We start from the raw sequence: 72,089 nt of genomic DNA, 5'->3' as shown, positions 1-72,089 counted from the left end.
CATAAATAAGTTACATTACATGTATCATAAATAAGTTACATTACATATATCATAAATAAGTTACATTACATATATCATAAATAAGTTACATTACATATATCATAAATAAGTTATACTAGATAATCATAACTAGTTATATTGCATATATCATATATAAGTTTCATGAGATATATCATAAATAAGTTAAGTAATATTCATTAAGAATAAGAACACCCTATATCATAAAAACTGAGATTTTCAAAATCATATATAATTGTGAAAGCAATAAAAAAAATTCATATTTAATGAAATATGTTTACATATATTCTTGCCCAAAAGAACAATTACATATTGTTCATATATACCACAGTTATGAAATCATTATCACTAGTAATAATTCAACATTTCCAGTGATGATCTTAGTTACAGTCACTGCATGTCAATTTTCTTTCTGGGAAGAACCTGAAGCAAAGTATGAATAAATAAGTTACATTACATATATCATAAATCAGTTACATTACATACATCATATATAAGTTACATTACATATATCATAAATAAGTTACATTACATATATCATAAATCAGTTACATTACATATATCATAAATAAGTTACATTACATATATCATAAATCAGTTACATTACATATATCATAAATCAGTTACATTACATATATCATAAATTAGTTACATTACATATATCATAAATAAGTTACATTACATACATCATATATAAGTTACATTACATAAGTCATAAATAAGTTACATTACATACATCATAAATAAGTTACATTACATATATCATAAATAAGTAACATTACATGTATCATAAATAAGTAACATTACATATATCATAAATAAGTAACATTACATATATCATAAATAAGTTACATTACATATATCATAAATAAGTTATATTACATATATCATAAATAAGTTACATTACACATATCATAAATAAGTTATACTAGATAATCAATAACTAGTTATATTGCATGTATCGTAACTAAGTTTCATGAGATATATCATAAATAAGTTAAGTAATATTCATTAAGAATAAGACCACCCTCATATCCTGTAAAAACTGAGATTTTCAAAAATCGTGCCTATCTTATTGTGAACGCAATAAAAAAATTCATGTTTAATGAAATATGTTTACTATATTCTTGCCCAAAAGAACAATTACGTGCTTGTTCAGCAGTTGTATATACCACAGATGTATGAAATCCTGTATTATCACTAGTAATAATTCAACATTTCCAGTGATGATCTTAGTTTCGTACTTTTTGACCAACTAGAGCGGTACTTTGTAGTCACTGCATTTCGTCAATTTTCTTTCTGGGAAGAACCTGAAGCAAAGTATGAATAAATAAGTTACATTACATATATCATAAATAAGTAACATTACATATATCATAAATAAGTTACATTACGTATATCATATATCATAAGTGAATTACATTATCTTCAAACAAACGTTTTGCATTATCGACAAAGATATTGTAAGAATTATCAATAAAATAAAAACAAAGAAAATACCAACATGTCAACATAATCATAATCCAAATTCAGTAAAACTAGTGCAAAATACGAACAAAAGGAAGATGTTCACGGAGATTCCAGACAAAGCATAAGGTGAATAAGACCAGGTGTTTCAGAAGAGTAAGCGTCTTCTGCTTCATTGACGATACCTACCACGTAAATCTCGATCAGTCCAAGTAAGGTCTCAAATGAGAACAAGGTATTCAACAACAGAATCAACAGTCAAACTAACGAGCACCAAACACGTCCAGCCTCATATCGCATATCTCTGGATAAGATCACTATGACAACCGTAAAACTTCTACATAAAGAAAGTTAAAAGACTTATTTGTCAACAGTCAAACTAACGAGCACCAAACACGTCCAGCCTCATATCGCATATCTCTGGATAAGATCACTATGACAACCGTAAAACTTCTACATAAAGAAAGTTAAAAGACTTATTTAATTTGTCTTTTTGCGTTAACACTCTTCCATAGTTTCCCAATGTGTATAAACATTATCATATATTATGCCTTTGTGTATTTACACTGTTGTAAAATTTATAGTAATGTTTATATATAGTGGGTGTTGACACTTTGATTTGTCAGTTACTATCCATACATCTAAGTAGTGATATAATACTTCCACACATATCGATACAGTCTTCCTTTGAAACACTCGAAAAAGGTACATGCCGGATCATTCCCCTTCACAATCCGATCATTTACAATTGTTGGTATCTCCGCAACCATCGATGTTTGACCTAAAAAGATCAACAACTTTCACAAAGTAAAGCTTAACCGACAGGTATTGAACAAAACACAATTTCCCTATAATCTTGGACGATATTTTTTACATGCGGAAAACACGAAAAAATAGTTTTATTTCTCCTGATTGTCGAAATCACGGAAAAAAACATTTACTGATATTGAAGGTGACGGTTTTCTATTAAATATCATAAAATAATGTAACAGTATTGCCTTTCTTGTTCTGATGAGGCAGTTATTTGATATTTTCATAGACGTAGACTGAGCTTATAGTGGTTATAATATAGGTTTAGCAGTCACAAATACTGTTTCCGTGTATAACAATATCAATTCTCCTTGTAATATAGTTTGGTTACCTTAGGAGTAGTATAGTTTCAACAAAAGACTAACAGCTTATTGACTTTTTTTTCTTTTCGGTATATATACTTCCTGACCTTTCCTACCAACTATCCGGTCATTAAAAGACAAAAGTCTACATAGACCGATTACGGATTGAGACATCTGTCTACACAGTGACTATAGATTGAGACACCTGTCTACACAGTGACTATAGATTGAGACAACAGTCTACACGGTGACTATAGATTAAGACTTCAGTCTGCATAGTGACTATAGATTGAGACACCTGTCTACACGGTGACTATAGATTGAGATATCAGTCTACACGGTGACTATAGATTGAGACATCTGTCTACGCGGTGACTATAGATTGAGATATCTGTCTACGAAGTGACTATCAATAGATATCAATTTACACAGTGACTATAGTTTGAGACATCAGTCTCCACAGTGACTATGGATTGAAACACCTGTCTACACAGTGAATAGAGAGTGAGACATTAGTCTACACAGTGACTATAGATTCAGACATCAGTCAACACAGTAAATATAGATACCCCTTGACTATAGATTGAGACATCAGTGTACACAGTGACTATAGAATAGAAATCAGTTTACAAAACGACAATAGATCGAGACATCTGTCTACACTGTGACTATAGATTGAGACATCAGTCTGCACAGTGGCTATAAATTCTGACATCTGTCTACACTGTGACTATATATTGAGACATCAGTCGACACAGTGACTACAGATTGAGGTATAAGTCTGCACAGTTACAATAGATCAGACATCTGTCTACACAGTAAATAGATAGTGAGACACCAGTCTACACAGTGACTATAAATTGAGACACCTGTCTACACGGTGACTATAGTTTGAGACATCAGTCTACAAAGTGACTATAGACTGAGACATCTGTCTACACAGTGACTATAGATTGAGACATCTGTCTACACTGTGACTATATATTGAGACATCAGTCGACACAGTGACTACAAATTGAGATATAAGTCTGCACAGTTACAATAGACTGAGACATCTGTCTACACAGTGAATAGAGAGTGAGACACCAGTCTACACTGTGACTATAAATTGAGACACCTGTCTACACGGTGACTATAGTTTGAGACATCAGTCTACAAAGTGACTATAGACTGAGACATCTGTCTACACAGTGACTATAGATTGAGACATCTGTCTACACAGTGTATGTAGACTGAAATATCAGTCGACACAGTGACTATAGACTGAGACATATGCCTACACAGTATATGTAGACTGAAACATCAGTTTACACAGTGACTTTCGATTGAGACATCACTCTTTAAAAAATGACTATAGATTCAGACATAAGTCTACACAATGACTATACATTGAGACATTAATTTACTCCTTGACTATAGATTGAGACATCAGTGTACACAGTGACTATAGATTGAGACATCTGTCTACACAGTGACTATAGACTGAGACATCAGTCTACAAAACGACAATAGATCGAGACATCTGTCTACACTGTGACTATAGATTGAGACATCAGTCTACACAGTGACAATAGATTGAGACATCTGTCTACACTGTGACTATAGAATAGAAATCAGTTTACAAAACGACAATAGATCGAGACATCTGTCTACACTGTGACTATAGATTGAGACATCAGTCTGCACAGTGGCTATAAATTCTGACATCTGTCTACACTGTGACTATATATTGAGACATCAGTCGACACAGTGACTACAGATTGAGGTATAAGTCTGCACAGTTACAATAGACTCAGACATCTGTCTACACAGTAAATAGATAGTGAGACACCAGTCTACACAGTGACTATAAATTGAGACACCTGTCTACACGGTGACTATAGTTTGAGACATCAGTCTACAAAGTGACTATAGACTGAGACATCTGTCTACACAGTGACTATAGATTGAGACATCTGTCTACACTGTGACTATATATTGAGACATCAGTCGACACAGTGACTACAAATTGAGATATAAGTCTGCACAGTTACAATAGACTGAGACATCTGTCTACACAGTGAATAGAGAGTGAGGCACCAGTCTACACTGTGACTATAAATTGAGACACCTGTCTACACGGTGACTATAGTTTGAGACATCAGTCTACACAGTGTATGTAGACTGAAATATCAGTCGACACAGTGACTATAGATTGAGACATCTTTCTACACAGTGTATGTAGACTGAAACATCAGTCGACACAGTGACTATAGACTGAGACATATGTCTACACAGTATATGTAGACTGAAACATCAGTTTACACAGTGACTTATATTGAGACATCACTCTTTAAAAAATGACTATAGATTGAGACATCAGTATACACAGTGACTATAGATTGAGACATCAATTTACTCCTTGACTATAAATTGAGACATCAGTGTACACAGTGACTATAGATTGAGACATCTGTCTACACAGTGACTATAGACTGAGACATCAGTCTACAAAACGACAATAGATCGAGACATCTGTCTACACTGTGACTATAGATTGAGACATCAGTCTACACAGTGACAATAGATTGAGACATCTGTCTACACTGTGACTATAGAATAGAAATCAGTTTACAAAACGACAATAGATCGAGACATCTGTCTACACTGTGACTATAGATTGAGACATCAGTCTGCACAGTGACTATAAATTGAGACAACAGTCGACACAGTGACTACAGATTGAGATATAAGTCTGCACAGTTACAATAGACTGAGACATCTGTCTACACAGTGACTATAAATTGAGACACCTGTTTACACGGTGACTATAGTTTGAGACATCACTCTACAAAGTGACTATAGATTGAGACATCTGTCTACACAGTGACTATAGATTGAGACATCTGTCTACACTGTGACTATATATTGAGACATCAGTCGACACAGTGACTACAAATTGAGATATAAGTCTGCACAGTTACAATAGACTGAGACATCTGTCTACACAGTGAATAGAGAGTGAGACACCAGTCTACACTGTGACTATAAATTGAGACACCTGTCTACACGGTGACTATAGTTTGAGACATCAGTCTACAAAGTGACTATAGACTGAGACATCTGTCTACACAGTGACATAGATTGAGACATCTGTCTACACAGTGACTATATAGACTGAAATATCAGTCTACACAGTGACTATAGACTGAGACATATGCCTACACAGTATATATATTGAGACATCAGTTTACACAGTGACTTTCATTGAGACATCACTCTTTAAAAAATGACTATAGATTCAGACATAAGTCTACACAATGACTATACATTGAGACATCAATTTACTCCTTGACTATAGATTGAGACATCTGTCTACACAGTGACTATAGATTGAGACATCAGTCTTCAAAGTGACAATAGATCGAGACATCAGTCGACACAGTGACTATAAATTGAGACATCAGTCTACACAGTGACTACAAATTGAGACATCTGTCTACACAGTGTATGTAGACTGAAACATCAGTCTACACAGTGACTATAGATTGAGACATCTTTCTACACAGTGTATGTAGACTGAAACATCAGTCGACACAGTGACTATAGACTGAGACATCAGTCGACACAGTGACTACAGATTGAGACATCTGTCTACACTGTGACTATAGATTGAGACATCAGTCTACAAAGTGACTATAGACTGAGACATCTGTCTACACAGTGACTATAGATTGAGACATCTGTCTACACTGTGACTATATATTGAGACATCACTCGACACAGTGACTACAGATTAAGACATATGTCTACACTGTGACTATAGATTGAGACATCAGTCTACACAGTGACTATAGACTGAGACATCAGTCTACAAAACGACAATAGATCGAGACATCTGTCTACACAGTGAGTAGAGATTGAGACATCAGTCTTCAAAGTGACAATAGATCGAGACATTTGTCTACACAGTGACTATAGATTGAGACATCAGTCTACATAGTGACTATAGATTGAGACATCGGTCTACACAGTGTATGTAGACTGAAACATAAATGGACACAGTGAATATAGATTGAGACATATGTCTACACAGTGTATGTAGACTGAAACTTCAATCTACACAGTGACTTTAGATTGAGACATCAGTCGACACAATGACTATAGATTGAGACATCGGTCTACACAGTGTATGTAGACTGAAACATAAATGGACACAGTGAATATAGACTGAGGCATATGTCTACACAGTATATGTAGACTGAAACATCAGTCTACACAGTGACTATAGATTGAGACATCTGCCTACACAGTGACTATAGATTGAGACATCTGTCTACCCAGTGACTATAGATTGAGACATCAGTCTACATTGTGACTATATATTGAGACATCAGTCTACATCGTGACTTTAGATTCAGACATCAGTCTACACAGTGACTATAGATTGAGACATCACTGTTTACAAAATGAGTATAGATTCAGACATCAGTCTACACAATGACTATACATTGAGCCATCAATTTACTCCTTGACTATAGATTAAGACATCAGTGTACACAGTGACTATAGATTGAGACATCACTGTTTACAAAATGACTATAGATTCAGACATCAGTCTACACAATGACTATACATTGAGCCATCAATTTACTCCTTGACTATGGATTAAGACATCAGTGTACACAGTGACTATAGATTGAGACATCTGTCTACAAAGTGACTATAGATTCAGACATCAGTCTACACTGTGACTATACATTGAGACATCTGCCTACACTGTGACTATAGACTGAGACATTAGTCTACACAGTGACTATATATTGAGACATTAGTCTCCACAGTGACTATAAATTGAGACATCAGTCTACACTGTGACTATATATTGAGACATCAGTCTACACAGTGACTATAGATTGAGACATCAGTATACACAGTGAATATAGATTGAGACATCAGTCTTTACAAAATGAATAGATTCAGACATTAGTCTACACAGTGACTATAGACTGAGACATCTGTCTACACAGTGACTGTAGATTGAGACACCTGTCTACACGTTGACTATAGTTTGAGACATCAGTCTACACTGTGACTATATATTGAGATATCAGTCGACACAGTGACTATAGATTGAGACATCAGTATACACAGTGAATATAGATTGAGACATCAGTCTACATTGTGACTTTAGATTCAGACATCAGTCTACAAAGTGACTATAGACTGAGACATCAGTATACACAGTGACTATATATTGAGACATCAGTCTAATAAGAACTGTAGAATAGGACATCAATCTACTCAGTTACTAAAGATTCAGACATCTGTCTACACAGTGACTATAGATTGAGACGAAAGGATGCAGAGTCAACACATTACTATATTAACATACTATAGGTACTGTATATTGAATTTTTGGGTTAGTGAACCTCCCCGTCTAGAGTTTGACTTTTATTTCAATCGCTTTGTATTTTCCTTAGTCGACTGCTGGACATCAAAGTTTAGGCCTCCTGCAGCAATGAAGTAGTAAAGATCGAAACAGCTGTATGATGCAGTTTAAATCATTGTTTGGCTCTACTGTATCTAACACTAAATAAGTGTTATAAGGTGCTATTTACCTGTGTATATTTTTTTCAGTTGTATGTTGTTTTAATTCTTAATGTAAACAACATGGACTTTTGAAATATAGAAATTGTATCCATTAGTTGCAAGGCGGTCCCTCGTAGATTGTCCATTAGAATACAGTCATTTTTGGAAAATTTGAATTAAAAAATCTCCACAAGAATGAATAACTATCAAGACAATATGAAACTAAGTAAAATCCTGTCTTTGCACATACTCTGTTGTAGATATGCATATTACTTTAAAGATAGGAATGTTGTCATTAATTTGTTTCTTACTTGGATTGACCAAACTTTGCATGGCGGGTGTCGCCGATGACGCAAAAAGATTACCTGGTCTTTCCCTCCTTGTACTTTTTATTTGTTTTCACGAGTCAGCGTGTAAATATTTCTTTTGTTCAAATGTTGCCTACGTTTTATTGAATTTGATTTTTTGATTTAACTACTCAGTTGACGTGCTATTTTCTTTCTGCCTTTAATGTGTCCTCGATTGGTGTTGCTATTTAAAATCCTACTCAAGTGGTTTTTTCCCTATTTTTCATTGGCTAATTTCCATTAAAATCTTAATGTTATGACGCAATGCTATGTCCTTTCTCATCTTAATATATTTTTGTGGATAAATAATTGTTTTTACTTTAACTAGTAATTGTCCTAAAAATAACTTAAGTGTGATGTTCAGAATGTTTTAACCCATAACCCAAATATTTTTCTTCATATTATTTCAAACATTATTTTGGTAAAATTATGTTAATGAATTATAATTTTTTTAATTGAAAGTCATATAAAATTGGACACGTGATATCTATTCTGTATTGTCTACAACTAATTCGAAAATTGAAGGTCAGTTGTGTTATTCTGAAGGGAGACTTTTATACTTTGAATACTCTTTTTGATCACAGAGTTTTTTTATGTCACTTTCTTTTAATTTTGATAAAACAAATTTCAATGATTTCGCAGTATGGCTATATACTACATTTGAATGAATCTACGAAATGAAATTGTGTAAACTCTGCGTCGCTATATATCAATATTTATTAAGGGTATTGGATTCGAGACAACTTATAATACATTACAAAATCCGTCTGTATTTACCGATTATTTCATGTAGACATGACAATAATTGTACAAACAAGAAAGTATGAATGATACAATAATTTTTACTGCATGTACATGTAGTTCACATACAAGGAAAAGAATTATGAAATGAAAGTACTTACTTAACCCACACAAATGAGCATGTTAATGGACAATAAAAAACATGTTTAAAATTTAAGATCACCAAAGAAAATAATTCGTTGTCATATCAACTGTTGTATTTAATCGAGTAATCTTTTGATTCAGATAATTTTAAGCCATGTTGCTGAAAACAACTTCGCACTTTTACACCAAAATCTTACAAGAAGACGGAAGTATATGGCATGTTTGTTCTGAACCGGATCTCTTTATAAATTACATTTTAATGTGCATTTTTAGTCTTTAATTTCATCCTGTAAAAGTAGCAATAAAACAAATAAACCCGGAGAAAATATCAGTCATATCAGAAAAGTTTAAATGGAATAAATGTGTAACGATGCAGTAATAAATGTTGTCGTCATAGATCATCATTTTCCATTTATGTATCATTTCTTACGTAATTTATAATGATAATTATATGCAGAAGTTGACATTGGCGAGTTTGTACTGTTAGATAGTCCTGTTCTATGTCGTTATGGAGTGCGGCTGTTCGTGGTAGCACAAGTAGCGTAACGAGGGGTCGATATTAACGACGTTAGAGGGCTGGTGTGCCGGCATCAGTTTTACAATGCTGCTTAAGCTTGACAGTAAATTATAATAAAACGCTGAATCTTTGATATTTCTTAATTATTACAACTAAAATAAAACAAATGGCCTGTACAAGGTTTTGTGTGACAAAAAGGCAAATAATAACACGCAAATTCAAGCATTTTCAGATAAAAATTGATAAAATTAAAATTAAGACAAGTAATGGCATTAAGCTAATAAAGCTTGATACAGAGGTATTGAGATGAAGAGTATCGCGGTTTTACAGGCCTGTAGCTTGGTAAAACATATTTCAGTGTGCAATTTAGTGGGATATTGAGATATAACGATGTTAAAAGCCTCATCGATCCAACAATGACCACTCTCACGTGGAATAAACGTCCGCCGTAGGGTCTGGCGCGTGCACACACAGGTCAGAGGGTGGACAGATACAATGACCACTTCCCACTAAATGAAGGTATCGATCCATGATAATGGTCACTTGGAAACAAAAAAAAAATGGATTGAGTGCCGGATTACGGCGTTCATTGTAGCATAGCGACTAGCCGTGGTGTGTGGAGCATACAACAAGAATGAATGGGGGAGGGGGATGGGGGATTCAGCACGGCCCTATTTCCATTGGACACTTCACGTATCGCGAATTTTCCTTGGACATAAAGATACAGATGTTTTCGCCTATATATAGCCTTATGATTGCATGGGACGTTGTCAGTATTTCAGTTCATTAACTCTGAATACCCAAGTACTTCATTAAAGAATCTGAACATTTGTAATGCACCCTATTTATTTTCATAATTTAAAAAAACTTGTGTAAAATATACAAAAATATAAACATATTTGTCTGGGTTTGTATATTGGTGGGTAGAGGGCTGGGTTTGGGGTTACTTCGATTTCCTCCACACTAAGGCCCTATTAACCTCATTAGTTGGAATAATCTAGACTGCTTTTTCCAGTACTACAAAATTTCATCTCCATACGCCCATATGTTTTTTTATTTTCAAAAGAAACATTTTACTAGGCAGACATCTGAGATGAAGACCATTATCAACTTTTCTGTGAGCTTTTAACTCGAACACGTGTTTTTACGAATATTGACACACGGGTATCTTCATATGTAAACGTTATTTATAAAAACCTAATAAAATAATTCGACCCGAAACAAGATTAATACATTTAAAGCTACATGTTCATTACACCGTGTAACGTTCTGATACTCGCTAATTGCCATTATAGAGAAGTACATGTGTACATTTGTATGTCACAGACTCCTTTCACTCTCACTAAGGATTATGGCTTGTACATGTATGAAGGAAATGCTTCCTGGTGTCGGGGACATAATCCATGTATAATGCTCATATTGATAATGACATTCATCAATCTTGGCTGGACATCTGTCATCGTCATCCCTATCTCCTACGTCATCAAATAACCAGTGGTCACGTGACGGTATTTAACTGCGGCTAATTTACCGGAAGTTGAGTGTTGACTTTGTGCCGTATCTAATTCAACCCTGATTGCCTACTTAACGTTCTACACCGAAGGAGGCTGTGAAAAGCGCTTTACATTGAGCCATTTTGGCTTCTAATTAACTTCAATGAAAGAAATTATTTCCCTTGATCGAGAGCTGTATGAGGACAATTTAAATTAGTGATATTTGACAGTGCATCAATGATTAAAGACAATAATTAGTGCTTCAAACTTTGACCTTAATTATTTTTATTCATTATATTTAATCTTTAACATTTCCAGATTGTGCCTTGACTATAAGGCATAAGAGTTGACCAGTTTATATACTTGAGGAATTGATTAGTTTCAGTCGTTCAAATGTCAATTCGATACTGAATACGGTTACTGCCCACTTCTTGTCATTTTGTTCTAAGTAATTACAAAAATCTGAAATGAATTGACTTCCTACCACGTCAACACAGAGCGAATTTAGAGTAACATTTTGTATCACTGTCGTCGCAGTGATCTTCGGAACAATGGAGAAAAAAACTTTCAAGGGTGTGCATCGGTCATAGGAAATAGAGCTATTTGCGGTATAAACAATGTTTTTTTATGGCTGGATTAAATTTTCGCGGTTGAGGGAATTTAATTTTGGTGGTTTGACCAATCACTTGAACCAACAAAGTCCTTGATTTCACAGTAATAAGGAAAAAGTTAGGGATTTCTGTATCGAATTAATTTTTAGGGTAACTTTATTTGCAGTTTTTTCAGTTACCACAGTGACCTTCTTTAACCTGGTCAGTTACCACTGTGACCTCCCTTAGTCCGGTAAAGTGACCACTGTGACCTCCCGTAGTCCGGTAAATTGACCATTGATACCTCCCTTAGTCTGGTCAGTTACCACTGTGACCTCCCTTAGTCTGGTCAGTTACCACTGTGACCTCCCTTGGCCTGATCCGTAACCATTCTAATACCGACACAGAGAAAAGACCTGTAGATTTACCACTGTGACCTCCCTTAGTATGGGTTCGCTACCACTTTGACCTCCCGGATAGTCCGGTCTGTTACCAGTGTATTACCGGTCTAGAGAATTGTATCAAAAGACCCGTAAATTGTCTCATGCATCCTCCCTTGGTCTGCTCCATTACAAGTACCGCTGTGACAACTCTTCGTTTGGTCCGGCACCACTATGGCCTTTCCAAGTCGGCTCCCTTCGGGAACCCTTACTCAGTCTGGTCCGTTACCACTGTGGCCTCCCTTATTCCGGAACGTTGCCACAGTGACCTCCGTACACCACGATGACCACTATTCATCTTCAACAACGACTCAACACTTTGAATAAAACGTTCGCCCCGATTTCCTATTTCCCTTCACCAAAAGACAAGCGGAATATGAACTGACCGCTGCATATTGGTCCAAGTTAGGCCTTGTGTATAGGTAATCCTTATACTTCCAAGCTGCTTCAGATACACCAGACCCAAAACAAGGACAGACAAGTCGGTCTTATTTCAGACGGCTAAAAGCTATTATTATCATTACTATAACGAAATCGTTAACAGGCCTAGAAGCTGTGATATCTCTATAAAGCATGGATAACATTTCTCTTTGAACATGTGGTGGTATCGACACAATCCAATTGAGTTTGCTGAATTTCGGAGAAAATTGAGTGCAAATTAAATTTAGAAAACGTATTAGGATTCCTGCGTCACCATTTACTCGTATGTGTAAATGGATTTATTCCATGACCAATGGATGGGCTTCTATAAAATAAGAAATAATGAAAATTAGTCCCGGTTTTGGCCAAACTTAAATATAAATAAATATATATTATATTTGTACATTTAAATCTAAATTTTGATATAAAAGAAATGATGTTTACGATACTTATTTAAAAAGACGCAACTTTAGGGCTTGAACGTACAAACATTTGATAATCTTACATGTTTAAGAAAGAGCAGTTTTTTTCATTTTCTTTTCTTTTTTTACTTAAATATGATTTTAATGTCAAGGAATCATCACGGGAGTAGGCATACTCCAAGGTTCTGTATTGATAAGTACATTTTTCTAGATCATATTACATCCTCTAATGCGAATGAATGTATATCAATCACAGAATGATATTTTTAACAATTATTTTAATGAGCTTTATGTTTTAAAAGCACTGATCATCTGCTATAAATAACATCTTACATGTAACCAGATACGTGTAGAGTAGACTTTCTATAAGCGAAGGACGGAGCTCGATGACCCATCTCAACATGGCAAACATATAGTTATTGTGATGCTCAGTTTGCAAGGTTGAATCAAGGAAATAACAAATCTGTTGTATTTTCCAATTTTCAAAAAATTGTGTTATAATATTGAAGTTCAACATATGAGCAAAAAATATGATAAAAAGAAAGATATACATGGAGTTCCTCGAAAACAAACTATCCGGGTCATTGTAAATATTTGTCACTACAAGTACCGGGAAGAATAAAGCCCAGTCTCGACTGAGAACCCGGCGGTTCAAAACTAAGATTTTACGCACTCTGCTAGACCATACTTTCAAGGAAATAACAAGACTCACTAGTTAAATAATACAGATTATTTTGCTTTTTATTTAGTGAATTAACATTGTGAGAAAAAAGACTCGTGGAGACCTTTCTGGTATTTATAGACGAAGGGAGGCAACTTCAGTACAAACTGACGTCAAGTGAATGGACTTTTGGCGTTAAAAAAGTCGTCAGACACACTAGTCTCCAGTTCGGTGAGAACACTGAAGCCAGACTTTACTTTAATTCGCTTTTACTTTCAATGTACCAAGAAAACATATCTAGCAAAAGTTAGAAACCTAACTTAAGAAAAAAAAAAGAAAAGTCCCAAACTCCCCAAATCAACTCTTTGTAAACAAAAACATAATCATTTGAGCTTGTATTGTAAAATAGTTCTTGAGAGCAAAAAGTTATTAATAAAAATACAGTTACTGGCCAATAAATTAACAATAAAATGACAGGACCTTGAAGTTTATGATAATAATTAAATGACTCCAATTATGTCTAATACTAGACCAAATGAAAAATCTTAGCTTTGTCACACTAAAAAATTATAATAATACAACCTGATTTTTTTACCTTTTGAAAAAGGTAAACATATTAAGCCTTTAACTATCCAAATATAAACAGAATTACTACTTAATAATAATGAAAAATACAAATTATAGGATTTTTAAAAATTCATTTGGTATTTTAAATAATGATATTTACTGTCTGAAATGTGCTTTAAAAACCAATTACATATATGACTAGATAAAGAAAAAAAAAACATTTAAGCAATATTTTTGTTTCATTTGTCAACTACAGTTAGGTGTATGGCAATGCCACCGCTATTGATAGAATCCAGGACCCTTTATAAATTAAAATAATTTCAGTAAAATACAGAAGTTGTGGAAAATGTCTTATTCATTTCCTTAAAATGACAACACATTAACAGCAGAATGATTTATCTATCACGGAAATGTGACGGAAATCGTTTGAAACCATTCCTCAAAGTCAAGCATAATAAAATAACAATTTATTACATATGTACACAAAATTTGACAGTTTAATTAAAGCTATTTATAAACATGAATAGGCAAAAAGTCACAATGGCTTGATTACGCAGGTAGTTAACTCTTGACTGCAGAATGTGGTACATCTTCGCAAACATAACTTTGACTGTGGTATTTGGCTTTAATGGGTTATATCAACTTAAAAGATGATTCTGGTTTGCTTTAAAAAGTTGTATTCATTTGAGAGGTGATTCTGGCTGGCTTTAAAAGATTGTATCCATGTGAAAGATACTTTTTGCTATCTCAAGTGTAAATCAAATTTTTTTTTTGACTTTTGAAAATTTTGCCTTCAATAGAAAGCCTTGATTAAAATTAATAACATTTTATAAATGTTTGAAGCATAGAATAATTATAAAAAACAACTTATTATAAATTCTGTCTATGGAAATCCTTTTTTATAAATTTTTCATTTTCTTTGTATTAATATTTATATAAGTGTATGCAGACAATATGTTATCATTTACAAATATAACATCTTCCTATCAATGTGTTCAAAACTGGCAGATAAACCTAGAAAAATAGCTGTACCCAAGGAAATTTGAGATATGATGAAAGTGTATTAGCAGTTAGGTAAAATTCTAAAATATTCAACTTTTCGTAAATGCTGGGAAAACAGGGAAAAAAACAACACGAACAAACAAAAGTAAATGCTAAAATTGTTGCAAAAGTCAGAATTAAAGAACTGAAGCAAATCGTCTGAAAAGAAGGATAAATAATAAACATGTCTCACCATGATTATTCACATCATAAATAATTGATAACTAAGATTTTTTATATTACTAAAACAATACTGAAATTTACCTTGACAAACACAGGGGTTTCATTCTATGACAAATGTATATTAAATTCAAGCACAAATGTTACTGTTTTTTTTTCAGGCATACTGAAACATGAAACATGCATGCATTTTCGTATCTGATTGAAGAGGTACAAAATCATTTTTTTCTGTCTAACTTTCTCTTCAAATTTACGTGTTAATGAAAACTTGAATTTGAATTAGTACCTTACTTCTGGGACACACATACCAATTATCTTTCCCAGTATAACATCATAACGTGTAAATTCTCATAAAAGTCGAGATTGTCCTGAATCTTTTTTGTTCAGTGCATGGTGAAGAGAAATAAACTACTCTCAATAAGGACTTCGTCTGCATACACATTAATCACTACAATAAAAAGACATTTCTTGATTGGCAAACTAACGATGATGTTTCCACGAAGAAGTGACACTAAAGAGAGAAGATCTAGGTGTTAGATTTCATATTTGACTTCAGATTTAACAAAAGGCAAATTAAAGATTTTCAGTTCAATCAAGTCCTTTTACAGCCGGTCCATTTTGTATGCTGGAGCCTCCACATGACCAAGGCCCGTAACTCTTAACATTCGTAACACCGATTCAGTGTTAAGTGTTACTACACAATATATACACTACACAAATTTATTGGTTTCAAACTTTATATATTGTTATGAATGTATTTTATAAAGTAGTGATGTTAATGCATAGTACAATGCTGTTATGGACAGAGACGGAAAACAATTAAGTATATATTTTGTTCTCCAAACTTTGGTCAGGGTGGACTTAATCCATTCTTCTGAAGAGTGATACTGCATATTGATTTTTATCTATACAGGATTATATAACACATATACAAACAAATAATCCAGTGTCTGCATAATACACTGAATCATTCCATAGTTATATACATGTACACTCTCAATATCCCCTTTCTGTCATCTATGATATGAATGAATGGCCCCAAAAACTTACTTTTCTACCCTAATTATGTCTTTACAAACATGCGTTCACTTCTAACTAAGAGTCATACAGATTCCTCCTTCCTGTTAGTGAAGTCTTGTTCTACAATCTTAGCCCTTAAACAACCTTAGTTTACATTCTGATGACACTAATTAACATAGGAGTAAACATCAGCTGGTGTTGGATTGTCCCTGTGATAACTCTTTCTTCTTCTTGACTAGATCAGCTAAGTACTTGTACCTTAATATACAGTCCTCCTGAAAAAGAATAGATTTTATTAGTAAATTTTACAATGAAATTTTATTGTATCTTATCTGAAATACACTATGTTCTATGTAACTTATGTGAGCTGATTAAATCTCATCATCAAATAATCTGACATTGGGGCCTATTCAAACATAATGTAATTTCCAAAAAGGGAAAGAGAACACTTAAACTGTCAAACAAAATTCCTGTAATTTTAATCACAGTTTCCTTCCATCAGATGAGGAAGTTTCTATGAAATGAATATAAAGGTTGAAATTTTGAATCTTTATCAAAGATTTCATAGAAAGACATCTCCACAGGTAACTTACTTTTGTTTTGCCAGGAATCTGCTGAGCTATTTTTTCCCATCTTTGATCTGTACCTTTAGGGTACTGTCGTAAATTCCACTCTAAAATAGTCTGTTGGTTTTTATTCCACTGATCAGCATCATCAGTACTCTTTGAAGTCACAGAATTTACACCAGTTGTAGCTGACTCAACTGGTTGCACTATATTTGGCTTTCCTTCCTCTGTTTTAGATTCTGCAGCAGCTAATAATGTCCTTTCTGCTGTCTTCTTTGGTTTGGGTTTGTGACGCCTGCGTACATCCCCACTTTTGACTTCTCCATTCATATCTTCGTTCACCTTTCCCTCATAATCAGATTTGTGTGAAATCATTTCCTCTGTTATCACTTGTGACTTCTTACCTCCCTTTAAACCTCCGCCTTTAAAATGAAATAGTTACACACCTTAACAGACTTAGTCAAAATAATTACAACAGAAAGTGAAAAATACTCTCCAAATCTATATATCTATATTGTTGCCTTATGTCATATTAACAGCCAGGGTGATTTAAGGATGTGCCAGGTTTAGGTGGTGTGGGAAAGCCAGAGTTCCTGCAGAAAAACGACCGACTTGCAGCCTGTACCTGGTGACTGCCCCACATAGGTCTTGAACCTGTGACCCAGAGGTGGAGGGCTAGTGACAAAGACAGTCAGATGCCTTAAGCACTTTGTTAATGTGGCCCCAAATAAATCTTAGTATACATAAAGGCCTTTAAATAATAAATTATTTTACGGAATTGACAAAATTATTCAGAAGTATAACAAAGCATGGTTTGACTGAAGATCTTACTTATGATCAGAACAAAATCAGCATTACATTGAATTGTAGAGTTGCATATGGCTCCAAAAACTTCCAATAGTAATATCTTATCAAATTGTCTTAATTCCATCATCAAAATTCAAATTACTAACGAACAAAGTGACTGTTTTGTTGACTTTTCATAATAGAGCAAATTTGATTGGATGAATTATTTTACCATTACGTATGAAAAAATAAAACAAATACTTTGTAAAGATGCATCCAGCTTGTTGACGTAGGATGTCTTGAGTGTTTTTGATTTGGCTATCACCTGAAACAAGAAAGTATAAAATATTGTTACAGCATCAAAAACTTAAGTATTTTCAGATAGTGTAATGTATATGGTAAACCTCCTCTCAGTTCAAATAATCCGGTAGTTCAAACACTTGATTTTTTCAATAAAAACAATAATGTTCTATCTAGTGATGGTTTGAACCATTTCTAGTCTGTTTCACTTACATTTCGAATAGTTTGAATATATCACGAATCTGCAAATATTTGCATGTATAACTACTGAAAGGCATAGGCATCACAATAATCACTCCATGTGGTCACTTTTCACATCATCATTAGCCTGTCGGTGGCAGGCTGTAAATGACCATCCTAAGCAATTGATAGCATTAAGTTATACCCATACATGTCCCTTAAATAGCTTTGATGTAGTGTGACTTCAATCACATCTTTCCATAACACTGTGCTCACGCTAGCTGGCACAACTTAAGGCCCCAACTCTGTATTACAAGCTAATTAAGCCACCGTTATATGGACTACTGGATGGCAGCATGTGTTTTTTGTTTAATAATGATATTGTTTTACTTCACATTTTGATAAGACAATCACGTCATGACTATCTCAATAATTGTAAGATTCATAAAGATTTTAACAAACATTAATCTGTAGTCATATTAAGTCTCAATCCACACTCCACACACTAATATGTCAGCACAAACTTCAGAAAATGTGCTTTTCACAGGCTTGTTTCTTCGTCACGGTATCCAACCAGATGAAGACCAAAATAAACCCTGTGATTTCTTAACAGTTAATTAACATGTATTCCAGTTCTGTAAGTGTTTAAAATGCTTGGACACTTTAAGACACTTCGTTCTAATTTTGGACTAAGTTAACACTGATAGTTTGAACTCTAATTTGTTTTAACAAGCATAATTTTGTATCATTTGATCAGATTAAATTATTTCTAATTAATTTTGTTCAAATTGAGTGAAGATTTACTGCATATTGTTGATTGGACTTGCCATCCATGTACATAATTATAGATAACTAGGTTGTGATTCCCATTTTGAAAGTCCACACCAAGGTCACCTGCTTGACCGGGTGGAATTTCTTTGAAACCTCCTGTCTCTTCCCTCTCTACATCTTGGCTAACAAATGGTGATTAATAAAATTTGATACTAGTATATGTGTATCACTTATTTCTTAACTGTTGTTAAAGAAATGAAGTTACGGTAATAATTTTCAACAAAGAAATTCTTTTAAAAAATGTAGTGAGATGAATAAACAAAAAGCAAGCTTTCTTCTCCTAATTAACAACTTTCAGCTGCAAATATACATGTATATGGCAATGAAGAGAGCCTTCTCAAAAAAATGAGAGTGAAACAATTACGCACTCACAAAATATGTGTACAAGGGGAAGTAACTTTCGTTAAACAGATCTATCTCAGAGGATGTCATCAAGAATATGAAGGACATAAATCTGTTTCACCTATACAAGCAGATTTTTTCAACAGAAGTCAGAGCAACTAGGGGGAAATGCAATGAATATCAAAAATCGTTTACCCCAGAAGTTCCTGTGGAGTCAGCTTAGACTAATAATGCAACAAAACCTAGGTTTGATAGATTTAGTAAGTCTGCTGGTAGTTTAAATGAACAGCTATATTAGAGAAAACTAACAATTCTTTATCACAAAGGTCATACCTCTGGTACCGTTCTGTTAACAACACTGGCAACCTTCTCCCATCTGTTGACCGACCCTCCAGGGTACTTTGTCATTGCCTTGGACAACTGCGCCAGTTCTTCATCTGTCCATTCACCAGCCTGAAATGGTCAATAATTACTACATGATATAGCTAGCACTGTTTGCTTCCGATATCAAAATCTTTGGGAACTAACATTCATATTAACAAGGAGCTTACAGAGACCTTTTTATTCTACTCCAGACACTGATCTGATATAACACTTATCACTTATGGTAATTGTCATAGAAGTTACATCCAGGAGAAGTAGAAATGTATTAAAGCATGGATCAAACAGGTGATATTTTCTGTATAAGTCTGTGTAAAATTGTGTTGGGTTTTTTTTACTGTAATTTCTAACTCTGGCAAGTCAAGAGCAACAATGACTTTGTTAGTAACATAAACAGTGTTAATTTCAATATTTTGTGACACTTAAATATTGTAGTGTTTTCCCTTCTGCATGTTTTATAAATTTTTCTCTAGATCTGACAGAATGACCATGTACATGTTACAAATGTAGCTAGCTTTTATATTGATAGTGTACATGATTGTTTCCTATAAAACACATTAACTTCAAAGCATTTCATAATATTAAAAATGTATGAAGACAGTTCCAAGACTTATACAGATTTTTAAATTATACATTTTTATCTTATTATTTAAAAAATAGAAAGTGCAATTCTGTAAAATGCTTGACGATATATAATTGCTATGAAGTTGATTAAATAGTAGCTCTTACCTTTATAACAATTAATTAAAATCTAAGGTTATATTGCTCCTCAATAAAAGAGCTGTTCAATGAATGAGTATATTGTAAGTGATTTTTTGCTGGTTTTATCACACCATGAAAAACCAGTGTCATCATGAGGTGGGGTTTACTTGTAATAAATGGTGGGTACTTCACTGAACAACATACGGGAGTCCATCTCTCGCCATCCATAGTAATGAGGGTAAGGTGTTTTACCCAAGGACACAATAGCACAAATCAGTCCATTTCCTAGCTTCCTGAGAACTTAAGCTGCATCGGATATGGAGTATGAAACAACACACCTCAGATATTCACCTGATGTCGTTAACCAACGCTTAAACCAAATGAGATATTGCAGTCCCTTATATAAATTTCAAGAGAAGTGTGTTGCAAGAAGGCATTTAATTGAAAACATTCAAATTTCATAGAACCTCTCTGTATATACTGCATATATAATGAAAATTGTTAAAAAAAACCCCACATATAACTGAATAAAAATATACATTCAATTTGAATTTCACAACAGTTCTTTGTCAATCATCAAAATTTCGGGCATCAATAAAAAAAGAAGGAATGGTTTTAACATCAGGTTCAATATGACTCTTCTAGATAACGATTTTATTATGCGTATAATGTACTTACCCGAACAGAGTCAGGACTTGTTTCCTCTGTTGTACTAGGCTTTAACATCTCAGTGTAAACCACTGGGGCAGCATCAGTACATAAAACTGGCACAATGTCCACAAAATCTGATCTTGCTTTTTTCTTTGTCTTTCTAGCTGCATCTGTCAATCAAATTGTGATTTATAAGTATTATCAGTGAAGATGTTTTGATAAAGATGAATCTTATCTTCATTTCTCCTTATGACATAGCGATTTCTGTCCCAAATTTTCTAAAGCCCACTTTTGTATCAAGTACACAAGCAGTTACTTAGCAAACAAAATCAAACCTGTGTATTATGATACCTTGCCTAAGCCAAGCAAAATAATTTGATCCTTTACATTGTCAGATAAGACAGGTTCTTACGGAGAATGATTTTCTCAGATTCTGTTGAACTAGATTTCTTTTCTCATAAATATGTTTGAAGTGAGAGAGTCTAAAAATCTTTTCATTCCATCAGACCTTCTTCTGCATCCTCATCTTCATTTTCTTCATCTTCCACAACTGCGTTTCTTTTCTGCATCAGCTCACGGAGAGTTACAGCTGTCTCTCTGACTGTGGTAGGAAGGTTGATAGTGAAATGGACAATCCACTTGACCAGTCGGATTGGCCAGAGGTCAGAGACTTTTGGTCTGGGTAAGGAATCCATTTCCTCCTGAAGTTCATCAAACTGGTCCTCCAGTTCCTGCTTGTTTTTCCGTAATTTCTTCTCAATTTTTTTCCTTCGAGTTTCGTGGTCTTCTTCCTTTTCAGGTGAAAAATATAAAAAAAAAATCAAAAATATGCATTAGACCAAAACAAATTTCAATATGTTGAAAAGGAGATTTTTTTTCAATATTCACACAATAATAACATAAAGAATTTAATATTAGGAAGATATTTGTTTACTGTTAAAATCCTGTGTAATGTGTGTACCTACAGCACACTGATTTATGGCAGTATGTTGGAATTAAGCACTTGTATAAATCATTATTTACAGAAACCAGACAAATATGAGATAAATATCTATAATGAAATAAAGCAATCATGTTTCCACTGATGACCCTTACCATGGAAAACTTTTTCTCAAGGAATATAGACCAGAGGACAAGGTATTGGCCTAGGGTTAAGATGCTACACAAAAAGGCCAGTAACTCCAGCATTCCAAGCTTGCGCACCCGTCGGTAGTAGAAGACTGGTTGTCTCCAGTCAGGCAGACCATTCTCCAGCACAAGTTCATATCTATAAAGAATTTTGTAAAACAAAAAATAACATTTTGAAAACAAATCTTGACATACATTATGTGTCTAGAAATACTAGATTACAAGATTTCCAAATGGAGAAATATTTACATGATATTATTAAATCATCATTAATTGTCCTTGAATCCAGTTATCAGTTATTCATTATGTAAATGAAATACAATCTATATCAATAATTCTAAACCCAGATTTTCTGTTTGTAAATAATGCTTCAGGAATCAATCAATCAATATTTACAAAATAACATTATCTTTTTCTAAAATACATTGTACATTGTAGCTACACAAAAAACACATTATAAATATAATTTGCACAAAACAATGTAAATATAAAGCAATGGATTATTTAAAATTATGGAGCTATAATATAGTAGTAATGCAAATGAAGATGTGGTCAAAGTTTAGTTTCACACTGATTCTGTTTCATCATAATCATGTGTATATTTGGTGTTTTTGCATACAAGCAATAAAAAACCTAATGCGCTTATATAAGTAAATATTTTACATCTAAACAATATCAAATAACATTTCTTTAAAAAATGTTCCTTTCGCTTTCAAACCTTTTACATATGCTTGTATCAAGCACACCAGAATACACATTTTACTTTTACATAAATTACTTACCGTTTCCTTTTGTCTTCATCTTTCAGTGTTTCATAAACTGCTACAAGCTACCAAGTAGAAAGCATGTCAGTCATCTTTCCAGAATCACAAAACATGTAATTGACACAATTAAGGGATATATTTAGAGAATATTGTCTATGATATTTATCTATTTTCTCTTTAATTTGCATTTTTCTTTAATATATATACAGAGTATAGATTAATTTACAGAAATCTTTTTTTCTAAGCACATTAAAAAAATGCATTTTATCAATTACATTTATGCATATATGACTTCTTGACTCCTCAGTTTCATCACCATTCTGAAGGCAGGATATTCTGGAGTTCTCTGTACATGCATAATTAAAGTATAACATCCAGCACAATAATACTGCCTGTATCCTTGATCATTATAAGTCAGCTTTATTATGAAAGAAAAATTATCCTTTTCTGCACCTGTCTGAATTTTGTTTCAGCATTTTCTTCCTTATTTTTGTCTGGATGGAGCTGCAATGATAGTCTACGGTAGGCTCTGCGGATGTCACTACTTGTACAGTCCTGTAATAAACAAAGACACACTTTACTGATGTATATAGGTAAATAGTACAACAAAAACAACTCACACTGTGCATATCATTTATGATGGAATCATGAAAATCACTTGTTTGCAAATTCTTTGTTCATGAAATCTTAATAACATTTCTGAACCATGTTCTAAAATCCTGGTCAGGCGGCTGGCAAATGATTATCACTGTGTAACTTCATGTGCATCAGTGCACTTGTAGTGGTCAGTTTTGCAATTATAATAATATGCATTGAATTAACAATGTATATGTAAACATGTTGACATGTTGTTGTGGCTCATATAAAGTGTTATATACAATCTCTGTCACACAGCTGACTGAGCATGCTTCTTTGGCTCAGTTGGTAGAGTTGGTCTAATATCACAAATGATTCAGCTTCGATTCCTGGTCTGGGCACTCAACAGCAATGTGTATTTTCTGTGTTCTTTCACATTGACACCCAATATGGGAAATCATTCTGAACCGTGGTGGAGGCAGGTTGTATTTGGTGCTATCGATCACTCAAAGGGTAGAAGATAAGGAAACACAAGATGATTCCTTGGAGACATTGAAACTGGGCTGTTGTCTTCAAGGTCAAAGATTTTGTGAAGGAAGGAGTAAAGTAACGTTTAAAGTACAGGTCATCTTACTAGCCTCAGGCAATGTGAATTTCCTTTTAGTCAATTGGTAGAATGTCTGGCTAAAGAACAAGGGGCTTCTACATGTAGCTTGAGCCCCAGTGCGGGCAAGATGTTTTCCATTACTCATTCCTATTACCATTTAGTAACATTATGAACAATTTAACAAACATATTGGCCTTTCAATTTTTTTTTTTTTTTTGTGATACCGGTATCAGTCACTCTGTAAAAAGGGAACATGGAGAAAGTTCCTTTTCCATATGTGTCTAGAATGAAATTTTACGCCTTTCCGGTGAACATATTTGAAGTTAATGTATTCAAACTGTCTTACTTAATGCATTTCCTGTCTGGCCAGTGTTCTTTACAAGTTGGGCATTGAATGACATAAATTACATTCTTGTTTCTGCAATACATGTCACTATTACTTTTCACCATACTTTTCCTGTGCTTTAATATTAGGCATTTCCCTTCATATATATCATGTCATGTTCTGCATCACCTGTCTCCACAGTTTGATCTGTGCAGGGCTCTCGATCTGCAAGATTTGGGGCCGATATTCGACCCCATTCCCAATGCAAAATATTATCTTTTTTTTCCATCTTTTTTTCCAAATTTAGAAATGGGGTGTGAGAGCCCTGCTGTGGAAGTGTGTTCTTCAGGATGATCAAACTTTAAATTTGCTTTTGTTTGAATCTTCTTCAGATCTGGTTGCTTTTGCTTGATCAGAATGATTTGTGGTGTTTGAACTGTCCCTTGCATCTTTAGACTTTGATGTAGAAGTGGGATTGTGTCCTTCGCTATCTTTACCACATTTTGGTGATGCAGATTAAGTGTAATGAAAACTGTTACTGTTTTCTGTGTGTATTTAAAGTATTTCTCATGAATTCATTGACGTTGTGTTATAGGTGTACATGTATATACATATATTTTCTCCATCAGTGAGCTTAATTAGTGCCTTTGGTCTGAGGACATTTCTTATCGTATTCGTATTTCTATTTATCTATTACCAGCTTCAAAATTTGCATATAGAATGCACATGTACATAAACAACAGTAGTCGATTACATAATAAAGGGACCTAAATATGATATAAAATGGGAGAGAGGGGTAGGGTAGAACCAGGCAGTCAGAAAGTACCAGAATACACATCTCTTTTAAATCACAACTCAGTAGCTAATATGGCCTAGATCATCTCGACAATGCGTCTATGTGGTATAGAAGTATACTAGTTATACATATGATCTAAATAGGCCGACAGTGCACGATCACCAGCTGATGTCGTAGATGAGTAGCCGGCTGGGTGATTACTGATTATTGTATCTATTTACCCTTTCCACACCCAAAACATCATAGAAATTTTGGTTCACTTCTTCAACTAGATCGAATAATTCCAAATCGTCGTTATCCCAACAAATGGAAACACCGATGTTCAATAAAAACACAATCCACGTCATTATCAAACCACCAGTCGGCGCCATTTTGGGAGCAGTTCATTTTACGTAATTAATGTTCGACATAATGCTTTCAAATAGAACATATGATATCAACTGTTTGACGTCAATTAACGTTTATATTTAATAAGATATTTTTCTTTTTATTTAAGTATGTTTCAAATGATATTTTAATACAATATAACGAACTTTATTTTAGTTTTCATACAGTAACAACAAGTGCTCGAATTGCGATTTCCTGTTTCACGACAAAGAAGAGTTCCAGTGCTACTACCGTAGTTAATATACTTACCGCGCGCATAATACCGTAGTTAGAACGGTCCTATTACTAATAATAAAGTATCTCTCAACGATCGCACGATCAAGATAAAAATAAACTCGAAAGGAGATATGTGCTCAGGACCATTTCGGAATAACCTAACCGATGGTATAATTATTACAAAATTATTATTTTCGTACAGAATGAATTTTATACGGCTATACGAATCATGGACTGATGAACAATTATGGCAAATTCACGGAGCGACGATGACTCTGTACTTAAACAAATTATGTTTGATGTCTAATTTATCAAATTAGAGACATATATAACACATGTATAAACGTCCCTGATTACACCAGGCTTTTCATTTACAAATTGTACTAAATATTCGATGCATAATTTATATCTTATTCAGGTAAGTATAATATAGTATTCTACGTCCCTGTCTTATTTGATACTTAACATTTATCATCAAATATTTTTTTAATGATATATCACATTTATCAAAACATATATCTTATTTTGTATATTTGATATCTAACTGTTAACTCTCGCTCATAAATATTATTATAATTTGCAATAGGAAGGCGGAATGAAAAACATTCCTCCACCTGTGGGATTTGAACTAGCGACCCTCGGGTCCTAGCTGGACACTCCACCGCTCGACTAAAGGGAACTTCCTACTAGCGGAGGCTAGTAAGGCGACCTGTACTCTCAGCTTTTACATATTTATTATTTGTCGACTGATGAAATCCGAGGAGTGAGTCAACCAGAACTGAAAAAAAATCAATTAAAATCTATATTAATGGATGTCTACAAAATGAACGCGTTGTTTTGTTTTATCTCATCAGTTATCTATGATGTATGTGTTCGTACTTATCTACCGAGTAATTCAGTGGCCGTCACGAACAGTATCCATAATATATTCGTCTAGTTTCTCTTTTGTTGTTTTTATTTTTCAAATTCCACGATCTGAATGAGTTTAAAAATCGGATAAAGTTTAATTTGAGGAATTGAACAACGTGACGCCTTCATTAGCCTTTCTGCGTCTTTGATGGGCACGATCCGTTTTGATGCAATCCGATTTCCCCCCAGGGATGGTAACGCTTAAGATGGTCATTTTTTTTTTGCTTTGTCGCATTAAATTTTTACAGAGGACTAAGACAATAATTTTGTCCATGAAAACAAATGTCATACTGACTTTGTTACCAGAATTACTGGTGTGATGGCTAAATTATATATAGTTTGTTGTTAAATTTAGCTCCAAGATTCTTCTCTGCTGATTTTTCAACAACTTGTTTTTTCGCTTTCAGAACATACATGTACATACTTAATATGTCTATGTCCGTGATATACATCTGTTTTAAGGATGGATGTTGTGTAAATTGGTTTTGACCTACTGTATGTTTCCGTTACTTGGTGTTCAGTGGTATTTTCAGGTTTTCTTCCAGTCTACCATATCGTCCGTATTCGCTTATAATTCGTTTGAACGTACTGCAGATTGACAGTTTTTAGACACCCCTGATTCATCTGTAAACTATTTGATGAATTTGTTTTTGACTACGTAAGGGAATTAATTGATATGGAAGAAATAATGCCAGTCCATTCCCACTTCGCTGTACTACCACATTAGCTTCTATACCATATTCCGAAGTGAAAATGTAAATACCAACATGCCAACATAATTCTAATTCCAACCCAAATTCCATAAAATTTGGGAAACATACGAATAAAAAAGATTTACACGGAGACTCCTGAAAAAGTACACAGAGGACAAGACCAGGTGTCCCTAAAGATCGAATGTCTTCTGCTTCATCGACGACATCCGCCAAGACCATCTTGGTAAGTAAACAAGGAAACCACCGGGCAATCTAACGAGCATCAAATATGACTTCGTGTTGAGAAAAAAATATAATCATTATGATGACCGACATACTTCCCTGTAGTTTTCATCAACCTGCGTTGTTTGAAACGCTGTGATTATTTGAACAAGCGACGATTGACGATCATGACAAACGCTTTACTTAAGATTATTCACCATTTTGTGACATCTCAGCCCAATACTCGAAGACATTAAGAAGTGTGCTGTATATTATTTAGCTTGGTCTTTGTTTTTAAAATATAGCCGATTTCCCTCTACAAACTTCATTTATACTTGTAATACTTGATGAGGTCTTAACATGCACAGAAAGAAAGAGTATGGAAGAGGGAGAGGGCGAGGAAAATTATGTGGAAAGAATGGGATTGGATTAGGAAAGAGAAAGAGGGGTTTTGGAGGAGTGAGAAGGATTCATAGCAGAGTAAGAGAGAGAGATGATGTGAGAAAGATGATGTGAGAAGGAGGATGTGAGAGGGAGGAGGGAGGAGTGGGAGGAGAAATGGTTAAAGGAAACTCAACATATAAAAATGCCCAGCTCTCATGTCAATTTGTAAAAGGTCAATATCTTTATCTCTCACTTTGCATAAATCTCTGTTACATCGATATCATTCCCACAACGAAACCAAAGTCGAAAGCTTTCGACCAAGTTGTATGATAAACACCTTGCATTCCACACCTATGTAGTTTTTAAGTATATGTCGTAGTTGGCTCAATACGCTGGGGTCTATTGTCAACATATCGACAACTGACAAACACACCACGGGGAGGTTTTACAGTCATAATAGATAGTATTCCGCACTCTATTTCTTTGTGAGATAAAAAACTGTATATATATGTACGTGTTGTGGTCGTTTACCTTGTTCTCATTTTAAAACGTAACATCACATACATGGGTCGGCTAAGGTTAACATGGCGTGTGTCCTTGATGAAGCAAAAGAGATGTACCCCAAATGAATCCCTAAGTCGCATAAGGGTATGTTGAAACGGCTTTGAAGTTGGTGTCGCTCCTTCGTAATCTTCAAAGCCTGTGGTTGGTCTTTTTGCTCCCGGAATCCGCTCGTGACCAATCAAATTACTTCTCTTCTGCCTTCAATTTTATCCTGACATGCTCCAGGGGTGCAGAGAGCGATAGTGAGTGTAGCCTCTAGGGTATCGAGGATGCTTTTAGGAGGACTGAAATCTAATGTTTTATATAAAAATTCCGGTTCTTGTTTGTTTACTTGTTTTTCACAATTTTGCGATTTCTCATTTCCAATTTCCCCTTTCCCCATACTCTATGGCAAAATTAATAAACCCCTTTCTTTTCTATCCTCTAATCACGCTCCTGTTGTTTTCATCCTACCCTATGCGGTGATAATATCCTTTAATAATTTATAAATGTTGGAGGAAACATGAAGATATATTTGACGTAAACAATGATTGATTATCAAAAACGGTAACCAGATTCCTCCCAGCTTTCAAAGATTAGAGCATTTAATCTAGCAATGAAAAAACAGACACAGCAAGAAACACTGTTGAGAGTAATACCTGATACCTAACGAAGCATTTGTTTGTCTCGTCTGGAATATTAGCTTATAACTTAATGCAATGGGGCTTCATACTGTTAAACATCGACCATCTGCATTTTTATGTAGATATGTAATGAGTCAAAATATATAACAAAAGATACACACGTGAATAGCTCCTTTTGATAATTAAGAGTTAGATACAGTAGAGCTGAACAACGAATTAAACTGTATTATACAGCTGTTCGTTCTTCCAGGTCTTGTCACTGATGCTAAGGGTCTTAATATTGAAACCTAGGTGTTGTCTGAGTAAAATCCAACGTGCAGCATCCCCACAATTAAATGTCGTAATTATCATACAATTAGAACAGAGTCATGTACATGTATGTATTCTGAACGGTTGCACTATTCGAATGAATTCAAAACTGGCAAAAATTAGAGACGGCGATAACAACTAAAAAAAAAACAATTTTTGCAAGACCATGTTTAGAATAAAGCAGGATGACTTAGGGCTTGAGAACTCGGATTGATATAGATTTACATGGCGGGTGTCGTGGCTGAAGTAGGGGACGCTTATCTATTTTTAACGCTTGGTCTTACTATTGTTGTCCCTTTTATACCTTATATTGGTTTCTTTGGGAAATTTTCGCGTTTTTTCATATTTTGCCCTCGTTGCTTAACTACAACAAGGATTTGTACATTTCACAGTGTATTAAGAAAATTTTGGATTTTGTTTAACCATTGCCATACCTTTCCTTGTGTTGTAAATATATATATATATGTATATATTTTACATACATGTACTTTCGAATTCTTTTACAATCAAAATTGTGAGGATTCCAGATACATGTTTGGATATCGTTATAGTTAATCAATCAAGTTTATCTAACACTATCGATTCTTTAATAATCAATAAAACTTATTTACATAATCTGCTGACATACTTCTTGTACCTAAATTTGGACTATGATTACGCTAGAACTTGTAGCTGTAATAACGGGTATGAATTAATGTAGAAGCATGCAAACACGTATAAACTGTTCATTCAGATATTGTCAAAAAATCGCTTAAAATTCGGCGTTTAAAATCAACAGATAACAAACATAGAATTATTACGAATTTGAGTTTGAAATCATACGCTTGACGTGTGTCGCCGACTAAATCAACAACTAAAAACAAACAACGAAAAACAACAGCTTTAACTAATTTAATAGCAGATAACAACTCACAGGACAACGTAGTGGTGCAATAAAGCGGAAGTGGACAAAAATAAACAAAACACTCGATGAAACAACAAAGTCTTGGCATTGCATGCCGGGGTTTGAACACGTGACAGCTTCTGGCGGACTTGGAGTCGGCATGCGAAGGCATAATTCATGAGCGGATATGACGTCATTCAACCGAAGAAGTCAAAGAAATCCGGAGTGTCATAATCCCTCGTCATCCAAACTGTAATGACAAGAGTCAGAAAATAATTTGTTTGTAATGGTAGTTAAGTACTTGTTGGTAGACATATTAAAGATGACATTTAATCGTTTGCATTACTTCAATTATTACATCACCGTTTCCTTGCGTCAACGTAAAAACAACAGTGTTTCTCGTTGTGATATTACAAAGTGAAGACCTCTTTAGAAAAATGGAAGCAATCACAAGATGGAAACTGCAGAAAAAACACAAGATACCGCTGTCGCAACAAAATAGGAAACTGTTTTGTAAATTATTTTAATACCCTACTATTTTAACGGATATAAAAGCTATCTTATTACAACAAACCTTATATCAAAGTAGTGACACAATGCGTAGTGACACAATGTGTAGTAACACAATGTAGAAACACAATATGACTATGAATAAGAAGTGTATAGGCATGCATGTTTTAAAAAAAGGTTAATTTTTCTTCCATTTCAATTAAATGCACTTACGAGATATTTCTTCTTTAGTGTCTTATTTCATTATGATTAATATAAAAAAAATCGATAAATAATTGTGTATATTTAAAAATTGTCACGTGATTGTAGAATTCCAGTTAAAATTTCTAATTCGATACTGTCTTGATTACACGTGCGTCAATGTTTAGTGAAATCCTCCAGTACGTTTTCTCACCCTTATGTCATTAGGCAGAGTACTTCATGTAATTTGTCATCATTTTTAAAACTTTATGATGGCAGTCTAATTCATTGCTTAAACAACTTAAAAAGTTCAAATAAAACATCCATCATTGCACCTCTGTAGAAATCTACAAGTTCATGTAAATGAGAGTTGTCAGGTAAGGACTAAATTAATCACAATCTGTAATGGATTTCGGATGTTTTCTTAAGACAATTAGCATAAAAAAAGTGATTGATTAATTCATTTGTGATCGAGTCGCTGTTTGTAATTAACGTGAATCAGTCAGACAAGGAGGCGATCTATCGCCTCTCGTTTTTATTAAAGACATCCTCTAGAAATTAAAACCATGGCTTCCCTTGATGATACAAAGTTTATGAATTTATAACGCATTAACGTAAATGCAGTTCTTCGTAAAAAAAAATATAAAACGACATGAAAAATACTTTCCGTCTTCAAAAAAATGTCACACAAATCACGCGAATAGAATGTTCTTATATTTTTACGACATGATGTCTGAGATTTCTTCAACTGACGATTCGTAACGTATATATTTTATCTATAAAACATGACCAGCGATTGTTATGAAAGTCACACGGAAAAATTTAAATACCACGAAAATGAAGAGTTACAAAATACACTTTATAGCCATCATAGTCGTGTACAGAAGGACAAATACACGATTCTATATTATCACTCGTGTGTTTCCTCGTTATCTTAACAACCTAATATATTAAATAGCACAAATGATGGATGATATATATCAAATGATATTAACATTATTTATGTATGAGATTTATACAAAATATCGGTAGACAATGAAGGGGAAAACAGAAAACGGACGGCAAAATACCATATACATTGTGGTAATGTCTCATTGTGTTTAAAATTTAATTTGAAAGCAGTTAATATAATTTAATATATTAACATCTTATCCTGTACACATGTCTTCAGCATTCAGCAACGGTTTATAGGAAGATTGCATAAAAGAAACTCCAGTGAATAAGCCATTTAACAAAAAGTAGAATTAGATACAGTCGAGCCCTAACAATAAAATGATCGGTATTATACAGCTGTTTTGTCCTGTTAGGACTCGTAAGTGATGATAAGGGCCTAGATGTTGGATCATAGTAAGCGACTTAGGAAAACCCAAAGTGATCGAAAGAGTACAGTTCACTATGTAACCATATAAAATTGTGAATAACTTAACATAGTAAATATTGCTTATATAGCTTCAAGTGATCTTACAGAAAGCAAATACAAACCGCAAAATTAAAGATTACACGAGACAGCAAAATTAAAGATTACACGAAACAGCAAAATAAAAGATTCCACGAAACAGCAAAATTAAAGATTACACGAAACGACAAAATTAAAGATTACACGAAACAGCAAAATAAAAGATTACACGAAACAGCAAAATTAAAGATTACACGAAACAGCAAAAATAAAGATTACACGAACAACAAAATTAAAGAGTACACGAAACAGCAAAATTAAAGATTACACGAAACAGCAAAATTAAAGATTACACGAAACAGCAAAATAAAAGATTACACGAAACAGCAAAATTAAAGATTACACGAAACAGCAAAATTAAAGATTACACGAAACGACAAAATTAAAGATTACACGAAACAGCAAAATAAAAGATTACACGAAACAGCAAAATTAAAGATTACACGAAACAGCAAAAATAAAGATTACACGAAACAGCAAAATTAAAGATTACACGAAACATCAAAATTAAAGATTACACGAAGAATATGATACACAACAAATCAGCGTTCATAAACCTAACTAAGTAAGCGTGTCACTGGTTCTATTTCTGCATTGCAAAAAGATACGCCAACTGAAGCATATTTTGACGTATTTTTTTTAGTTTGGTTGCATTTTGTCAATAACTTGACACAATCTCTTTGTATACCGAAAAAACAATAACGTTAATATGAAGGTCACGACATTCAAAGCGCCCAATAAAGCGAAAAAGTGCAAGTGTTAAAAAAGCAAGGTTAGAGCGATTTTACTCAAAATCTCAGCATAGAATGTCTTTTCTTCATTCGTTATAGAGACAAAAGCATCTTTTCATAAGCGTGCCAATAATATATCAGAAATAACAAAATTCACTTACTTATCGTGTTATGATTAGATTTCTCCAGCTAAAACACATAATTGTCGCTTTATAATTGAACTAATTAAAACAATTTCAAACTTATACATGTATGAACATTATACGATTGTTAACGATTGCTATGTATATAGATCTGCCATACTTATTTATCTCTTATCTAGATTATCAGTCACAAATAAAATATTTCACACGTGTCTAAAGTTTGACCTCTATTAAGATAAAATTCGTTTATACCATATCAAATTTAATCAAACAATTTCAATACTTTGATTTTTCTTTAAAATGGTATAAATGATTGCACATAACAACAGTAGATGTGACTATTAGATTCTTTACGCTGCCGAGACTATCAATGTGATGTCATTTGCTATGACGTCACAATAGACTTATTGCATTGATCATCATATTTCCTTTATGAGATATGTATATGACTGCTGTGAGAGTTTTAAATGCTTAAATATCCACCAGATGGACATAAGAATCTATTGCGACACGTTAAGTAAGAACAACAATAAGAAGAAAACCAAATGATAGTTGAAAGCGAAACTTACATCCAGTCAAATAGTTTGGCGACGACCATGAACTCTGTGATGGCGACGACTGACTGGATCGTCTTCCAAAAGACTGCCGTGGGGCTCCAAGCTGTGACATCCGACCGTATCCCATAGAAGAAAACATCGGGCTGTTCCAATCATCATCAAAATCGTCTTCATCGCTTCCCCAGCGATTAAACCTTTGTCGTCTTCCACCGAATCGTCCCCTTCCTCTACTAGAGCCCCAGGGAGAATAATCGTCGAAATCATCTATTTCGTTCGAATCATCTCCCCACCATGCCTGAGTAGAGTGTACCAGACAGACGATCAGAATTGTAAAAAATACCAGTAACTTCATGGTGCTTTTTAGTAATCTGCTTCTGTCGGTATGCTCGAATACTTCTAAGCACTGAAGAATAAGACATCTCCATCTTTTATATATATCGGCTGGTATTACTCACTAATACACAGCCAAGGGGCACCTTAGGGGAAATGTCAATAAATCAGTTGTAAGAAAACGATTTGATGTATTTAAGTTCTTACACACCTGTAATTTGGCTTCTTTCAGCAAAACAGAACAAGTAACACACATATTTATATGAGCAAAAAATAAATAAATTGTCTTAAAATTGTATGGAATTATCCCCAAAATATACAGAAAGTATTTATTTGCGGAGTAATTATTATAAACGAACATAAAAGCTTTATTCTTTTTGTCGGGAACTCGTCATATGACGCAGTGCAATGTACGAACACCTCCCCGACAGGTTTTATGGCTGTTCAATCAATCGTCATTACCCCCTGAGGCGCGTTGCAATAGACGTACATGCATTACTTGTCAGCAGAATCTATAATTACGGGAGTATTCATGTTACATGTAAATTACTCCGTCCAAGACATCAGATCTTTGTATTATTAACTAATTACGAATTGTTATGACAAAGCATCTGTTTGATAGACTCATTATCGGCAATGATTACAGGTGCAGACCTGTAAATAAAAATCCAATATGACTGTGCATGTCTGTTGCATGAAACAACGACACATGCACTATATATGTAATTAGTAGATCTTTTATCTGACATGCTGGTTTCGTGTTGGAGATGAATTGAAGGTTTTCCTTTTTTGTTTAGCCAGAGTTTTGTGTAAGTAAAATACTACATGTAAAGCGGCATATTTCATTGCTACATGCTATAAGGTATGTTAGAAAGCAATAAAAAAAAACTAGTCAAACTTCGGTATTTCGAACTTCAATATTTCGAATTTCTCGGTATTTCGAACTTTTTAAAAAGTCCCGAATTTTTTTTACTATATAACTATAATAATTTTACCATATTTATTTCGGTAAAGGCCATGGTTTTTATACATGTATATGTAATGCGTAATGCACATATACATCCGAGTAAAATGTTCATTCTATGAAATTTAAATCAATATTCACATATCGAAGTCCTGCTATATCGAACTTTTTGACTTGGTCCCTTGAAGTTCGAAATACCGAAGTTTGACTGTATAAGAAATAAAGAAACAAACAAAGAAACGAAAGACAAAGGAAAAAATAAAAACGGACGGAATGTTTTGCTGCCTCGTTTTCATCCAGGAAAAAAATAACGAACAAAAACGTTACACTTCCAATTGCTAATTTCTTTTTGAAATATTACATGTATACAATGTCTTATAACATGATTTGTTCCAGAAGAGAATTTCCTCGTATTGTTGGGGTATTACGACGATATGAAATGACGTTCTCATTCGTGTTATATTCTGACACTTTTGTAGATATACATGAAGATTCCTGTATGTACGATGTAAAATGTGTAAATGACAGTAAATTCGTTAGGAAAGCATTATTACTGTTTCCTTGTTTACCAAAAACGTCGTCATGTGGACGCCATGTGCGTGAACGCGTGCTGCTAACAATAGGCTTTCCAATACACAATAAATAATCAGTATTAGGACACAATGATTGACCATCGGCTGCCCAACAGATGACCAATAAGTGTTTAATGAGTGACCAGTAACTGACCACTGATTGACAGGTACATGTCTACGTAGTCTGAGTCACAGGCTTTGACCTAGTCCGGAGAAGTAATAATTCAAGTCAATCTATGTCATAGTTTATTTGTTTGTTTGTTTTTTTTGCTCTTTCGGTCAGTATAAAAAAATGATTTAAATAAAGCTCGTCCCTTTATCTTAAAATATAAACGCTTTAAAAACATGTCAACATGTGTGAAAATTAGATTTTTAGTGATGTCATTTTCGAGACGAATCCGTAAAGCAAACGCAGTTATGTTAAAAATTGGGTATTCTGTGAGCGAAATTGAATTAGCAGTATTATAGACATGTGGAGTTTTTTTTTACAAAAAAGAACTGTGTCCAACAAAACAATTTCCCTGATCTTGTTGTTTTTTTTTTTTTTTTTTTTGTTCTTTTGGGATGTGAATTGTGGAGTAACTTTTCCAATACTACGTTGAATGACATGGAAATTTTTCAACGGCGCGACGTATTCAAGGTTTTGATACACGGTCTCCGAATGCTGTAACAATCTCTTCCTTGGGATTACAAGAAATAAGCCGAGATATCCATAAAGCAAAACCGCTTCTTTGGAATAAGCTTTGTTTAGGAGACGATCTATTTCTGTGGAAAACACTTATTCATACAACAAAGACAAATATCTAGGTTTCATACCGGACATTTAAAAAATTATGAAAAACTACAATATGGAAACATTCTTTAGATTATATCACCCGGAAGACGAAATTCCGTTAAAATCTTCATGGAAAAAAATTGTGAAACGAATTATATAGACGAAAGAAGAGCTGAAATGAGGGGAAACTCTGGCAATAAAGGATAGCCTAAAATTTTTCTTAAATGTTCATGTAAAATTAGGTATACATCCGCTGTGGAGATTGTCCAAGCTTAATGTGAAGGACACATGGATATTATCTGAACTAATATATCTATCGTTTGTCTCCGAAGCTGATCCTGTTGTTTGTAAACTGTGTGGTAAAACTGTCGCTGACATAGCTGTACATTTTATCATAGAATGTCACATCCTGTTCGCTGAAAGATATTTGATTATAGAAATAATTGTTTATTTCCTACAGGTAAAAGACTATGTAAAATTCTCGGAAATGAGTGAACGACAATAAACAGAACTTATTCTAGGAAAACGTTCATGTGACATTGATATATCGAACAATCATTGGACTGATATGATGAAATGCATCGCAAATGTACATGAAAATGAATGAAATGATATCGTAACACTTAAATCATGAACTGACGAAATATTCAACTGGGAAATAAAAACTTTACTTTCATCTTTAAATATTAAGGTCATTCTTTTGTCACATACTATAATTCTATGCACTGCACTATGTTAAATTGTTTGTAATCTCAAATGAATGAGGAAATAAAGAATATCAATTTATCTATCTATGGCACATTTCAGTCGATTATATAATTTGTGGGGTGATGATAAGCAGTTTCAACCTCTGTCGACATTTGCCATCCTCACTCCTTAAATCATCATGTGGACCGAAACAAAATGGAACCCATGAGTGAAAAATTCCCTTCACATTGCCAATATTGATATAATGGAATTTCGGCAAATGACAAAATGCCGTAATATTGTAGAGTGTGTAACATCCGGATGTAAGCACTGTAGTTGAATGGTCTCATAATACGTTAATGGTGTAAATGAAGTGCGGACATATATTTGTATGTACAGTTCTTGTGCGTGTGTTTTGTTTTTATTTGTGCTGAAGTAGAGAGAAATATATTACCAGAATATTGTTATTTGTGCGCTCTTCGTCTAGATTATGTCCCGTTTTGACTTTTGTGCATTTTTGATTAATTATATTTCGACCTACAACACTGTATTCAGAAAGGTACTATTGACCTGTATATGTACATGTACGTACACTAACCGGATTTTGACTGGTCATTTAATGGTCAAATTATTGTAATTACAGGATAAACAATATATAACAGAATGGCGATGTATTAATATTATCATTACCCTCAAAGAATACACACATGCTATCCTAGAACCTCTAGTGTTGATCATCGCAATGCGTCAAATATCTGTGTGTTATAGCGGCTATGTGCGTTTGTATAGTGACGTTATATCAATGTGTCATTTTCCGTGATAAAACTGCGATATCAAGGCTATTTATATAAAAACACAGGCGTGTTTACTCAGCTATTTCTATATACAGATATAACTGCTATGTGTCATACAAAACATCCTTCCAAGATCTCTGAACATTTTTATATGCAGATATAATTGTTAAGTGACATTCGTCTAAATACTAGATGTACTTTCTTCCAGGTTCTCGGTGCATTATGTGCATCGTATGAAATGTGCATATACATCATGTTCCGTTTTTATCAACACATGGTTTTATATGATGAGCATTTTTCCCTACGTGCTATGTATCCTAATTTCAAAAGTTATTTCCTGTTTTATAAATTTTCCTATGATATGCATGCACTTAGTGAACTTTTACAAATGAAAATCAAATAATTTAGATAAAAAAAATACAAAATTTGTCAATGGATTAATTTCGTCCTGATATATATCTTAGCATGTCTTTTGATTAATTCATTACTATTACTATCATTTTTAACAGTTTATTTTTTCCGACTGTTGTCCGGCTCTAAATTTAGACAATTGATATGATGTTTATACAAAAACCAAAAGGAGCTCCGAATGTGTAAACCCTACTTTCGCTTTACGGACCACATGTTTATTTTTTAACTGTGAACGAGATGTCTGTTGTTATCCAAAACCTTCAGAGGTCAGTCAGATTAGACCTGAGACGTATGGAGAGAGACGTCCGTTATTTGCGACGCTTGATGGAGTTGACCAGCTTCCATCTGGGTATCCAATGCGTTGAAAACGATTACATAGCAGAGGCGAATCTGACTTACAGAGGAGTCGAAGGAACAACCGATGTTTTAGCTTTCCCACTTATCGAGGTAAGTACGTGGTTATAACTGGGTTGTACATAAACGTTACAATATATATATATATATAGGATTACATTGAATATTTGTATTGGTTTACATGCGAATCTCTAACTGGAGTACATGAAAATCCGCGTGTTCCAAATGACACACTACCGTAGCAATGCCAAGGAACGTAGAGTGTGTACACAAATACTGTAAGTGGCAGTCAGTGTGACAGTATTTATAGCAGAAAGGATTATATTGAATACGTCCAGATTTGATTATACAATACTAGTTAATAAATGCTTTTTAAAAAAACATCATCGATGAATCTATTTCAATCATAAATTCTTATCATCGATTTTATCTTGTACTTGTTTAGAAAGAACTTCAGAATTGCGAAATGACAATATCAAAATATTAAAAAAAAAAATGAATTTAGAAATATAATTTACGAAACCTTAAAGATCGTTTTATTAACTTAACTGTATTTTCAATATTCCCGAAGGCTAAACTCTTACAAGTTATTAGTTCTCACATAGATATGTACATATATATGTATTGGGGAACGCACGGGTATAAATCAGAAGATCTTTGGACATATGGCGATGTACATGAGTGCATTTGATGTGTATTTTACATATTGCAGCGTTAGATATTCTATATTCGCAGGATATGGAGCCGGGAAAACCTTTGCCCGAGATCACTGACCCGGATAGTAGAATATTGGGTGACCTGATGTTGGGAATCCCTTATATACACGAACACGCCGTGTTTCACGGGGAACAATTGGAGGAGACACTAAATGTAAGATGTATGTTAGTTAGTAGGCGTAAAATATGGAAGTATCATATTTTGTGTTTTGACCGACCAACCTGGTTAAGATTAGATAACACTATAACAGGATATCAGATAATATATATAGTAAAATGGATGTAGCCATTATGGATGAGAAAAATATACACTTATTTACATGGCGCTCAAAAAATGATGCTCATGCAAACAAGAGTTTTGAACACTTTAGTGAACGCTTGGAATTATATCCTAAACATAAGTTTTTACACGTGATGGGTTGTTAATTATGTACCTTTATTCTAAGACAAATGACGTATGAAATTGAGAAAAGATATTATCGAAACATTAATATTTTAGATACTAAATCTGAATTTAATGGAGTGTTGTGTTTTACACGTAGGTGATGATTCTTCATGGAATGTGTCATTTGATTGGCTACGACCATGAGACGAAGGACCAATGGGAACAGATGTACAATAAAGAGTTAAAGATCCTTGAGCGGTTCAACAAAAGAACAGGATATAGCTGCAAACCTCTTTTAGGGGTAGGGCATGGATGAAACATTGAGACATTCACTGTCATTTGTAACCACCATTTTCTGTTCACGGGAGACTGGAAACAATATTGTTCCTGAACATTTGAAATATGTTCAATTTTAGTGGTGCACAAAAACGGAATGAATGATTAAACCAATGAAGTTTGATGTAATTTCAACCAATAGAGTGTCGTCAACAACCAAGCCAAGACATGAAAGATAGGATGCAAATATTATACATAGCCTATTGCATTCAAGGTTGACTGCTCAGGCCAATAGTTTGAAATTGTCAAATGGCGCAAAGCTTCGGAACACTTCTGCCTTTATCTTATCTAAATGTTGACGGTGTCGGTAATTGTTAAATTATTAATGAAGTGATTCCATGGAGTGATATTTCTGATATTTTCCATGTTATAGTATTTCTGGAAACGAACAATATTTCAATAGGCTGTTGACAAATAACCCCATAAAATCCAGCAAAGCTAATTCAAACGTACTGTCAAAGGAATACAGACCATGAACATGTACTAGCAAATCATATGCTAGACCTTGTTGCATGCCTTCATCATGATCATTATAAATTTATATCATTTTTATTTTCTTGATTTCTTGACAAATATATCATTAAAATACTTTGATGCAGTTTTGAGAAACTGTTTCGTTCACATTTATTGTCACTTATTGGCACTGTTAACAAAAACCCTGTCGCGTCTCAATGTCATTTTCTTGTTGTATTTGATGTTGTAAGGCACGGTTTATGTTTTGATAACAATACTCTTTCCAAGAATAAGAAATGTGTTTTTTATGAGGAGAGAGACGATTGTTTTGTACATGAAATGAACATTTAAAATACGCATTTGTTTTTACTGATGCAAGTCCAAACGTGTCATAAAAAGTCAAGATAAAATTGATACCTCTACCTTCATCGTTTATGTTATCCTTTGTTGTTGCAAACCAAATAAGCAAATAAATAAACACATATCTAAAAACGAAAAGAAGAAATGCTTCAGTTTAAGCGAATCTACAAAACTCTGTTGATAAAATGCTATCCCAAAATATCCCTACAAAGATAAGTTACAACAGATAATAAAAACTACAAGAAATATGTATTTATAATCTATGAATTCTCGATTTAATGCCATGAAGCAGGTACTGTAAATCTTTATATTTGGCGAATACGCAAATGATGGACTATTAGATATATATCAGTAACCGGGTTGTCAGATATATATGTACATAATTTCAAGGGATTTGAATTCGCGATTGACTCTCCTCGAGTATTAACCCGAAAATAAATCCAAAGCCAAATTAAGTGATTTACAGCAGCAAACATTTCGCATTAAGTCCGTAAGCAAATCAAGAAAACTACCGACATTTTAACAAAACCATAACCCAAACTCAAATTAGATAAAACATGGACAGAGTATGAATCTAGGTGTGCCGGAAGAGTAAGTGTCTTCTACTTCACCGGCGACAAACATAAATTATATCAAACTTAGCATGTCACAAAGAAATAGAACATTTCACAATGAGATCATTAGCATACACAGGTATAACTTTAAAAGTATAGATATAACATGTAATTTAACAAGGAAACAGATTTATATCACCATAGAAACGAAAACCCGGTGAGTATAGACTTAATCCTTCATACATGTATATCAGCTTAATCCCTACGTATAAAACCCCATATCTCATTGCCTCATTATTCGCTGTCATTGTGCCCGCTGTTGCCTTGTATTTCAGATTTATAACATATGATACCATTTAATCTGTCTGACCCCGGTAATTCAAAGGCAGGTTAGAAATATCCATTGTAAGCGAAAATGTTCTAAGACAAATGAAACGAAATTGGGGGACATTCTTTATGATTTGACATATCAGATTGTTTCAGTGGCAACAGTTTTTCACAAACTGCTTGATCAACTGTTATTAACCTGATGTATTCGATGTCAATCCTAGTATGATATGCTTAATAATAATCAAGATATTATTGTCACGGAAGTAATTCATTTTCTATGTTTTCAGGCTCAAAATCTGATTCATTATGTGACATAACTTGTTGCTCATTCGCATATTCATGTCATTGGTTTATTTTTGGATTTATTGATGGCATGTCGGAAATGTTTACGGTTTAAGAAATTTTAACAATAAAAATAGAGATTTGTTAATAAAATCTTAATTTAGATAAAAAAAAAACAAAACAAAAAACAAAAAAAAAAAAAAAAAAACCCCAAAAAAACAAAAAACGATGAAACAAAGTAGAAACAAAAGAAACATTTATACGGGATTTATTGAAAAAGTCGAGGAATATAAGACCAGGTGTTCATGAAGGCTAAGTGTCTTCTGCTTTATCGGGACGAACAGCGATGCATTTTTGGCCTATCCACGTAATTAATGTCAAGTTCTCAAATTTGGACAAGGTTGATCAGAATGGAATAATTAATCTGGCAAACTAATGAGCTTAGAAAATATTGTACAAAAGACAGACAAGTGAATAGCAACTGTTTGATTTAAACGTATTTTATTGCACACGCGTAGCAATAGGATTGGATACAGCTTATATAAAGCCCTTTCCAAACATATTAATACACACACATTACATATAATGTATAAGATATAAGAACAATGAATCAATTACAAGTTACAAGAGAGAGAGAGAGAGAGAGAGAGAGAGAGAGAGAGAGAGAGAGAGAGAGAGAGAGAGAGAGAGAGAGAGAATGTGGGGGTTGTATAACACGAGCTTTATACTTTGTATATATGTAGATCATGCATCTGCTCCTTTTCTATCCAAGAAGAGAAATAGGCGATACACTGTCCACATGCCTAAACTCACAACTTGTCAAAACCTGTTCCAAGCCAAACAGTGATCTAGAGGTAATTACGATTCTGAATCATGTAAGTAATCTGACTTTTCTGAGTTCATACACTGCAAAAGTTTATCAGAGTGGTTTTCCTGAACTGTCTCTCATGGTAGGCACTAATAAAATAAACTGTAAAATAAATAAAGATATAACTTAAATAGATAAAAAAATAAAGTAATGAGTTTGCAAGGTAGAGTCAAGAACTGTGATAGTTACACAACGCTAACGCTGAAACACGTTGGAAAAAGTCGTGATCGGGCTGATGATAAACACCATCGTATAGAGAAATACGAGCGCACTAATGTGAACATGTGGAATCATGTGGTGCCTTGACATATCGAATTGGACCGCTTGTGTAACCTTTAAGTGATACTGTAACACGGTACACAACGCTAAGCAGAGGCGTGAAATGGCGGATTAAGACCGAAAAGCGCTGTATCCCGTGGCTGCCCGCGTGATGATGCTGCTGTCCTCCGGGTACATATATTGTAATGGTTCCTGTTGCTGCACAGTTGATTCTCAAACGACAATGGAACACACAAAGAGAGTACTTACTGCGGTTGTCTTGGTTGTCCTCAGTGTAACACTCGTCTTTGGTAAGTCATGTTTTTTATCATTCCATATTTATAAACAAACAAATGAGAACAGACATACATCCAGCACAGTACAAACCATTAGAAGGGAAATGCTAAGTGGTTTTCCGTGTAAAACGACAGTACCGAAAGAATCCAGTCGGTCATTAGATGAACAGTCAGTTACCATTGTTTGTAAAAGAACACATTGCAAACGTTTTCTAAATTCAAAATGTGTTTGCAAGTAATACATCAATCAGAATTTGAATTATAAAATGCATGCTATATGTTACGTTTGAAATTGCAAACATGGTATATGGCGACAACAAACTATTCCGTGAAAATCATAAATGTGATCTAAGTTATGCACAGAAGGCACGAAAGGAAGTTTGGTAATTAAAACGATATTTGTCGAGGAACTCAATGCGTACTGAGGTAGAAATTTAGATATGGTGTTACTAAGAGAAGTAAGGGTGTACTGACTCCTTAACGATCCGTCTGGCTTTAATTATGTTGTCCTTTTCTTGAAAGCATGATTTTATCCATTGATAGTAGTAATATAAATCAAATGTCGACGTATTGGTGGTGTTGTATATGTTATATATATAATTTGACGAGGCCGATAAAAAAATGATGTGGATAAAGCTATGTTTGATATCGGAAATGGAGACACGATTAATCGAATGAATAAATGAAGAAATAAATCACCATCATGGCAAGTTGTAATGAAATGGACAAAGGTACGTTTTCTATTGCAAATGGATATACGAAATAGATATATAGATAAATAAATAAATAGATATAGATCACCATCATAGGCAAGTTGTAATGAAATGGACAAAGGTTTCTATTTCAAATGGATATACGATTAATGGAATAAGATTCAATAAATAATTAAATACAAATCGTCGTCATATGAAATTTGAACATTTTCATTATATTTGAAATATTAAAATGTGTTATTTCGTTGGTAACCATTGCTTTCGAATTTTTAATCCCCGAGGTTTGCCGCAATTTGGATGTTGCATTTTAATACATACACATGGAGTCGGCTTTAGTTGGAAAACATTCAACAGTAAATTATATTGAATTTAGGGGCTTTTGAACTTTCCCATCGGGTTTTGACAAGTTTTTTCGACAAATTTGATTTTCCTGTCACCTCCTTTGTTTTACCCTTCAAGCCCTTAGCATCACTGGCGAGTCCCTAGAAGGACGAAACAGATGAGTCTACTGTAATTTATTCTTAATGTGTAATGCTTGTACTGTTCAGTTGTGTGTCTTGGATGTAATCAATAAGAGCCGACACCCTACACTTTACTTGGATATGAACACTTGCCTCTATTTAACCCACCCAAACCCTGAAAGAATCACCTTCGACCAGAAATCTAACACTTTCTTTACACTTTGTATTATACAAACCCACATATCTCTCTATAACTTATCGGTATTCTTTAGTGAGGAAAATAATCATCTATATTAATGTAATAGATGATATTTTCAAAATATATCTTATGTACATACATATGTTATGTACTCGAACAAAGGGAGTAGCTTGTGAGAGGATGTTATGTACTCGACAAAAAGGGAATAACTTGTGAGGGGATATTATGTACTCGACAGAAGGGAACACTTGTGAGAGTATGTTATGTACTCGACAGAAGGGAATAACTTGTGAGATGAGGTTATGCACTTGACAAAAGGGAGCAGCTCGTGAGAGTATGTTATTTACTCGACAGAAGGGAATAACCTGTGAGGGAATATTATGTACTCGACAGAAGGGAACACTTGTGAGAGTATGTTATGAACTCGACAGAAGAGAATAACTTGTGAGAGGGGGTTATGTACTCGACAGAAGGGAGTAGCTCGTGAGAGTATGTTATTTACTCGACAGAAGGGAATAACTTGTGAGAGGATGTTATGTACTCGACAGAAGGGAATATCTTGTGAGATGAGGTTATGTACTCGACAAAAGGGAGTAGCTCGTGAGAGTATGTTATTTACTCGACAGAAGGGAATACTTGTGAGAGGGGATTATATACTCGACAGAGGGGAATAGCTTGTGAGATGAGGTTATGCACTCGACAAGAGGGAGAAACACGTGAGAGGATGTTATGAACTCGATAGAAGGAAGTAAGTGGTGAGAGGATATTGGTATATACACCACATGTACCTAGGAAGATGATGTTTTTATGTACTCGACAGAAATCAGTAGCTTCTGAAAGAATATTGTTACTTATTCGAGAGAAAGATGTAGCTAGTGGGTGAATATTGTTTTGTACGCTACAGAAGGAAGTTCAATATTGCTATTTTGGGATAATCAAGAAAGTCATACTGTTTTGGTTTCATGTAATTTTATTCTTTCAGGTACGAGCCAAAACGATGCGACAGACAACAATGACATCACTACAGTAAGCCCTAGTCCAGCCTCGTTCTTAGATACCTTATTGAATTCACTGACGGGATACCGTATCTCTGGTATATCGTCAAAAACATGCAAACAGATTGGAGGGATGTATATAACAGCCAACTGCATTATCATAGCACGTATGTTTTCCAGATGAATGTTGTCGAGGTGTTGGAAGTAAATGATGTTCCCCGTTATACAAATCCATACACTAAAGAGAAAAGCATGGACTAACACAAATATTGCCACTCGACTCATCGATAAAACTCTATATCTAAACATGGAAACACAAATATCTAATGGTTCATCATAGCATATTTCATGTTCATGAAATGCTAGAACACTTGGTTTTCAAAAAATATATGCTGTACTTTACATTTTTAAATGAAAATTGCCTCATGAATATCGTAACATTTTTTTCATTATTTGTAGTCTGATTTCAAATTAATTTGATAGAACGGTACATATGTTCTTTGTCCTGTTAATCTGTTTCATCTCTTCCAGCAGCGTCTCCTGACATGAAGACAGGAACTTTTATCAATAAATACATTGGCGGTTAGTGTAAGTGAACCGTGAACAACTAACGACGGGCAGCGGTTGATGTAACAGAACTATGGGCCATGGACGGCGGTTGTTGTGCAATGGACGATATGGTTTTTTTCTTTTGCAATGCTTTGCACTTTCATATATTTGATTCACAAATAAAAAATGTGTATCAAACGCGTTATCTGATGTTTCTTACCATGACGTCATCAGGAACAAATCGCCAGTTGGTGTAGTATTTTGACCGATGATATTTTCTAGTATTCAATTTCTAATTTATTTGGGTAAAACAAGCACAAACTATCTAGAACATTTTCATCCTTATATTCGTTTGGCCAAACGTTAGGGCCATGTCTTAGATTGGGCTTTATTTTGTTCTAAGTATTAACGAAAAAGATTCTATGACAACCCAACAGGATTTATAGGAGTGTTTTTAGCATCTAACGAAAGTATGCACAGTCGATAGGAAAAGATATACATAGAACAAAAAGTGTTATATCATTTTAAAAGGACGTGCACAAACAAAAAGCATTCTAAAAATCTAGAATTATGTTTCACTGTCTCGTATAAATCGATACTTGTTCAAGAAGATGAACTAATTAAAGAGTTCTATTGGGTATCACAAGTAAACATTTGATAAAGCCACTATGCTTCGCTCAGATGTTTTTTGAAGAAACCTCTGACAATCATGAATCAATGTAGCCCATGATTTCCCAGGTGTTTGGCACTTTGGAACCCATGCATTTACCTTTTGTCAGAGATAGCCCCACATTTGATCGACTGGCTTCATACCTTGTCATTACGCCCGGTTTAGACCCTGCACTAAACGAGAAACGACAAATGGCTGACATTAAAACTTAAAAACAGATAAAAATTATTTACCTGTCTCATATTAGCCTGAACCATTCCAGAAGCTTGTCATCTTCCATCCTGTCTATTTTTGACAGTATGAAAACGTTGGGTGAATTGCTTGGTGGAACACGGCACTAAACACAAAAAAGAGACATAGCAACACAACAAAATAACATGAAAAATGTTGACACGTCACCAAACCAGAATATGTATAAGTACTTAGGATATGACCAAATACTTGTAGATACATACTCTGAAATAAAAAATACTCTAAAATTACGTATGTTTTAGATGCTGATTTCTTTTCTCAAACATCATTATTTCGCAGACACTTGATTTCGTGGTTACATATAGGTCAACACATCTACTTATACTTAGGAATAAAACGCGCAAAGGGGAAATTCTGTTTTGGATTGAAGTATTGTAAAGTGAACTGAAATAAAATGTTAACACTTGTTTTATTAGTATAACGGGAGTGTCACCTACACTTATATCCCACTAAAGTGAAATTTCAACTTTCAAAATGGCCATCATGTTCCCTGATATCTACAAAAAAATAATATTCGTTATTAACATATTTGTCAATATTCTAACAAGAAAGATAAATGATAGATTTAAGTTGGTTTATACATTCATCTACGTAATCTTTAATCCAGTTGTGAGTGCCGATAGTTTCAAATTTCGTAGTCACCATCGTCATTGAAATGCTGACTTAAGTAGTCAGCTGCCAATGATATTTGGTAGATGCCATATGATATTGTCCGAAGGTATTCCTTGTCTAACTTTGGAAAGTCACATTGATCCGCAGTAGCATCTAGTTTGACAAATAGTGACTTCGCCCTTCTGGTAGGATGTGGTCCATTTATCAGAAGTTGTTGGGAATAATAAGGAGCTCTTTCATTTTGGCAGCCAGCGCCCTATCCTTTGCGTCTCTCTCTTATGTTCTAACATACATGGGTCCTCGGATATCTATTGAGACGAGGTGTTACTATCCTAAGGAGTACTTCGATGACAGTAGTGTTTTGAAAAACGGCTTTTGAATTTTGAATCGTCAGTGATATGACTTTGGATTTGGTTATAGATCTATCAATGTTGCGTCTGCCCACATTTCCGATAAGACGGCATATTTGTTGTCAAACCAAGTGATTTTGCTCCAGAATATTTGCTCTAGTAAGATGTTCACATCCAAGGATCAAAGGAAAAATGGCTATTTCTAATACTTTTACCATGAGAATGAAATGCTTTTGATATACTAGAAATTGACATGTTGAATTCTGTTTCCATGACATCTCCGTCTTCTTTTTTACTCAAAACAACAGTAGTGCATCATCCAAGTTTGGAGTGTAAATACCATTGCCAATAGTGGATGAACAGTAAGAAAGAATTTTAAGAAACTGTGTTCTTGTCCAAACTGTCCAGGCTTTACAATCTGCATCATCCAGTGAGAACGCAGAGAAAATAAACGGACCATCTTTGATGGCATATGTGATATCTCCAAAGATCACTGATGATTTCCTTTGATTTGTAAGGTAGGTGGGAAGTCAATATTTCTTTTTAACCAGTGCTAATTTCAACGTTATTGTTAAGATGTTTCCCTATCGGATGATGTGAACAAATAGAAAGTACCAAGGAAAAGCGCTTGGGCAATATGATATGCATTTTTCTTGGGAACGTAATGTAAAAAAGAGAGAGAGAGAGAGAGAGAGAGAGAGAGAGAGAGAGAGAGAGAGAGAGAGAGAGAGAGAGAGAGAGAGAGAGAGAGAGAGAGAGGAAATCGTTAGTCATTGTAATCGCTTATGAACTTTTAATTCAAAGAGTAGATTTCCAACATAATACGCTATTTATCAATATAAACTTGTCACATATTGTAAAAGTATTATGCAACGGTGAACATATCTTTACATGTACATATAGCCGTGCAATCCTGAAATCGTCTTGCAAACTCATGAGTCTCCTTGCAGATGTATATATAAATATTGTTTGTTCATGTTTTGTCCTAGTTTTATGGAATTTGAGTTTGGATGAGGATTATGTTGCAACATTGGTATTTTCTTAATTTTTTTTTTAAACAAAAATTTACCTTAGTGTTTTTTGACATTGCTGATATGGGCCATTGCAGTGATGTCGTTTTTTTTCTTGTTGTGAAATAGTGGCAATAGTTCGAGATTTATACTGAACGTATGATGCAGTTAAAAGCAAATTGTACATTTAGTGTCAAAAGGGAAACAACTGCTATACAGCCCGATAAGAAATTTAGGTACCCGGATGTTTATGTTTCAGTGCCTTGTTAGCTAGACATGTTGGCACATGTATGTAAGTATAAAACTGACATTTTAAGTTAGAATTTTCTATCATTAACTTTATAATGTTATTTTATTTCTAAATACTTTATTCAGACTGTAAATAAATGTAATCGTTTTAATTTATATCATTGAACATTATCGGACATTCTAGACCTATACAAACCGAAAATAGCACATACACCATATACATGTCTTTTCCGTGTCAAATTTATCATATTGTTATAACGCAAAAGTTTCTGAACGACATAATACATATTTTGTTTTCTATATAGACAAGCGATTAATACATGTGTTTTACTTGATATAATTGAGCAATTGAAGTCGTATATAGTAGCTCTATGCAAAACGAAACTAGTGCACACATACGTATACGTGTACCTTATACAGGTATATAGTTATATATGTACCATGTGTACATGTATATATATTTATATATTTACCTTGTACAGTATATATTTATATATGTACCATTTATAAATGATAAACAACTAGAATGGTCACAGAAGTACAACCTTGTTACCAATGCCCACTTCGGGTTTAAGCCAGGTTTTGGTACAAATGATGCTACTTTTGCTTTACATGGTGTAATTAAGAAAATGCTTTCTAAAAATTGTACATTTTACTGCTGTTTTGTTGACTATCATAAAATGAAATATTGGCTGAAATTAATTAAATGTGATGATGATGTCCTTAAGTCAATTTACGAAGAAATAGATGAACGTAACCACAAAAACAGTAATTGGCTTTATAAGGTTAAGAAACTGTTGTTGGTAACGTCTGGATAACTCATTATGTTGATAATAAACAGGTATTTTTACGTTGTTTTAAGCAGCATTTGGTGAATAGTTTTACTTAAGTAAGGAATGGTTTTGTTGAGTGATTGTCAAAATGCTATTTGTCTAAACTCCTGAAAGGCAGTTTTTTCCATTACAATTACTTTTACAAAGTCTATCCAAGATATCTGATGTGTTTCGGGAATGTAGCTATGAAAGACCAAACCATTGAAAACATATTTAAAAGAATAAGATACTCGTGTTGTTAATATATGTATTGTACTAGCAACAGTGCTTCCCTTTAAAGGTATATAGTGCGTTCTGACGTAAAATACCAATCCTGCGATGATGGCTCGACGTGGTGGTGATCATTTGGTGGTGGCCGCCATAGACTTTGGAACTACCTACTCTGGATACGCTTACTCCTTTAGAGACGATATCCGTAAAACTCCATTAAAAATCTACACAAACCAACAGTGGACTGATCCGGAAACCAACCTGACGACATTTAAAAGTACACTAAAATACATAATTTCTATATACATATGTGAAACATTCTGCTCGCTATGTTTCATACGTCATAGATTTTTGACCAATTACTTTTGTGTATAAAACTTTCTAGTGCTTGAGTCTTATTCTTTTGTTGAACCTTTAATTCGAATTCTCTTTGAAATGTATGAAATGTATTAATTCTTTGGCCTGTAACGAAAACGAGTATTTTAAAAGATGAAATGAAACCAGAGTTTCCTGAAAATTCAGGTTTACATAAATAAGAATGCACTTCTCTTTACACCATTCATCCTCGTTACTCAAAGGGTTTCGATCGCTTTCACTCTCTGCACTCCTGAAACATGTTATAGCAAAATTGAAGGCACAAGCGAAATAATTTGATTGGTTCCAGGAATAAAAAGCTGACCAAACACAGGCTAATATGCTCCGTTTTAAGATTACAACGGAGCGACACCCAACTTCAAAGCAATTACAATATACAGTTATGCGACCTTGATGTACATCAAAGGATCAAGCAAATCTTTTCGTTTTATCCTCAAAAAAAGGTGTACACCTTCCGACCAACAAGAATATCATTCTCACTCGTCCTTTTATTTTCCGTCCGTTTTGTATATATGTATGTATATATATCATAATCCTTATTCGAACTTTTGAAACAGACATCGCGTAATTTGTACAGATGATCAAAACATATTCTGAGACTGAACAGATTTATAACTGTAGAAGTGTTTACCGTATGTTTCCCAATGTAAACTTTCGAAATAATTTCTATTCAAAGCTCCAACATCGATCTTGTTTGACAACAACAGAAAATTCAAGTCATTTGGATTCGCCGCGGAATCAGATTACAAAGACTTAATTGAAGATGAAGAACAAGAAGGTTGGCGTTTCTTTAGAAGATTCAAAATGAGTCTTTATCGTGAGATGAAAACAGACCAGGCCGGCGGTGAGGTAAATACGTGTACTACGTTGCTCTCTAGATCTTAAATTTGTAGTTGGTATTGAAGACTTAAACTCCATTTAGAAATGATTCTAAAGGAAATACTTTGCACTTCTAAAGAACGATACAATTTTTAATACACCATTGTTTTATTTCTATTTCAGTACGGACGTCCCCAGAGACGATTAGGCCGAAACCTGAAACTCAAAGACGCACAAGATAAAAGAATGTCAGCTATGGATATCTTCAGTGCTGCTATAGGTTTCCTTAAAGGCCATTTTCTCTCGGCGTTAGAAAATTCTATTAAGGGTGCTAAAGAAGAGGATGTTCATTGGGTATTGACTGTGCCAGCAATCTGGTCTGATGCAGCAAAGCAATTCATGCGGGAAGCTGCAAAACAGGTGATCAAATATTGATAATATTTAAGTAAACATCCGTGCCAATAAAATCTGAAAGGCACTGATCAGCGACAAATGTATACACACAGGAAATTAAAGAACATTTGATATGAAATTATGAAAGAAAGTTGCTTAGAATGGAACCCATGTAACGACAATTAGTTGTTTATATACATGTGCAGTTCATACATATATAATTTAACCAGCTGTCCAGGGACGGCATTTTTATGTATTTGTTATTTTTGACCAACATACACACACATACACACACCACCACCATCCACTATCCACCTACCACCTATTTATACTATTTCCATTAGGATTTTTCAAGGAAATATGGTAGAAAATATACATTTTATATCAAACATGAAATTATGCCTGATCTCTTTTTCTCCATTGGCACGTCACAATGCTATAATTGAATGTGTGAAGCCAATTCATTGTCTAAAGTGAGGTCGCAATAAGCTATATTACACATGTGTGATACTACAAATATTACATGGGAATACTCAGTGAGTAACAAGGTAATCATGTGATACATGTAAATATGAAATAAGTGGTAACAATAGACACGTGCTATGAATGGTAGATGGTATATGTTACTCATTCTATTCCTTTTGAAATAGATTTGATGGTGTGATATCAATTATGAATATTTAAATACTATCTTGTATTTTAAAATTGTTTCTCCTAGTCATCATATCAATCAATCTCAATTATGAGTATACATATCTACATTGTTGTATTTTGCCAGGCCCATATCCTTGATCATCAACTGACCTTGGCATTAGAACCAGAAGCTGCCGCCATCTATTGTAAGGAAATTTTCATAAAGACAACAGCAGAGACTGGAAGCTCCAAAGGCTTATCGGTATTTACACCGGGGGAACAGTTCCTTCTATTGGATATTGGAGGTGAACTATGTTATTTATTTTATTTCATAGTCCTTGTCGCTTTCTTTTAAAACCACTTTACACATAACAATCGTTCAGAACAGTACAGAAGAATAAGGTTAGAAGCTGAAAACCTAGACAAGTTCGTTTCATCCCCAAAATCGTAGTAGTATTTAGTATAATCTCTCTTCGTTAATTCTGTTCATGGTTTTTGTTTCTATTTTGTGTTATAATTAGTTTGAGGACAAAGTAATATACAATAGATAGTTTTGGTGTAGTGTAACACGAATGTACGACATAGTGCAATACAATGTTTTATAGGCGGTACAGTCGACATCACATGTCATGAAGTTATGATCGACGGTACTCTGAAGGAAATACATCCACCAACCGGAGGGCCATGGGGTGGAACCGTTGTAGACAAAGCCTACTTCGACTTCTTGCAGGATTTAGTTGGGGAGGATGTATGGATGTATTTCATGAAAGAATACCAATCTGATGAACTTGAACTTGAGAGAATGTTTGAAATGAAAAAAAGGCATCTTAAAGAGGATGCACATACAATCATTAGAGTAGGACTTAACCTCATGCAAAGCTACACTAACGTACGGAACTGTAGTCTTGAAGAGATGCTGTCTGCGGAAACATCGAAATATTTCGGGAAAGTACAAGTTAAGAAAGAGAAGCTGAAAATTCAGAACAGTTTAATCAAAGAATTCTTCCTAGATCCAATTAACGCGATTGTTGAACATCTTGAGCGTCTTTTCAGAAAGAGATCTATGGATCATGTTTCTACTATCTTAATGGTTGGTGGCTTTGCCGAGTCAGAACTCATGAAACAAAAAATTGAGTCATCTTTCCCAGGTAAGGATGTCATCCGTCCGGTTGACGCAAACCTGGCTGTGCTGAAGGGAGCGGTGCTGTTTGGACATTCCCCAGGGGCTATTTGTGAGCGGGCAAGTCCGAGGACATATGGAATCGGTATAAGTGTACCATTCAATGATGGGGTGCACTTACCGAAGACTTTCCATATCACTGAAGGACGGAAAATGTCCACCGATATTTTTCAAGTATTGGTGAAAATCGGCCAACCAGTCATAATGGGAAAGACCAAAGTAGAGCATGTATGCAGTCCGTCCAATTCCAATGATACCATGGCTACAGTGGAAGTGTATGAATCCACGGTAGAAAGTCCAAGATATACATTTGATCCTACTTGTCGCAAGTTAGGAGAGTTACATGTGAAAATACCGGACACGTCCAGAGGAAAAGCCCGAAAGATTGTTGTGGTGATGCATTTTGGTTTTACGGAACTTAAAGTTACAGCGACGGAGGAAGGTACAAACAACAAAGCCGAGATTAAGTTTGATTGCCTGAGTACAAGTTGAGGCCGTAATAACTTGTGTATCGCATAATCCGACCGTAATTTTGTGCTTTCGCCCATTTGATGTTTTGCTTAGTCGTTAGTAGTGTCATATATACATCTTAGTAGCGCTTTTATTTGACTGCATCACCGTAAGTTTCAGAGTAGCAAAATCCCATCATTTTCACGGCATAAATATACGTGTACGCAACTGTTAAATGTAAAGCATACGTCCACAGCCTTCCATTGCTGCGGGATATTTTCAACATTTCTTCTAAATGATGAACATCGGGTAGGTTTTCCCCTGTTGAAACGAAACATGGAAGATAGCGATCTTGACCTTTAGCAATTCAAACCCACAACCGAGAGTTATCGGGCTTTGTAGAACATGAAGAGTTTAGGAAGAAAACGTTTAAAGCTTCACAAATACAAACATTATAACTAGAAACTAAGACGATATACAAAATTCAATTTTATGGAAGAATGACGATATTACCTTTAACTTGTAAATAACATGAAAATTGAAGATTGGAAATTGTTATTTGATCAAAATAGTTCGATTTTGTTATTATTTCATAAAAGTAGATTATTTTTAGTTTAGGCGATTATCTGATAGACACATTTTACTTATCGCTAGAAAATGAATTTGAAAACATTGCCAAATATCCATAAATTGACACATATATAAGTTACTAATGGTGATGTATTTGAATTCATTTATTTTGATTCAACTTATGGAATTAGATAGGATGCTTGAATATTTTGGAAGAGATAGTGATCCCAATCAAAATGCCTGTGTGGAAACAGAACCTACTGCCTCTAGTGATGAGAAAATAAAACTGAAGCACAGCTAACTGAAACTGCTGGTGATAATTCCCCAAATCATGAAATGTTTGATAATTCAAATGAAATTACAGTGAATGATAATGATAGTGACCCTGACGACTTATTCTTCATGTGTTTGGAAACAAAGGGTGTCCATAAAACGGGAAAAAACTAAAAACAACCCCCCCCCCCAAAAAAAAAAAAAAAAAAAAAAAAAAAAAAAAAACAACATCTAGGACAATTTGACTGGAAATTTACTTTTCAGCCTCTGCCGCTTTCACTCCTTGTGTCAATAACTCATCCAACTGAGTACGGAGCACACCTTTCTTATAAGAAGGTAACCTGTATGGTTTCTGCTGTTTACTTACAAAGTTTTACTGAAGTTGGATTTCATGCTCAACTAATGTGGTTTACTTGAAATGATTTGTTGTTGGGTGTGGTAAATTAACGTTTGAATATAATCGTTGATTTACTTTATTTTTCTTAACATCCGACAAATAAGTTCCAATATTAAAAGTTGAAAAAAGGGTTCCCCGATTCATCCAGTACTTTGAAAACTTTGACATGACTCCGCAATTTCAGTGATTTCAGATTATGATATTGTCAATGCTTTCGATGTTTTACATAAGGTAATATCATTGCACGTAGTTCCATTTGGCAATGTTGATAAAGGTATCGTGGTATGAGAGGCATCAAACATTGCAAAATCAGTCAACAATGTGCCTTTTTAGACATTGACAGGTGCATTAGTAGGATGAAATAATATCAGGAAAGCAACTGGAGTGTGAGGCACAGTTAAGACTGATTTATCAACCGGTAGATCTTCATTTAGTAATCCCTGCAATACCTTGCACACCACCATATACATGCTTTGACTTATTTACCTTGACCAGTGACCTCGGCATTTGGAGGTACAGTCAAAGATAGCATACATTTAACCTTGACCTTTACCGCCATACCACTGACAGAATGTTACATTAAACATCTTGACATCATCATATAATCAGTGCCTACATCAAAAGGGTGAGATGCATATTTGATAAAAGTACATGAAAAAAATGCCTACCACTTGGGATGTAACCTTTGACCTTGGTAGTACCACTGACCTTGGCATATTGGCTATTAACTACTGAAAAGATCTTTGATACATTTATTGTTACATTTCTTAGTAGTAGTATGTAAAAACATTCTACACTCGTATACTGCGATACGGGAGCCAGAATCGTACAAGGCTGCTACTTTGATGGAGCGAAAATCGATGGGGTAATACATAAGTCACACTTTCTTCAGTTAATAGGAAAATCAATAATGCCCTTTCTGTTTTGAAAATATACATCTCTCTCAAACTTTTAGATAAGACTACAATAGCTATAATGTTTTGGCAGCCGCTTTGTGTTTACCGCATATCAAGCAACCTGCATAATGTAATATGATTGAACTAATAAACCTATAAATATAATATGTTATTACGCCAGCTTAGAAAAAATTCTAGTAACTTAAACTCTGATTTATTTAATGACCATTTGCTTGACACTTCAACATGTATATGTAGTCATGAAACTGAAAATGCTTAGCACTACCTACTTGAATGCAAATTATACACTGACTATAGAAACCGGTTAATTCAAAATATAGCTGAAATAGACATACACCTAGATCATGACCACTTAAACATTGAAACCCTTTTGAATGGTTATAAGGTATGTAATGCTGACATCAATTTAGCCTTACTTCATATAGTATTTGAGTATTTCCATCTTACTAATAGAGTAAATGTATAATTTCTCCATTTAATTTAATCTTTCTCCATTTAGTCTTTATCTACGGATCACTGAAATAATACCTGATGTATGTAAATCAGCAATATCAAGCGCTTTAATAGCATTTCTGACGAAAATTGATGAGCATTTTGAAAGTATTTTTTGAATGTATTCTTTAAATTCATGATTACTACTTATACTTCTGTAGCAGTAACTAATTTGTTAACTTATTATATACTATGTTAAGAGGATCAACTCCAATGTAGATGAAAAAAACTGAAATACCATTTTATAAACCTCCCAAACTTAACCATGATCTTACCTATCAACATAGTAAATGCAGAATTGTTGATAAGTTATTATGCATATACACATGGACTTTATGACCTGAATTCCTGGATTCTTGCATGGTAAATTATCAGTAAACCTGTATTTTTTCAACTTATTTATAATCCTATGAAAAATAATTTGACATAATGAACTACATCACGTTCCACAATAAATTGGAGTTACCTCCCTTTACCTGGTATATTTTAATCTAATATTTACAATATTTTACTCACTGGATTTTCTTGCAGATAAATATAATGTATTTAAGTATTAATTCTGGAAAGGACTGATATAGGCTCAGCCTGTTGTCCAATCCGTTTAACATATGGAATGTTAATAAAATTTTGTTGAAATTGAAATAAATCTGTGCCTATCTGTGTCCATAAATGACAACAAGAAGATACGATAGGAAATAATTGCATACTAGGATCTGCGGACAAAATTTGTTCTGAGGGTGACATTTTTTGAGCAACTTAAGCGTAATTAGTGAAGTGAAGATGTTCAAGGACAATTATAATAGTAAAAAATAATCTCAGTTATTGTTATATTTTGCAATCTTTCAGAACTTTTCACATATCTGAATAAAATCTCAACCCCTGTCGACCTTCCACCAATTCTATCCTTACCTAGATTGTATGGAAATTTCCAGAAGACTGTTCTGACAACAGTATTATTTTTATGAACACGAATAGTATATACCTTGTTAATTAAGTTACGCAAGAAAATATCATAACTAGATATGCTGGGGTTTCAGACTGATTGTGATAGGAACATCATATGCATTTAATTCTAAACATCCACTGTAGGCTAAATTGAACCCCTTCCTACCATCCCAAATTGAAACTGATACTTTCAATGGCTGCTTTCTTTAAGCCAGCATACAAAAGATCTGCAATAGGTACATCTGAAGTTTGAATATTCCAAAATGTGAGCATCCCTTACCATAGCAGTCACTCGGGGCCGTTCTACTTTGCAGCACTTAGAAAATACAGCTATTTTGGTGTTTGTGCTTATAGTATTTTTACATAGTTTAACTATTTATTGGATGAGGATCAAACAATAGTTTGGTAAATATGATGCATGTATCTATATCATAGTATGGAAGAACAGATTTATTTTAATTTCATTTATTAATGAAACGATGAATTTAGCTGTGTCCAGATATCAGGAAAATTCAATAAGCCAGCAAAAAGGATTTGTATTTCTAAGTTTTAACAGCGACAAAGCGTATCATGCATATCATTAATGTACTAATCATCATATTCTTCTAATATCCATGAAACACTGTACTTTTGTACTATTTTTGATATCCATGTTTTAGGTCCAGATGCTCCATCATGTATTGGGCTATACACATTTGGAGAACAAATAATTGGTTTCCTTCAGATACATCAAGTTTTCATAACTTTGCAAGAGTTAAATTTCTACAATAGAATAAATTGCCTTTTATACAAATCATGTTGTTGGTTCTTTCTCAACTCCCATCGCATGTGTTCCTCTGCACATAATAATATTAATAATAATAATAATAAAAAAGATAGTGCAAATACCTGGTCGTACAATATGATGTAAATATTTTTGCAATTGTCAAAGTTATGATATACCTATCATCGGTAGCATTTTTGTTTCATTTTAATGTGAACCATTGAAACGCTCACTGATTCTCATACATCGACACAAGACCGTCCTTCTTTCACTCTACAATCCGATTATGGAACCAATTAGGAAATCCGACAACGTGTATCATAATCAGCCTTTCGAACATCCCTTTGTAAACTTAGAGATATATAAATTCCTTCCTACTATGTAATTGGTGACAGAAAAATAACATCTTGTACGGTGAGAAACAGTTTAAGCACTCTAAATCACGACTTGTTTCATGCTAATTTGATTCATCATAGAATTCGTCAGTGTGGACATCCTGCTGAAGATGCTTTTCAGTACGTTTATGTCTGTAATGGTTATGTTGATCAACGTTTAAACTTGTATCGTAAGCTTAATAATTTCATTCCATTGGACCTGCACCTTCTGTTATTTGGTAATCAATAGTTATCAAAAGAATATGAAATTATTTACCAATCCACTCAACAGTTTATTACAGATACTGATAGATATTGATTCTACCTCAGTATCATCTATCTTCTCTCCTCAGTTCTATAATTTTTTTCTCTTGTCATAAGACTAGCCATTAGAACAAACTCTATGTAAATGAATTAAGTACATTTCAAAAACAAAAAAACACAACACAAAACAAAAAATTAATTCCGTGGAAAAATTACAGAACTTATTTTTTACTGAGAAATAAACGGTATCCTTAGACAATCTATATGTAACAAGTCATAGTCAGTATAGATTTAAAGTTATTTCAAATTTACATATCACAAACAAATAAATTTGAAACAAATGGAATTTCTTATAATGGTTCATGTTCATGGTACAATTTTGTATGTCATATTGACTTTTATTAGACATGATTTGCTGTAACTGAAAAACTGAACTTGTAAATTCGATCTCAGCCTGCATGGCTGGTAAAAAAGTCACTTTCAAAACCAGGAATAAGGTTTAATTAAAGGATAAAGAAATATACACTATTAAGATTCATCTTTTTTATTCCATTCAGTATCACACACACACACACACACACACACACACACACACACACACACACACACACACACACACACACACACATATATATATACATATATATATGAAGGAATCCACTAGATTGAAAATTAATAAAAAAAAAAAAAAAGCTAAATACAGAGAATATACTTAAGTGAATAAAGAGTATGAAAGAACCTATTGAACCACAAACTGAAATACTACAATGTATAGAAGAAATAGTTACAACGCTTATATCTAAATTAGATGGAAATAAGTCCCAAGGTCCTGATTCTATGCATTTAAACGCTCTAAAGATAGTATACACGGCGATATGTAAACCACTAAATATTATATCTAATAAGTCTTTAAATGATGACATCTTTCCGTCGGCGTGGAAACAGGCCAACATCACGGCGATTTTTAAAAAGGGGTCGAAGACTGTACCAGGTAACTACCGACCTGTGAGCATTACAAGCGCTATTTGGAAAACAATGGAAAAAATATTCCTTGACGTTATTGTAAATCACATGATAAAAAATAAGCTTTTCAGCAATAAGCAGTTCGGATTTATCTCAAAAGTATAAACAACGCTTCAGTTGTTAATACTGATGGAAGAGTGGACAAAGGAACTAGATAAAGAAAGAGATGTCATCAATATGCCCCATTGCAGGCTTGTTGGGAAACTAGCAAGTTATGGTTTAAATAACCAGATTGTTAACTGGGTAAACATCTGTTCGAGTGACCGAAAGCAAAGGGTAATAACCAATGGCCAAACATAAGAAAATAATCCGGTTGTAAGTGGAATCCCTCAAGGAAGTATCCTTGGGCCAGTATTATTTGTAATATACATAAATGACCTTCCGGAACAAACTATTTCTAAAACACTGCTTTTTGCAGACGATACGAAAATTTTTAGACAGATTAAAAACGATGACGATAGAAAAGTAGTCAAAAATGATCTCAATAAACTTGAAATATGGTCCACTACTTGGCACTTAAAATTCCACCCTTATAAATGTAAGGTTTTACCCATCAAAGTCAAACAAACTAGACATTACTATATGTTAAGAGAAAGCAATCCGATTCTACTGGAAAACAACAGAAAAAGATATTGGCATAAATATTGACAAGGACCTAATATTTTCCTTCCATATCCAACAACTTGTTAAAAAGGTAAATAGCAGAATGGGTCTTATATAAAGATCTTTTATCTACCTCAATAACAACTACTGAAAGCGTTAGTCCGCACACATTAAGAATATGCTTAAAGTGTGAGGAAAATGAAATGAAAGATATCGAATCAATCGAAATGGTCCAGAGGCGAGCCACTAAACTGGTAAGTAGAGGTTATAGGTCAGGGAGTATATGGTAAAATGTTGATATAGGGTAGAGTGTAATGGAAAGATGTTAGAGAGTAGAGGGTAGATGGTTGGGGTATTGGAAAAATGTTAATGGTATAGGGTAGAGGGTTGTGTGAACGAAGAAACTGTCTTGGGTTGATCTCTGTGCAACTATAATGGTCGACTGGTAATTCACAGTTTAGTGCAAAGCTCCTTTTATAGGGCATATATGTGCATGCTGATAGAGATAAAGCTCATAACTCTGGCGTAGTAGTGGGTAAATGTTTGGGTACAATTTTATAAATTTAACAGTGTTTACTAAATTACTACACTCTCTTTGTCTTTGCGTTATCTTTCGCACCAGTAACTTCTTGTTAAATTGAACAAAAACCTGTAAGCGAAAGTCGAACCCAGGACAAAAACGTAAGTAACATTTGGACTTACGTGTCATCACCATGGCTCAAGTGTTTCTCAAACATAATTGTTGCAAATGCAAAGATTCCATAGAATATTTTTAGATCATTTCGATATAAACTACCTGTATTTGATCGCAGATGATTTTGCACACCAGATGACTTTGCGCACATCCAAATTTCAATCGTCCATTAATTCATCACAATGAAAGTCTATCCTAGACGAATGTATTTGGGTCTGTTTGTAATACTACAGCTTTAAAAGTGATACTGGCAGTTCTGAATTTTAATAAATACGTTGGTACATGTATATTCATGATCACTGTTAATATTGTTAGGCAGTAGATTTTGGAATTTGAGTCCTGGACTCACGATATTTTTCACAACAATTTTACCTTACAGTCTAGTTATCGCATATTTAGCATAGTCTACCATTCCCGCCGAACTCGCCAGAATTTACATTTTGATAGGTTTACTAGAAGAAGTCTAGAGGGATTCTGCATAGTGGTTGCTATTGTAAATATGCTGGAAAGAGAAGACGCAAGGTAACAATCTTAACCAAATTATTTCCGGAATATTCACTTAATAATGATGTACAAATGTCAGAGTTCAGTAAGACATGAAAGATGTCTGATGGCTCCAACTTAACATGGCTGTTGATAATGATACACAGAATGATTCAAGAGACCTGGTTCAATATGGTTTAACATACAAAATTTACTGTCCGAGTGAAAATAAAATGTGTGATCAATTTCATTCAGCCTTGAAATATTTCCAAATCCACTTATTCACAAAAGCAGCATTGCTGATTTCCAAAAGGGGACAGCTTCAGACTTTTTCTTTCTTTTCTTTCTTTCTCTGTTTTATTCTAACTTGATAAAAAGTAAGTAGGCTACTATAAACCGTTCAAAGATGATAAAAGTTTAATGTATATCTAGGTGTAAACATGCTCATACATATCGGTTATTCACATTAGATTACACTATAGTATAGTAAATACCGTCTCGTGATACTATTCCAGTCATCGTGACGTGTATGTACCCACAGGAATGTATCTTGTCACACTGATAATGCCTCACATGACATTACAAAAGTCCATTGACGGATATAAATTTGTAAAAGAGAATTACCGATAAATTCATATTACAACATGTTTAAATTGACATATCAGTCTGTATGGTATTTAACTCTGTTTTCCTTGCTGCTGTGGGACACTGGACTCGTTTCATCTTTTAATTGTGTTAAAACAGGGCCCTGTTCCTGCCAGTTAGATGATGGGACTTCAGTTGACTTATCTCCTCTCTCCAGTAGCGATGTAAATAACCCAACGTAAGTTTTTCAGGGCGTTTGAACCTAAAATTTTCCATATCCATTAATAATCCCTAGAGACAATTTCATATATCAATAACATTTGTAGTGGATGTTATATCACATTCGTGTACAATTAAGTCACGTGTATGACTGGATTTTATTTAATTCACAGATTTTTGGACGTTTCCGGTCCAACTACTAGTGACATCTATTCATGGAATCCATGTGCAGATTTCTCAGAAGGACCAGACAATTGTCAAAATGTAGCGGTATGAATGCATTTTCATGTTAATGAACACAACTAACAAATAAGATGTTTTGTACTTTTACGTGAATCATCAGCAATTTTTCCTCCTGGTGTTGTGCCGGAAAGCATGTTTCTCCAAAGATTTCATTGCAAAATCGTACTCATGGTAACTATATATTGGCAGACCAATGATCAGATTTGCTTAATAGAAAATACATCGCTAGTGATAGGTAGTTTTAGCTTATTTCATGACATGTTTCATAATATAATTTTCAGCCAACGACAAAACACAATGTGTGAACTAGCAACATTTATTCCATCGTTCATATACATTTTTTTAATATACGGGGAGCATTTTTAAAGCAAATTAAAACTTGCCAACAATGTTTCATTCTAATACTGAAGAAGCAAAATTGAATATGAAAATGACATTAAGTTTAATTTTCATCATCAATCACAGGTTTGCGATATTCATCAAAACATACCGAACGCTGAATACTTCAGTTTAGGAAATACTGACTCAGTTTCGTTTACCACAGATGACTTAGGCCAAGTGACAATATCCTATCAATATTCGAACAATGGAACACAGCGGTAAGTACTTCTGATATGTTAATGAATATCAGAGCTCAAGTCGAATGAAGCCGATGGTAACAGATTATGAAGATATTGACGCTTTTAAAGTATCATCACTCTGAATTATCATTCCCGACGCTTCGTCCGGTTATTAATATTGCTATCAGAATTCTTAAATCATTCACTTTCGTATGTCAGGGATTGGTAGCATTTTCCCGTTGTTCCTTAAGAATAGGGAAGCTCGATTCGATGTGCAAAAGTTGGAAATCAAAGACTTTTTTATGAAGAATTAAGTTACTTGGAGAAAACATAAAAAATAAAAACCTTGGATTTGATGCCTTCGTTACTTTGTTTAATGCCTTACTTCAGTGATAAAAGTAAGTTTTACCTTTACTCTTTACTCAGTCTATAGTTACCCTGTAATGACAAACGGGTGATTGAAAGTGATTGAAAAACAATTGGTAAATGTACATGTATCCTTTTGTAAATTACTATGAAATTTTAACTTAATAATAATCTATATCTTTTGATGATTACCTTGCAATCTTTCAGATTTGTTTGATCTCATAAAAATTTCCATTAGTCGCTCCCTATACTTTAAAACAGATTAGGCTCTTTGCATCACCGACTAGTCCTATCAGGACGAAACAGCTTTCCTTCACGAAGTAACATTGTACCAAGCGTAAGGACAGTAAGATAATGTGATTTGCTGTATGAAACACCTGTTAGATAGCACAGAGAAGCCTGTAATAAGGTCATATAACCTAGGTCAAGTATGGCGGCGTACATTAACCTAATACAGAATGACCTGTGTTCATCAATCAAAATGGAGATAACACACTTTACACAGGCAGTCGTTAACATCTGCAATACACGGTAATACCTTGGCCCACTTAGATACACCGTAGGACTACTATATCGGGGATCATGTCCTTTACTGATATCATCTCGTGTATTTAGAGAATGACAGGAATTTTAACTTAAATATCTATAAATAATAGAAATGCAGATTTATTTTAGAAAAATGCTGACGATCGTGCGCAGTCGAGAAATTTCGTAAAATTTGAATTTCATGCTTTGTAGGTATATCACACACAATTTGTTATAATCAAAGGCATACGGAAAATTGCACGTAAACAACAGTATTTTTATCAGTTTCACAGAAAAGTAAATTTGTACGTTTATACAAAGATAATGTCAATCTGTATGATCAAAAAAGTAATTTACCTAACGATGCATTTAATGCGCATCATAAAGGGCAATGAATTTGACACAAACTGTGGCATTATCAAGGTAGACAATTATTAACTTCAACAGAATAAAGACCACTTGTTTCAATGAGAGAGAATGAGAGAAGTATATAACACAAACAACTATGGGATTTAGTAAACCTGCATAATACAAAGCTTATTTTGATTTTAAGTAATTCCACGAGTTCGTGGACAAATTCATTCGTGAATTAAAATTACCTGCAAAATCATTGAAAATAATTATCTAACGGAAATTAATGATTTCGCAGTATGCGCAAAATATTCTCAAGTACCCCAGTTTCATTACAGTTACTCAGCCAAATAATTTTGTTATTGGGTATTAGACGTTTTACCATCTCCTTTGTTTAAATACATTTAGTGTCTTTCATACATAAGCCAAAGGAAGTCAGTTACACTTAAATAACTTATCGAATTGTATGTACATATACAGACACTTTTCTCTTACAGTAACTCTCATATCCTCCTGTCATGTGATCCATCACAAGAAGGAAATTTTGTTCCCCAGGGACCATTACCAGATCCAACAAGTCCGGACTATGTAAGTGTAAAAACTTTCAGCATCTGTGTGGCGACTGTTGTTGATGAACCAGAAGACGTTTATCATACCGGAACGCCTGGTCTAAATCTTAGTTTCTCCTTATTCTCGTTGTGTTATTTTTTGTCAATTCGATTTATGATCTGTTAACACATCGGTTTGTCTTTTTATTATCTAATGGTCTCGAAATTATATCATTCCAGTTAAATACCTACAATTCATTACAAGAAATCAGGACGGGGATAAAAAAAAAACAAAATAAACAGTGGTTTGGAATCATAACATATTTAAGTGTACCTTGTAGAGCTTCGAGTATCTATGAAATAAAAACACATTATAAAAATATCTTGTCTTAATTTATTAGTTTGAATCAAAATCATACAGACATAATATCATATATTTATCATAAATGTTACGTAACGTATGATATACCTATGAATAACATGTACATTAGCTGGTAATGGAACTATTTTCATAGTACATGTTTATGCTACCTTAAGAAACCAAACCAAACCAAAAACATCCATGTAAAGCCATGTGACTTTCCGTTTAGAGTTATATTTTGAAGTAAGCTGTTCTAAAATTGTGTTGAAAAAAAATCAAACATGTTGTAATTAACTTGTTAACTATTTCATCTGTCGTATAAGTTTAAAAGTCATTTTATAGGAAACGCTAGTGTATTAAAATTGCTTTTAACCTTTTTTTCATTTCAATGCTTTCATGAAAACTTCAGCTTCAATTATGGCGACAGTAAATGGAACGTTTCTTTGAAATAATTACTGATACTGTATTATATTTACTGATTTTGGATTTTTTGAAAATCTAATTTCATTGAAACATTTTACTTTTGTGTCTAATACTTCAGTCAATTTAAGAACTTAAGCTTTCACAATGGCGACAGTGAACAAGACTTATCCTTGAAAACATTTTACTGAATCAATTTTCCATTCTTTCAGTATTTTGGGCTGGAAAGTAAGTATATCTGCAAACCGAAAGCGGAAAAGAAAGGCGGAATATCTGTTGGAACCATCATCTGCATTGCGTAAGTTTTGTCCTTCTCAATGTTGTAGTTGTCCGTTTTTAATATGTGGTTTCATTTCAAGATTAATATCTGGAGAGGGAAAGGGAAAGGAGAGAGAGTTCAACTGATTGTTGAACAGCTATCCTAATAATATTGCATTATGACGCAACACTGTGTATGCTTTTAATGACGTTTTTTAAAACCCTGCTGCCCATATTTCCTTAAATGTTTCAAAGTATTACATGGCTCCCTAACCATAAGATCATATCTTAATGTTCTTGAACATGATTTAGTATAGCAATTACAATTGGTATGACCACGATTCGATGAAGCAGAATACGTTAACCCTTATGGAACACCTAGTCTTCATAAAAAGTTTAAATTAAGATACTTTTGACAAGTCGATATTTTCTTTATTGATTGTTATCCTTGGCAGTTTGGCCTAGCTGGTGCTGTATTGCTAGGGTTCAAAGGGTGATCAGCATTGCCTGTGGGTTGCTCACCATTTTGAGCTCTACGACGAACTCGTTTGCTCTTATTCAGTATCTCGGTGCTGAACTAAATTTCTTTTGAGTACCCTTGGTATTGATGCGGAACTGTCCTCTACTAGATCCGATATAGTGAAATCAAAGCAAATTTCTAAAACTGACTAATTATAAGTTAGGTGAACAGATATAACACTGTCGTATATTTGATACTACATAAGTGTGTAAAGAAATCAATACAATTAAATTAAATAGAACTATTTTGGGGATATCAATACTGATACTGATTTCAGAAGAATTAATTGGGACAGACACACTTCCATACACTAGATACTACACTGGTGTGAAAATATCAATAAAACTGATTTAAGGAGAAATGTATATAACAGATACCATGGTAACACTTCAGCTGCTACTACACTGGAATACTAATAACTATACTGATTAATAATTAGGACAATTATAGTGCTGTTGGCAATGCATCGGATAGTGTGCAAATGTAACCAAGATTTAATCTTACAATAATATCATGTATCCAATATATATATAAACTGATTCAAGAATATCATATATCAAATAATTATATCAACACATGTTATGAAAACCAAAATCAGTTTTATATGACCGATACATCACTGTTAAGTCTCAGATAAGCTACACCAATACGGAAAAAAAAATATTAATTGACAACAAGGCCAGATGTCAATGGACAAATACCAATGTCTTATAATTTGAAAATAGAAATACAGATACAGATAGATAAGAGACCAGGTACAGTCATAATTGTATAATTAAATTGGTGTGAAAAAGGTTACTTGATGTTAAGGACCTTATTCAGTGGAAACAGGTTTGAATGTGATTATCATGAGTAAATAAGCAAAAAAAAAAAAAAAAGACCATTAATGATATATTATTGATGACATAAAATAACACAATACACACAGCAAGCGATTTAGATTAACTCATCTCATCACTTCGAGTTAAATTGACGACATGCGTGTATGATAGCTTATCCAATATTACGGTTAAAGTCCATGTTGCCTGTCATATTAAATGAGAGTCCGCTCGTAGGAAAAAGTCGAAGGATCTGTTAAATATCCGGCGATAGGACCACACACAAACATATTCCTGTCCAGGAAAAAATACATGCAGGGTCTTGGTTGTAGCTGATATGTGTGCTTCGTAGTGACATGGGCTCTCAACGAGGATTAGGCCTCGGAGAGACGACTTGGACACATATGCGTCGCCACCGTAACTATCATTTAAATGTTTTGCGAAGTAATAGATCTTGTAAGTCAGGACGAATATCATTATAACATAAATAGTTAACGACTATCTGTATATGATGTGTGGCTGGAAATTGCTGATCTGTGGGGGTTTAAGGTAGCCATGCCGACAACTGAAACGACAAAATTGCTATAATTCAAAAATGACGATTTCCATGCCTATTTGATGTACATCAGATACAAACGAAATTACAGAAGAAACATAAATTATGTACAAGTACTGGATGCACAAATTAAGTGTTTAGCTGTCTTTTAAAGAACTGTTTTTTCGCTGTCTGGACGTAAAGTGCGGAAACTCATTATTACTAGAAGAAAGGGTAATGTTAGTATCATGTCTATTCCAGTGCCCTCGCCATTATTGTTTTGTACGTATCAGTCGGGGTTTCCGTCAACGTTTTCTACAGGAAATATACCGGTAAACAAATAATTCCAAATGTCTCATTTTGGGCAGGATTACCCGGTCTCATTAAGGTAAATAAAAAAAATACTATATACTTATACTTTGTATGTAATTAAAAAGATAATAATCGAAGACGTCCATTGGACTATAAAATTCAATGAAAAGAAATTCTGTTTTAAACAAAAACACTTCAGACACTGTTTGTGTTGGAAACGAGATCAATAGTGGCATTCGGCGGCATCAAACGCACTAGTTGGGAAGAACTGTATAATTCACGTAAGCAAATGACATAAGGTCAAGCTTGATTCTGGCAAAACAATGTGGTCCTTGAACTCTTCGTTCTTGAGAAGAAGTTGTTTTCACAGTGTAATACTTTTGGACCGTGGCTTTAATATTCAGGTAATGGTCATTCATTTGAATTTGAAGCTTTCCGCAAAATTGCATCAAAATCGGTTCCAGGGCTCTTTAGAATGTTAAAAGTTTACAAACTCACAACGCCGGAAAAAAAGGTTATTGCAATTGGTCACTACGAGACTTGAATACGTAAGGGTAACGTTTGAGCGGAGGAACAACTTTATTCTATCAATATTTCTAAACAGAATTTCTCTGTAAGCATATAGCAATGAATTTGAAAGAGGATAAATCTTAACATAACTTATTCACATCACTGTTTTAATATGATAGATTTAATATTTCTGTTCCGTATTGTGTGATTCAAATGTATTAATTCTTCCAAAGTTATATATTATTTATTGTTAATTTCAGGATGGCTTCAAATTTTTAATCAGCGGATGCAAGAAATCGACGGTTTATGACAGAATATAACATTTGCAAGAAAGCAGATATTAAGATGGTGTCAAGAATGTCCAGCTCACGGAAATGTTTTTTCTTGGATTATATTAGTAGAAGGAGACGATATGTATGAATCCCATCAAACGTCAAGCTGACGACGTGACGTGAATTTTTTAAAGCTCAAAACCAGTGCTTTCAAAGATTTCAAATTTATGACCATCTGATGTTTGCTTTTGGTTTTTATCTCTTTATTATTATTTACTTTGGTATGGATAAAGACCATGGACTACTTTAAAAAAGATTTAGGTTGAGGAAGGAATAAAATATCGGTGATGTTAAATGTGTAACATACGAAATTCATTCCGATGTTAGTATCTAGATGCGGTTTTATAGATAATGTACATGTATAAACTTATTATATAAATATCGAACACATGTACGTGGAAACATCTGTGCAGTGAATAATTAAGGCTATTTGGGTGTGACAGTTCGTGCATAATATCAATCAGTACTTCTTACTTCAAAGAGATTATTATCACGTTTGTGTTGAAATAAAGTAAAGGATGCAACAGCTGATTTTCTTTAAATAAAACAAAGAATTGTTGTTCGTCATACGACATCAAATAACATAGATAAGCGTACCTACCGCACTCTGATATGCTATATCAAGTCATATCAGTAACCCTTTTGACCTTTTACCGGTCATTTGTGCGTGAATGTTTGCCTTGCCCGAACACCCCAACAGGGAAAATCTACAATTTTAACATATTTGATTCTTTCAAGCATATCAAGGTCATTCCTAGTCACTAGGGCTCAAATAAACTCTCTGAAACTAAGAAATGATTCCCCACTCCCAGTGGTGTTTTCACCTAAATTTGGTTGAATTGCATTCTAGCATTAAGAAAGAGCAGCATTTTGTAGTAAAATCTTATCAAACTTCCATTTTTGGGGCCCTGCCCCCAAGTCTCTACAGGTCGAATTAACTCTCTAGATCAGAAATGATTCTCTAATCTCAATGATGTTTCAGACCAAATTTTATTGAAACAATTTAGCATTAAAAAGGAGTAGTGTTTTGAAGCAAAATATTGACAAATTTCTCTTTTGGGTGCCGCCCCTAAATCCCTAGGGATCGAATGAAACTTCTGCCATTAAGAAACTAGTCTTCACTTGAAATCATGTTTCAGGCCAAATTTGGTTGAAATCCATTCAGATATCAAAAGGGAAGTAACGTTTTGAAGCAAAATATCGTCTTCTTTTCCTAAATTCAAGAAAAAATTGCCTCCCCTAACTGATGAATCAGGACAAAGTTAGTTGAAATCCACCCAGCAGAAAGGAGGAGTAGATTTTTAAATCTAATTTCAGCACCTCCCACTTTTGGGCCCCGCCCTTCGACCCCTGGGGATGGAATCATAAGTCTGATTCAAGAAATTATAACCCTCATCCAACGATGCAGCAAACCAAGTTTGGTAGAAATAAATCCTGGTATGAAAGAGGAGTAGGGTTTTAAAGAAAAAGTATAAGCACGACGTACGACGACGGCCAAAACACGCTTGTTATAGGGTCATCTTGACTCTTCGGGTCAGATGACCTAAAACCTTTGCAGTGCATTGATTGGTATCAAGCATGAAGCATGTGAAAACAATTATCAGGTATAAGGTTAATAAGAGTGTGTTCACTGCATTGCTTTCATCGAAATGAAAAAAGTCATAAGCAAAGATAGTACTACTTAATGTTCCTATATAT

At 34.1% G+C, this 72,089-nt stretch overlaps 5 protein-coding genes across 5 annotated transcripts; 4 read left to right on the top strand and 1 right to left on the bottom strand.

The window, feature by feature from the left end:
* Positions 1-15,714: 15,714 nt before the first annotated feature.
* LOC132546594 (dnaJ homolog subfamily C member 1-like) lies at positions 15,715-26,057 on the bottom strand. The gene is made up of 10 exons (XM_060210318.1): positions 25,908-26,057; positions 23,836-23,937; positions 23,401-23,447; positions 22,586-22,757; positions 21,999-22,281; positions 21,518-21,660; positions 20,090-20,209; positions 18,365-18,428; positions 17,345-17,739; positions 15,715-17,026 (listed from the first exon to the last, which is right to left on the bottom strand). The coding sequence occupies exons 1-10, from the start codon at positions 26,055-26,057 to the stop codon at positions 16,940-16,942; spliced, it is 1,563 nt and encodes a 520-aa protein (XP_060066301.1). The 3' UTR covers positions 15,715-16,939.
* Positions 26,058-39,222: 13,165 nt separating this feature from the next.
* On the top strand, positions 39,223-41,439 carry LOC132546631 (endoribonuclease YbeY-like). Its single transcript, XM_060210352.1, has 3 exons — positions 39,223-39,432; positions 40,075-40,209; positions 40,598-41,439. The coding sequence occupies exons 1-3, from the start codon at positions 39,223-39,225 to the stop codon at positions 40,754-40,756; spliced, it is 504 nt and encodes a 167-aa protein (XP_060066335.1). The 3' UTR covers positions 40,757-41,439.
* Positions 41,440-44,125: 2,686 nt separating this feature from the next.
* Positions 44,126-47,232, top strand: LOC132546612 (uncharacterized). Its single transcript, XM_060210335.1, has 3 exons — positions 44,126-44,192; positions 46,533-46,712; positions 47,077-47,232. The coding sequence occupies exons 1-3, from the start codon at positions 44,126-44,128 to the stop codon at positions 47,130-47,132; spliced, it is 303 nt and encodes a 100-aa protein (XP_060066318.1). The 3' UTR covers positions 47,133-47,232.
* A 4,159-nt stretch (positions 47,233-51,391) lies between these two features.
* LOC132546611 (heat shock 70 kDa protein 12A-like) lies at positions 51,392-55,172 on the top strand. Its single transcript, XM_060210334.1, has 5 exons — positions 51,392-51,557; positions 52,332-52,504; positions 52,658-52,894; positions 53,646-53,805; positions 54,115-55,172. Exons 1-5 carry the CDS (start codon positions 51,392-51,394, stop codon positions 55,170-55,172), a joined length of 1,794 nt encoding a protein of 597 aa, XP_060066317.1.
* Positions 55,173-61,978: 6,806 nt separating this feature from the next.
* On the top strand, positions 61,979-70,379 carry LOC132546610 (uncharacterized). The gene is made up of 8 exons (XM_060210333.1): positions 61,979-62,005; positions 63,594-63,751; positions 63,906-64,002; positions 64,441-64,574; positions 66,275-66,365; positions 67,319-67,404; positions 69,499-69,625; positions 70,320-70,379. The coding sequence occupies exons 1-8, from the start codon at positions 61,979-61,981 to the stop codon at positions 70,377-70,379; spliced, it is 780 nt and encodes a 259-aa protein (XP_060066316.1).
* Positions 70,380-72,089: the final 1,710 nt, after the last annotated feature.

This window comes from Ylistrum balloti, unplaced genomic scaffold, assembly GCF_031769215.1.
Source record: "Ylistrum balloti isolate Yb309-2 unplaced genomic scaffold, AGI_CSIRO_Ybal_v1 Utg369898, whole genome shotgun sequence".
In the NCBI taxonomy this organism is placed as follows: domain Eukaryota; kingdom Metazoa; phylum Mollusca; class Bivalvia; order Pectinida; family Pectinidae; genus Ylistrum; species Ylistrum balloti.
The sequence above is the reverse complement of the archived record's forward strand: the minus strand, read 5'-3'. Positions and strand labels throughout refer to the sequence as shown.

Coding starts and splice junctions, on each gene's coding strand:
- LOC132546594 (XM_060210318.1), bottom strand. CDS start 26,057: ATGGCGCCGACTGGTGGTTTGATAATGACGTGGATTGTGTTTTTATTG. Junction 23,448..23,835: donor CTGAAACAAAATTCAGACAG/GTGCAGAAAAGG, acceptor TCTACTTGGTAG/CTTGTAGCAGTTTATGAAAC. Junction 21,661..21,998: donor AGATGAGGATGCAGAAGAAG/GTCTGATGGAAT, acceptor TTTGATTGACAG/ATGCAGCTAGAAAGACAAAG.
- LOC132546631 (XM_060210352.1), top strand. CDS start 39,223: ATGTCTGTTGTTATCCAAAACCTTCAGAGGTCAGTCAGATTAGACCTG. Junction 39,433..40,074: donor TAGCTTTCCCACTTATCGAG/GTAAGTACGTGG, acceptor CTATATTCGCAG/GATATGGAGCCGGGAAAACC. Junction 40,210..40,597: donor AATTGGAGGAGACACTAAAT/GTAAGATGTATG, acceptor TTTTACACGTAG/GTGATGATTCTTCATGGAAT.
- LOC132546612 (XM_060210335.1), top strand. CDS start 44,126: ATGGAACACACAAAGAGAGTACTTACTGCGGTTGTCTTGGTTGTCCTC. Junction 44,193..46,532: donor CAGTGTAACACTCGTCTTTG/GTAAGTCATGTT, acceptor TTATTCTTTCAG/GTACGAGCCAAAACGATGCG. Junction 46,713..47,076: donor CAACTGCATTATCATAGCAC/GTATGTTTTCCA, acceptor CATCTCTTCCAG/CAGCGTCTCCTGACATGAAG.
- LOC132546611 (XM_060210334.1), top strand. CDS start 51,392: ATGGCTCGACGTGGTGGTGATCATTTGGTGGTGGCCGCCATAGACTTT. Junction 51,558..52,331: donor CAACCTGACGACATTTAAAA/GTACACTAAAAT, acceptor TTCTATTCAAAG/CTCCAACATCGATCTTGTTT. Junction 52,505..52,657: donor CAGACCAGGCCGGCGGTGAG/GTAAATACGTGT, acceptor TTTCTATTTCAG/TACGGACGTCCCCAGAGACG.
- LOC132546610 (XM_060210333.1), top strand. CDS start 61,979: ATGGTCCAGAGGCGAGCCACTAAACTG. Junction 62,006..63,593: donor AGAGGCGAGCCACTAAACTG/GTAAGTAGAGGT, acceptor TTGACATATCAG/TCTGTATGGTATTTAACTCT. Junction 69,626..70,319: donor GATTACCCGGTCTCATTAAG/GTAAATAAAAAA, acceptor TGTTAATTTCAG/GATGGCTTCAAATTTTTAAT.